A 68070-nucleotide genomic window follows, 5' to 3' on the forward strand; every position below is an offset into this window, starting at 1 on the left:
GGGGTTATAAGAAAATCTTTAATGACAGCCTATGTTGAGTTGTACATCATTTTAAATGTCTACTTGAACTAAAAACAATGCCGCAAACCGGACATCAAAAGGTTGATCCAGTCGGAAGAAATCGCTGTTCAAAGTTTACAAAATGTTTAATACCACTACTACATAAGAAATAACTAATACTGTAGCTGTTAGAAGTTAAGGGGAATACTTAGTGAACTCATTTAAAAGTAGATGTTCAAAATGTTTCCTTTCGGCCGTCTGACAATGTGCTACGTGTAATCAGAAAAACCTGCTAATATGAAAAATGGTCCTATAATTGAATTATGTAAGATAACTGCCCATACGTTTAATTTTTGGGGATGTTGTGTGTCACACTCACTCATCCAATGTGGGTATACATTATCCCAATACCGGCAGTTTATGCCTGTTAACATGACCATTCAACATAAAAGTCGACTCATCTGAGAATACAATATCGTCTAAAAGTATTTGGTTTTGGTCACTTTTATTCATCATAATTTCACTGAATTCCATCCGGCGATCAAAATCATCTTCGCTTAGTTCCTGCAACAGGGTAACACGGTATGCTTTGAAACCAGACTTCTTTAATAATTTGCGAACTGATTCACGACCTATTCCATGAGATTGTGCTGCTGATCTAACTGATTCGTTTGGATTTTCAATGAAAGACTGAAGAATGTTTAATGAGCCGTCTTCGTCTGTCACAGTACTTGGTCGTCCAGATCTGGCTCGATCCTTAACACTACCAGTGTCCACAAAGCGAGAAACTGTGTACTGTGCTGTGGAATTAGAAATAGGAGCACTATCAGAAAAAGTAGCATTGAATAAATGTGTTACTTCTGCAAACGGTCTTACATTATCACCCCAGCCGCACATCATTAAGAGTATAATTCTTTCATGCTCACTAAGCGACATCTCTTAAAACTTATAACTTACAGTAACAGGATATGGCTGCAAAAGTATTGTAGCTTGAGTGGAACTGATAAGTAAACTGATAGACAGATAACAGCCATTATGGGGAAGTCCAGTGGATGGGAAACCCTGACCTAGAGGCACTGCTTTCACTTTTCATTGTACTTCTTAATGAAATTACATCAGCAGGTTTTTCTGATTACACGTAGCACATTGTCAGACGGCCGAAAGGAAACATTTTGAACATCTACTTTTAAATGAGTTCACTAAGTATTCCCCTTAACTTCTAACAGCTACAGTATTAGTTATTTTTTATGTAGTAATGGTATTAAACATTTTTTAAACTTTGAACAGCGATTTCTTCCGACTGGATCAACCTTTTGATGTCCGGTTTGCGGCATTGTTTTTAGTTCAAGTAGACATTTAAAATGATGTACAACTCAACATAGGCTGTCGTTAAAGATTTTCTTACAACCCCCGACGGGCCGTCCCTCAAAGGTGAAATCCTTGTACCATGTACACATAAAAGTAGCTTACAATTTCCAGTAACGGTATACAAAATTTGGTTGTGATATCTCTTGTCGTTTAAAAGTTATAAAGTCGTCCTAAGACTTAATGGTCACCCTGTATATGAAATAATGAAGGAGTCCTATGATCATTTTGTAACTGAAGTAAGTAGGCTATATTATTTCAGTGTTTAGCAAAATTTCAACACTATAGTACTTAGCTTTTTGTACAACCGGAGGACAAAAATCCAAACAATCACATTTGCAAGCATAAGATTCACGATCATTTACTACATTCCTAAATGAAACACCTATTTTGCGGGGGCCACCAACCTGGATCGCTGCTGTTCTCGGTTGTATCCTCAGTTTTCATTATTCCTTGGAAAGTATAAGTATCTGTAAACCTGATACAGCAGTGCCTAGGCTCTCTTATCTCTATTTTATGTATTATCCTATTTCCCTGGCTCAGTAAAGGGGTAATATCGTTTTTATCAATCTAATCAGTGCCGTATCCGTTATCAGAGCATAAAGCGAGTCTGCAAAAATATCCAGTGTCATGACTAACACAAGACATCCTTGACTTAATCCCCCGAAGGGACTCGGTGTACCAAAGGAGGTCTCGAGATGTGGATGAAATTAACCTATATCGTGAAATAGAATTTAAATAACTAGTACAAAAGTATATAAATTTACTCTTTGCTAATAAGAATAAATTTTTACGTGATCTTTAGCGCAGTGTCAGAAATCTCGGCTTTGAAAACCCATCATCACGTGTCAGCTTTAAGATTCCTTTGAAAGATTTAAATTATTATTTCCTTTCATTTTCGCAATCATATAACCCTTCTGTAAACAACAACTTAACCAAATAACAATGATCACCTCATCTGTTCAGTTTCATTTTAAACCTGTCTTGCAACTCGATGTTATCAATCCATCGGATCCGAAGCAACGCAACTGGATCTGATAACATATTTATTATTGTTGTAAAACTAATTCTATTTGATATTCTATAAATTATCACGATGATTTTTTAACACGTCTCTGAGTATTGGTGTATTTCTAGATTCATAGAAAAGTGCACTTGTTTATCCCCTTAACAAGATCCCATTCTCAAATTTTCACAAGATTATAGACCGATTAGTATCTTACCAGCCCTTGCTAAAGGTGTTGTATAACGCAGTGTACACTCTCACATTTTGGACATTCTGTCTTCTAACAATATAATCAATATACTTCAATCCGTAAGCATTACAGCAATGAAACTGAAACAGCTTTCTTGAGAATTACTGCCGATATCCGATTACCCATGGACCGCAACTAGTGCACAATTTTGACTGTTTGATTTCTCTAAAGCTTTGACACGCTCAATCATAACTTTCTTCCTGTTAAGCTAAAAAATGTGTTTTTTTTAGTTCCACTCCACCTGGGCTGTCAGAGTAGTATGTGAGTTACAGCCGAAGGGCATATGACTGTAGTTTGAGGGGTGCTTCAAGGGACTATACTAGTCCCATTACTGTTCTGTCTCATTTACAAAAACGACAATAGTAAAGTACTTCGATATACTCGTTTTCACTGTTACGCTGGTGACCTACCTATATATACTCACTTTAAAAAGTTACTGACATTAAGGAGACTGTCAAAAAAATTAATGAAGACGTTGAAACGTATTGAACAGTGGATAATAAATCAGGCTTCAAACTTAACTCGGACAAAACTGAACCCGTACTAATTGGACACCGAAGTTTACTAAACTCTTTAAATAATGAAACAATTCCGCAAATTAAAGTTAATGGGATATTTTTACCTTACTTTGACAAAGTTGAAAACTTAGGATTGATTATAAACAACACTCTTGGAAAGACTGACACAGTGATTAATACTTGTAACAGGGCATTTGCAGAGATACATCAATTATAAATAATACAGGCATTTATATAGTTTCGTGTAAAACTTTTACGAACTAAGTCATTAATATTTCCACATTTTAACTAGTGTATCACTGTTATCAATGACATGACTGTACAACTGAATGACAGACTACAACGAACACAGAACTATTGCATGCGTTTCATCTTTAATTTACCGTGGGACACACACGTGTTTCCATACAGAACTAAATATACTTAAACTACCATACTATAGACAGATGCGAATGGCATCACTGGTACATACGATACTGTTGACCGGTTTACCTCCATATCTTGCACGTGACTGAATATGTAACTGTGGGAAGCTCAAGGAATGCTCGCTCTGGCTCTTCTACTCTGACAATTTCTCATCATAATTTCCTGTTTTCAACAATTCTTTTCCTGTTACTGCTTCGACCTCGAATTCCTTTCTTGATTCCATTTGCTCAATAGGCAACCATTCACGTTTTCAGATGGTGGTGAAATAAAGTTTAATGGTGGATGACATGGCGAGAGTACTGGAGGCTGCAATCGTGATATGGAGAGATGTGTGTGCTTGCGCGCGCGCGCGTGTGTATACTTCCTTGCATATTTATGTATAGAAAACGCATAAGTAACATTGTTATTATTTTGTATATATTTCTATGAAACATGTAAATGTTTCGTTTTTATTATTGGAAAATGTAAGTCTAGTTAAGTTTAGTTGTACATTTAGAAGCCAATATTACTTTATAAGGATTTGTAAGTTTTAGTGTGGCTAAATATAAATATATTTTATAAAATAATTTTAGTTTTATTTTGAACTGGAAGATTAAATTTAAAAATGGACCACTTATAAGCTACAAATTTTCGCCTCAATAAGGAATTATTTTTCATTTATTGACTCATTTATAAAAATTCGTTGCTTCTTCGAGCCTTTCTCATGCCTAAAACACTGCACTTTGTTTCATTTGCAATGGTTAGAGACTCGCTTGTTTCTTCACATCATAATCATGGAAGGAATAGCTCATTGAGGTATGTTATTGCTTGCCCCGATTGTTGTTTTTTTTCTTTCAGCTATTGTAAATATTTATTGCTACAATTTTTCATAGTTTGACTTTGTGACTTTTGCGATCTATAGTTAAAGTTAAATAATGTTACTGTCATTGCTGGTTACAGTACACTGCTATTCTCAAATCTCATAAAGCTAGAAATTTCTCGTTTCAATGGAAACTCTCAAACATACACGTACAAGTTATAAAATATTTAATAATTTAACTACAAAAGAAAAAATTTTTTAAATCGAAAACACTATATAATTTAATCACTATTGAACTTTACTAATTCAAATTTCCTGTCCAAAAAGTCAGCAAAATTTTATTAAAGTGACCAATTCCTCTGGTTGGTTGTAAGGTGCTTCAAGCATCATTGAAGCTGACATAATTTCTTTATTATCTGCCAAGGGATGTAAACGTTTCTTTTCTTTATGGTGTATGCCCGCCAGTCTGGCCATAGGACATCTCCAGAATAAGATTAGCTATAGGCTTGAAATTTTGCATGCAACCTCAAAGTCATGTAACTTGACACGTGGTTTGGCGTACTTCTATCTTATAATTAATGAAATTAACAATGTTAAACTTGTTTCAGGTCCAATCCAGATCACAATCCAGACAAGATGATCTTGAATTTTCAAAACATCATCGTTTGTAGCGGCATCATCCTTGTATCAGTCTTGATACGTAGCGATGCTCATCAACATGGTTCTTACATGCGAAACGCAGACGATGGTTTCAACTACAGAACAAATTGGATGAGCAACATCCAGAATCACGTTCGGCTAAGTGAAACTGGCCATTCCTGGTACACACGACAGCTCTACTTTCAAAGGATACGGCGGTGACTCGGCGACAACTCAAGTTCTAAGTTTCGACCAACAGCTGAACTACGGAATAAGATTCTTCGACATCAGAGTGAGACATTACGCAAACGCATTTGCGTTACACCACGCTTTTGTCTATTTACATGTAAATTTCGATGACTTTTTAGATAGTGTCAGTAATTTCCTCAGGAGCAATCCATCGGAAACAGTGCTCTTCAGATTGAAGGAAGAATATGATTCGGAAGGCAATTCAAGAAGCATTGCTGAAACACTGCAATGGTACTTGTACAAGCACCAGGGCACTTACTTGAAGACCAACAACAGGGACATCAATTTGGGAAGTGCCCGAGGGAAGTTCATCATACTATCGGATAATTACCAGTTCGATTCATTTGGATTACAGTATGGCCAATCTAACATACAAGACAACTATAATTTAGGGACCAACTGGGACTTGTACAGCAAGTGGGAGAGTGTAAAGAACCAATTAGAAAACGCCAAGAACGGAGATCCTAATACTTTTTACATAAATTACCTGTCCGGATCTGGGGGTTCTTTTCCGTACTTTGTAGCCAGTGGCCACTCTTCCCCAGGGACATCTGCTCCCCGGTTGGCCACAGGAATGACCACTCCTGGATGGAGCAGTTCTTCCCCAGATTTCCCTAGGATTGACTGTTTCATAGGAATCTGCACAATTGCATTTGAAGGTACAAATACACTGACTTATGATAAAATTCGTGAATATAACGAAAAACCGTGGAGGTAGCCGGAGGACTGTCGGAATCATTGTTGCAGATTTTCCTGGCGATTCGCTGATAGACGTCATCATACGTAACAATGGAGGTGGATAACAAACTTATATACTTGTTTTGTGAAGAGATTGTTTAATTTCAAGAACTCTGAATATTAACATGCATACCATTGTCTTATTTGATTGTCAATGTAATGTATTGATTTAATTTAACAGTAAACAAAATAAATTGAGGATATGCATTTAGTACTTTTAGTAAAACTAACTTAGAGACACTATTAGATTTACAACTTTGTTCAATACAGTAAATATTGCAATACAATAGTACACAAATACATTGTATATAATACAAAATAATGTATTCATTGATTGCAAAGCTGTAAATGAGGATAATGTCATGAAAGTAAAATGTAAATAAAATAAACATAATTTAAAATAAGTAGGTAGTGTATTTTTCTTTAAATGAACGTATTCTTAATTGTTTAGTGAAATATTGAGCAATAATCTTCCAAGCTATAAAGGCAATATTCATGAACTACTTTTTTTTAAAGATTGCTTTTCAGTTATCATACTTATGATGTAACTAATGATGGAATTTTACTGTAGGTAATTAAATCCTAATGAAACAAAGCCAGACAAAGAAAAGCTTCCGCGGGTAACATGCCATTTGTTACTGATTTTGACTGAAGAGTAACAACACACATTTACTATCACCTGTTTAAATGTGTATAAATTGTTATGGTTATTATTCTTGACTTTGACAGGTGATTACAACACATTTAAAATCAACTTATTAAGCCAAGACTAGTAGGGCGTAGTTCAGAGAGATTTTCGAAATAGGAATAGGCTTATATGTTAACAGAGCCCTCTCTAATAATGTCCCTGTAACATTTCAGTAAAATCGGTCTAGTAGTTTTTAGTGATTGAGTAATACACTCCCAAACATACAGAGAGACAACATTAGATTTTTTATATATTGGTATATATCAATTAGATGTTACTGTAAAAAACAAGAACCTAAAACAAATACGTGGAGGTTTGAAAACAACACTGATACATTATAACGTAATTTTTATTCACCAAATTTAAACTAGGTATATAGTTACATTTATGAATCTAGAGATAGAAAAACTCAAAAGGCTTTTAGTATAAATTAGTAAAATATTGATATGACCACCATTTATGGTTCTGCAGGTGTGAACTGAAAGTTTAGTATATCTCACCGTTCCTGCATTTCTTGGAAATTGAATTAACATTGTTATTGCCAGCTATTATTTGTAGTTCGTTGTTTAAACAGCTGTTTTTAAATTAGAGGTTAAACAGTTGTCGGTAGTAGGCTAGGTAATTTATTGTTCTTTAGATTGATACGTAACAGTTCATCAGAGCTACGACTACATCTCAGCAAGAGGTGAGATACACAATGCACAATGAATTAGTGTCTAATTTCTAATTATTAATATCTGAAAATAATTTCAATTGGACAATTAATATATTACAGGTTAGTACGATTTTTTCCATACTTATTTTTAGCAACATATATTGAATCTTACTATCATTGATAAAAATAATAAGAAGTCGATGGGATAACTGTGGGGAGAGGCAAAGCGGTTTACGGGGCCCATCTGAATATTTTTCCGGAGCCCGTTAAAGCCATGTACGACTCTGCCCGGAGGTTACTATTTTTAAAACGGTTTTCTCACAGGGGACCCGCAAAAATTAGGTTATTAGAAAGAACAGACTTTATTTGACTTACAGTGAAAATAACGTGTACGTCATTAAAACGATCGGTTATTTTCTCTGCATCCTAAAATAAAGCGATGTCGGCAAGAAGGGGACAACTCTGTTCCTATCTGATATTTGTTATTAAGCTATATAAATAGGTAAATACATACTTGCGCATTATAAATATAAAATTTAACGAGCGTTCACTGATCTGAGCTTGAATTTAGGTACTATCTCGAGATATGTTTTTTCTTTGTTCTGTTCAGAACATGTTAATGTTCTGTACTTTAACACCACTATGTTGAAAATTTATGTCTGACATCAACTTGTAGATAATATCAAAGTACTGTTTTCCCGGATACGGTTCTCTCCTGAAGAATGTTACAGGTGGGGATGACAAAACCCACATATTTGCTCTAACTGTACAGGAGGTAATCGTATAAGGAAAAGTGGTGCAGGAAGTAAATACAAATCCATTATTCATTTACTCACATTACTTCTCATCTGTTCTCAAGGCTGTTAGACGAGATTTCACATGATTAACTTGGGCTAAGACATAGAATATGGTGATATTACTTTTTTGCTGCTTGTTAGAAAGTTCGTCAGTAATGTCTAAAATGAAGACTTCAAGTTCCAAGTAAAATAGTTGGGCAAAATGTTCAAAAAAATAAATTACAGCAAGCCTTTCCCTTTAGGATTTTCAGTTCTAAGACTTTTAAAGACACTTTAGATAGTAACATATTGTAAATGTAATTTTTTGTAAGGATTTTAATCTAACAGTCTTGTGGGATTAGGTTTTACTTTATCCATCCAACCACCATAAAGGGTTTAATTTACTGTTTATACCAGAGCAGAGTTGTTATTCTCATTTGGTTTATAATGAAGCATAAAGTCATTCTGTATTGGGCGAATATTTTTAATGCTTAGCCATTCATGAACATTTTATAGTACATTAATGAATTCAGCTAAAGCCCCAGCAGCTAAAATCTACGAAAGATTAAAACAGTGTATTACGTTGCAAGTGGATCCACTTAATTTGTTCAAGCCTGATTTCCTCTCATGAGCCCTTTCATATAACCAGCCAGCCCCATGATAAACTGACCACAGTTCTCTATGCCCTGTTTAAATTGTTTTGGTTAGTGTCGGTAGTGGTTGAAGATGTTTCATAAAAGTCGATAAAATCTTCAAAAACCTCAAAAAGGTAATTGCCAAGGACATATAAAGTTGTTTTCCCGTAGACACGTTTGTTGTCTCATCCATTATTAAGATAAAATATTCATCATGTTTTATTTTTTAGTATTTGCATCACCTCAAAAGCTAGGATCACTAGAATTTCACTTTAGCTCTCGTGAGAAACCCACAATCTCTTAGTAGCCACTTCTGTAGTTCAGGGATATCTTTCGCCCTCAACTATAAAATGTCGTGCAAATTCCTTCACTATTAATGTGGATTCTCAATGCAAGCGTGCGAGTGGCTAAATACTTCATCGAATACATAATGTGATAAGAGCTTTTTGTGAATTCAGCGTGTAAGTATTTGCTAGACGCAATTGCCTTAATTGAGCGTAACGGAGTTCTTATTGAGGTTGTTTCAAAGACATTAAAGCTATAAATAAGTAATTAAGTAATAAGTTTTATGGAATATGCTGTTTTCATGAGAAGACAATTTTTTGGAATCCTTTTTCAAGTTTGAAAATCTAGTAAAAATAAATGTTTCGTCTACTTTGCATTTAAACACTCCTTTAAGTTAAGCTTTTCAAATTTTAGGCGAACACAGCATTTAACTGTTTCAGATTCAGCATGTCAGAATAATCACGCCCACTTCTTGACCATGATCGATTTACTCTACTTATTTAAAATCTAAAGGCCTCCGATTCCATCGACGTGCTGGACGATGCTGTGAGAGTACAGTTTTGCTAACATGTTGTGTAGTGTGAAAACCCTTATCTATTTTTCATTCTTTACTCTATGTACTGTGTGTAAAAAAATAATTGTCATTCCATTCCGTCATTCCTTGTTTGTTATTACAATTAGCCAGAGTCAGATTGTGATAACAATCCACTAGTCAGTTAACTTTTACCGGTGACCGCTGTTATAGTAACAACTAAACATAAAAGTAACAAATTCGACGAGTCTACAATTTATTACTGTGGTAAGTTAATTGCTTAAGTAAAAACAATCTATGTTAGGCTAATGTCATTTTAAATTTAGATTTTAATATATTACTTTAAACATTCCGTCATTACTTATTATAACATTTTATTTGAAGTTTTCATTTAAAATGACAGATGCGAAACATCCACAGTGATACACCAGCTTTTGCCGTTTTCCAAGCTATTTTGTAAAATCATAAAGTAGATTAATAATAATCCTACGGGACCTTATTATGTCATATACTGACTGTTTCACAATGAGTTGAAATTTCATATTATGAAGAAAGAGGATTATGGGTTTATTGAATTCTAGTTGAACATTTTCATAATAATTGGGTAAATGATAAGTCCCACCCACTTCCCATGATTTGGGGATTTTTTGGCTACGGTATAATAAGTGGTGACTACAGCAATTTTTTTACTTTGTTGAAAGCATTAAATTTTGTACTAGATGTTAAGATTTTTAAAATCTAAGCAAGTTATATGTATATTATTATGGTGCTTTAGTATTATGTGGAGATCATTATTTTTCAAAGTATTTACTATAGGGGACCTAAATAACCACATTATTAGAAAGAAGCAATATTGGCGAGATGCCGCTCTGTCCTCATCTACTATTTTTTATTAGGCTATATAAAGTAAGTAAATACATACGCACATGTTATAAATATCAAAAATGAATGAGCACTCACGTGATCTGAGCTTGAATTTAGGTATATACTATGTCTAGGAATGTTTTTATAATTTTTGCAAGAAGTGTGGAGTGGAGCTAAAGGTGTGCACGGTGGCGAGGGGCTGCCAGGTTGTCCTGGAACGTGATCTGAGGTCGGGAAAGTACTGATCGGAAATGCCTCTGGCCTTCAATGCGAGCTTCTGTGGCCCCATATGTCGAGATAGTACCTAAATTCAAGCTTAGATTACATTAGCACTTGTAAAGGTTATCTTTACTTTGGCATTACTAACAACATGTTTGTGATAACATAATAGTATAAACCTACTTATTTCGCATAATACCAAGTGATAGATAGGAACAGAGTAACTTCCTTCTTGCCGACATCGCTTCCTTTTGGAGGGCAGAAAATATGAACCAATCATCATAATGACATTTAGTTTTCACAGTAAGTCAAATCAAGTATACGAGTATTCTCTCTAATAATGTGGTTTTTTTAGGTCCCTGGTAAGAAAACTTTTCCAAACGTAGTGGGCTCTAGATCAAATACTTCTTTACATAGAAAGTAAACATGATAACGTTGTATTAAGCTAAAGTAAAATTTTTTGTTGCAATTGCAATAATTCTGGGAAAAATGCTTTGTTGCTAGGTTAGGTTGTTGCACTAGTCCAGGACTAATCAGCATAATTATTTTGTATCCGTAACAATCAATCAGTATTGTATTGCAACAGAAAGAGTGCACTTATAAGAATACATGTAGTTAGTGCTATATTTTACCAAAATACATTACTGGCATATAAGGAAAAAAACATGGCATGGACAACACTTCTTCCAATCACTATGTCAGCTGACGGAGAACAAGATCTTAGTGATTATAAAGCTGCTTACAGACCAAAGAGAATGAAAAAAATGTATGCTGACGTATTCATCGATAGCTTGGAATCAATCAAATACTATTTGTTTAGATGCCTCTAATAACATTGTGCTATATGAAATATTATCGAAAGTCAAAACGTTAAAATTGAGTTACTGACATAAAGTAGTGTCAAAATAAGCTGCTTCCATACTCAGAGTGTTAATCTTACTACCTTAGATCTAATAGACACAGGTTTTAATCAACAGATTATTAAAAGAATTGTAGAATAAGAGTGAAAAAAGTCACATTTTGTTCATGGAGCTAATGAACTCTCGTCTACTCAAGGACCCACCACCCTATATGAGTACATGTCCCCCTACTGAGATGAAAACGCATTATCTGAATGCTTCCCACCTTTACGTAAGTGATTTTTTTCTTATTCTAGGCGGGAATTAAACAAATTTGTTAGACCTTTCCTCACTTTTATTCAATTTATATTGCTGTTCTAGTCACTTATTAAGAATTTCCCAATTGAAAAATCAACAAATAATGTGAAGGGAGTCGTGTAAACTAGTACCAAATGGCTTAAAAGTATACAATAAACTATTGCATTCATATACAATATTTTTATATTTTTTCCATTACCCTTTATCAAAAAAATTGGATGAAAGACTGAATAAAAATTGTATGGTATAATATACAGTGTGCTTTAAAAGTTCCGGAGGGGTTTTGTAATTTTTTAACCATTTCATGCAATACCCTGCAGGGATCACTTCTGGCTGGTTTATACCTTCCAGTTGAATCTAACAGTGGGCACAGCAAAAACCAATGTATCACTTAAATCTGGGCAACCGTATGGATGTCCAGGAGCTGCACATTACTAACCACAAATGTCGAGATTCTGGTGCAAGGGCAATTCGATAGGTCTAGTCTACTGTGGGAGGTGACTGTTAGAGTTGGTGGGAATCGTTCCCTAACTCAGAGGTTCTTGCTAGCCTCAACAAGAGTGTGCCACCCTCTGCCTGCTTTGACTGGAGAGGCTGGTTCAGAGCTGGCCTCCCCTTCTTTCGCCAGGGGATATGACCTGAGATAAGTGCCCTGAATTCTTCCTCGTGGACCAGGTGCTGTTTCTAACCTTTTTGTCCTAAGAGAACAAAACAAACCATTTCTTGTAAAGCAATGAGATTTGATGTATCAATGTTACCTATAAACATCTAATTTCTTATGTAATTTTCAAGTATTTATCTCATCAGAGGGACAGCCTGCAAGGATTCAGAAGAAAATCTAAAATTAGAGCATAGGTGGAGATTTACATAAAGTTAAAGGTTTTTTTGTCAAACACAATGCCATAAACCAAACCTCAAGAGATTTACCACATCCAAAATGACGGCGTTTATATATCACACACCATACTCTATTTCTTAAAGATAACATTAATTTACTGTAGTGAAATTAAAAATTAAGTACTTAGTTACAGTGTGTTCAAAATGCTCTCTAAGTGTCTGTTGGCAATATCCCAATCTATTGTAGAAACCAGGAATAACATTTTGTAACATATCGGAGGTATTATCCGAGTTACTTTAATGATGGGATGAATTAGTTCTTGTGTTGGAAGACTTTGTTATATAAAACTCTTTTTTTTAAATAACCCTATAAAAACAAATCAAAAGGGTTTAAATCTGATGATCTAGGTGGCCGCTCTATTTCTCCCCTACATCCTTACAACAATTGGGAAACTCTCTGTCCAGCAGCTTGTGTACTTTTAGTGCATAATGAGGTAATGCCCCATCCTGTTGATACCATACTGTATTATAACTTTGTCCCAACACAGTACAAAAGCCCGGTATAATTGTATCTCTCAACATCAATTCATTTGAAACCCCAATCAAACTGCTATTGATTACAAAGGGTTGGTTCTACAGTGTGGTTTCCAACTATCTTCACACATTCTTTTTTGGGGGTTTCAGAAACAGAAGTGTATGGCTATTTCTTATCCAGTGAGGTTTTTTTTGCTCCAATAATGGAAGTTATGTCTATTTACATCTCCTTGCAAGGTAGCAAGCAAAGGTAGCTTCATCTGAAAATACATCATTAGATAAGAAATTATGTTTCTGTTCACATCTGCCCATCATTGTTTCACAGATGTGGACTCTTCTATCAAAATCATCTTCAGAAAGCTCCTGAAGTAAATTAACCTTATAAGGATGATAGTGGTGTTGTTTTAAAATCTTTAACACTGAAAATTTGGCTTATACCATGAAAAGTTGCTGCAGCTCTTGTTGATGTGTGTGGCTGTTTGATGAAACTTTGTAATACATCTATGGATTTATCTTCGTTGTAGCAGATTTAGGTTTACCACTTCTTTCATGGTCTTCTACACTGCCAGTTTCTTCCAAACGTTGGACTGTTCTACATAATGTAGACTTTGATATTGGTGGTCTGTCCAGGAAACTGTCATTAAATAAATACGCAACCTGATCAAATGTTCAGAAGCAGCCATCATATTCCCTCATCATAAGCAGGGTTATTCTTTCAGTTTTAGTCAGACATCACAATAACAAAACACAAAACTAGTCAGTTTTGATAAAACATGCATCAAAAAAGAAATTCATCACCAATAATTCATCACATCGATGAAAAAATTCTGCAAATACCTCATGATATGTTAAGAAAATGTAAAATGCTGCCATTTTAGATAGGGAAAACCTTTTAAGGTCTGGTTTCCAACATTGTGTTCCATAAAAGAAGACCTTTCACTTGATATACACCCCAAACTAAGCTCTAATTTATGATTTTACTAGCTGACCCGACAGACTTCGTTCTGTCCAAAATATTTGTAATGTGGCAGTTTTTTTGTTCCCCTATTTTATAGTGGGGGCAAAACATTCTCCTGAACAGAACCGTCACCCTGGTGATAGGGCGTTGTAAATAAAAAATAATTAAATAAAACATAAATAAGCATTTAAAAGTATGTAATCGCTTTATTGTTAATCATGTGAATCATAATTATTCAAAAATCAGTTTTATTTTCATTGTAATGATTTGTGATATACAATGTTTTTTGTTTGAATACCTGGCAGATAGACAAACAAATCTGATGGTTCTCCAACACAGGAACAGGTAACATACAATTGAGCAGGGATTTTTGGCCAAAAAGCTCAAAAATGACATACAAAAATGTAATGTTTAGAAAAATTCAATTAGAATCTGTAAAGATTTCAACATTCAAAAGAACTTTTAATGTGTAAATATTGTAAAACTTGTCACCACCTTGCCTTGAGATCAATTTTCAGACAAAATGTCTCTTCAGATAAACGGCACTTTTATTTTAGAAACTGTTACCTCTATGATTTGTTGTTCGAAAGGAACATTAAAATTTCATTCATGGATCACAGTCACATCAAATTCTCACATGGAGGCAAGACTGTACTGTACTGTGACAGTGCTTACTGTTTAGTTTTCCTGCGTGACTCTGAGATAAGTCATGGAGACTGCTGATCGAATAGCAAACAAAAGCAATCTGTTCTCTTCTCGGGTGGACAGCAAGCCTATAGCTGTCCGCCATGCAACAGGAAAATGTAAATCGTTAAGAGGAAACATTACTCTTGAGGACGGAGGCAAAATAATCAAGGAGCCTGATGGCATTGCCAATATCACCTCATAGAACTCCGCCCATTGCAACCAACCTCATAGCGGTATTTCAAGGACATTTTAAAATAACATTTACAATCTTTTTAATTTTTAAAGCGAACTAATATCAATTTTAAAATGTACTGTATATATAAATAATTTGGACTTTAATAATTTTGTTATATTAACAGACTCGCAGGCAGCACTAAGCGCTATAGAAAACAGCTTTTAAAGTTTAACGAAACAAAATCAAATCTTTTCAATAATATTCAAAATATTAGAATTGAAGAAAAATATTGCTCTACAGTGGATTCCAAGTCATATAGATATTTCAGATTATACATCACTACAGATCAAGCACTGTTCTAAAATTTAAATCTAAACTGTTTAGTGGATTTTAATTTAGAATATGAATAGTAAAAATTACCATTTTCTGAATTATACAATACTTCAGGGAACTTTTATGATATTTATCTTCATATAAACCTTCCTCGGACTTCAATGAATATTTTACAAAAAGAATTAGTTAATTTGGTCTGCCAGTTGTTAAGATTAGCGCTTAGCAACACATTTTGAGATTATTTTTATTTATAAGACCGCAGCTTCAGACGCAATTTTCAAAATCAAAGTTTTTATACTACTTAGCAGTAGCGCTTATGATGTAATATGATGCATTTCTATGAAATGTTTCTAACTTTTTAAGTAGGCAGGATATAGAAGGAAGGAGGATCAGAGTTTAACCTGACTATTATATCACATTTTGCACGTGTAGGAGCATTTCTGGTTAGAATTATTTTTCGAATATTACCGTCGTCATATCTGGCAGAGTCTGACATGTCGCCTTGATCAACCAAATATTTGTATCTCAAAAACCTACTTCGGTCAAAAAACTTCTAATTCCGACTCTTGTAATCTACTTTAGGTCTAAGATATTTCCAGTTCCATAGAAGAGTTTGCCTTGTTATTCCGGCGAAGATAATATACATACATACGTAGGACTGAGAAGCCTATTACGGTTTAGAGGGAAATCCTATCTAACTCCCAATGGTGCAGTGTAGCGGGTACATCGGTTATCCCGAGATAACCGGATCAAGCAATGTCGTGCGTGGTTGCTCCTAGATGGGTAACCGTTGAGTGATGGTTCGGAAGTCATCTTTAAGCCGTTGGTCCCAGGTTAAGTATTAGAGCAGTCTTCTTAGCCTTAACTTCGCTTGGTAAAATAAGAAATATTTACTTTTAACTCCTACCTATTTCTGGTATAAAGGGAAAATACTTAATAAGTTCATGTATCATTTGAAAATAAGCGTTTATACAAATTCGCTTTAGAGAACTCTTGTTTTTCGGAGTGTAGTCTGGGAAAGAATGTATCGTTGAGGCATTTTAGTATATATTTCTCTGTATCTCCATAAGCCACTTTAAAATCCTATATCACAATGCCAAGGAAGCCCTCCAGATTCGAGCCGTACTTGAAACTATTCACAGTTTGTTTATTATGGTTGGGTTGTAAACAGTCAATCAATCAATCAATCAATCTCTTTATTGCATTTTGACAATGGACATTGTATTGCAAAAGTCAGAAGTAAGTAAGATAAACCACAGGCTTAGACGTTCAAAACACATTCATACTTACAATTCATGCATTCACTCAAACACATTCAAACTGACTTCAGATCCAAGTTAAATTTAGATTTAGACATCCCAGCGGCTGACCATGAATTCATCGACAGAATAAAACGCTTTGGACACCAAAAGGCGTTTAAGACGAGTTTTGAATTGATGTTGATTGGCGGAAAGTTTGACGCTTTCAGGGAGCTTGTTTATTAGTCTGACACCAACTTGTTGAGGGAGATGTTGTGATAATGTCAGTCTGTATTGCCGAGTTCGGAAGTTGTCCCTGCCTCTCGTCTCATAGTGGTGAACGCTACCGCCACGAACCAAATCACACTTTGATCTGCAGTACATGATCACCTCCAGAACATAAAGGCAGGGCAAAGTCAGCAATTCTAACTCCCTGAAAGATTCCCTACACGACTCTCTGTAATTTAAATATGCAATGATTCTGATTGCCTTTTTTTGGAGCTTGAAAACTCTTTCCATTTTGTTTTTGGCACAACCTCCCCAGAGTCTCACTCCATACGCAAAGTGTGGATGAATCAGGCCGAAATATGCCATTTTCAGAACTCTGGGGGAACAGAACTTTGCCAGGTGCCGCAAGGCATATATGCCTGAGGCCACTCTAGCACATACATTGTCAACATGATCAGCCCAGGTCAGTCCTCTGTCTAGGAACATTCCCAGAAACTTTGTAGAGTCAGTTTCCTCTAAAAGCACATCATCCACAAACACGGCAGGCTGAACTTCGTGATCATTTTGTCGGAGGCTAAAACACATGACATTTGTTTTTGAATGATTTGTTTTCAGGTTCAATTCAGCAAAATACTGAATGCATGCATTCAGTTCCATGAAGGATGTGATTTCCAGGTCTTGAGTTGATTTGTTTTTGATACAGAGAGTTGTGTCGTCAGCATACTGAACCAGTTTTCCATGCTGGATCACTGAATTCAGTCTGCAGACGTAAACTAGGAACAAAAGAGGCCCAAGGATGGAGCCCTGAGGGACACCATGGGTCATTTTAATTTTGTTTGAGACGACGTTCGATACCTCAACGCACAGTGTTTGAATAGAATCTACAATGCCTTTAGATGTTTTTAATTTGTCACTGGCGCAATCTGGAGTAAAAGTTACTACATAACGTATTACTATCCCATATATTATAACTATTAACTTTGTCTTTGCTATCTGCATCACTACTGATCAACCACTGTTGTATAATTTAAAATGTAAACAAATGTTTTTGCCTCTTCAACGAATTTGAAAATGTCATCAGCTGTTTAGTTTCAGCTAAAGTTTAGATTATAAAACGTAAATATTACCATTTTTCCTAAATTATAAAATAATCCAGGTAAATTTTCTTAATTTTTCCTTCATAAAAACCTTCCTCGGATTTCAATGAACATTTTACAAAAAGAATTAACCGAATCCGTCCACCCGTTATCGAGTTTAGCGCTTACCAACACATTTCGACATTCATTTTTATTTATAAGATTCTGAGTCCTTGTAGGTTGTACCCCTAGTGAGATAAAAACTTGACAATCACATAAAAATTTCTTTTTATGGGTAATATTGATATATCAAGTCTCATTGCTTTAAAAAAAGTTGATTATAAGTTAAACATTATTATACCGTTCAAGGAGTTTTCAAGGACACTGTATACAAAATAAAACAACAATCCATTTTTAAGGGGGTTCTTTCTACGCCAATGGCATTTTAATTGAGCATACTAAACGTTTTTGTAGGGAAACGGTTCAAACCCATTTACAAATATTTATATACCTCCCCAGGGTATCCAACCTGTGACCTCTCGGTTAGAGAGGCGCAGCCCTATCCACGCTACGGTGAAGGTCAAAATTTTACTAATAATGTAACTGCCCCATTTCACTCACAGCGGAAATATCATGTAAACTTAGAATAAGCAAGTTACAAAATAAAATGTAATAAAAAAACAAGTCCACCTACTTATAAGTTTTATTAAAATCTGTATAAAAATCAAATGTAATGCATTATTATGTCATGTTGATTTAAATGGTACCATAATACATATGACAAAAAGCCATTTTTTCAAACATGTAAAAATGTTGCTAAAAGAATTGTAACTGTTCATTTCATTCACAGATGAAATATCATCTAAACCTAACATAAAGAAGTTACAAAATAAAAGATAATACATAAAGTAAGTTTACTTTTTGTATACTGATGTTTTAAATGGTACCATAATACATATGAAATACAACAAAAAGCCATGTTTTCGGACATATAAAAAATGTTACTAATGATATTCAAACTGTCCTATTTCACTCACAGATGAAATACTCTCCAACCTAGCCAAACTAGTTACAAAAAACAATAAGTTTATTTCCTTATAAGTTTAGTTATTTGAAAATTGTCAATGAATTTCTCCAAAATTGCAACATAAATGTAACTAAACAAATAAATATAAAAAAATATATATTATATATATATATATAAAATATATCTATATATATATATACACAATAGACAATATTCTTTATTTGTTGTTTCTTTAAGAAATACAATTGCGTCAATAGTATATAATAACAAAAACTTAGATTAATATTTCTTGCTTTACAAATATTGATATGGTATTTATTGAAGATCGAAGAACTCCTTCAATGAATATACAGGTCGTTCCATCAGCCAGTCTCGAAAATGTCTTTTTAGTTCGTTCCCTTTCATGTTCTTGAGATTTGGTGGTAGTGCATTAATGATTTTGCGTCCAATGTAAGAAGGTTTTTTGCTGAATTGCGATGTGTGGTGTACAGGGAGAATGTAGTCCGTTGCTCGTCTGGTGTGGTATGAGTGAGCATTTTCATTTCTAGGAAGGTCCATCTGGCTGGTGTAGATGACGACTGCATGGATGTATAGTGCTATGACAGTAAGAAGCTGCAGGGATTTGAAAGCTTCTCTGCAGCTCTCCCTAGGGCTGAGGCTATAGAGTGCCTTTACAGCTTTTTTCTGGAGTATCAGGATTTTGTTGAGATTGGTTTCAGATGTTCCTCCCCATGAAATTAAGCCATATCTGAGGTGGGACTCCACTACAGCATAGTATGCTGTCTTTGCCGTCTCCAAACCTCCTATCCACTTCATTCGCTTTACCACATAAATGCCAGATGAAAGTTTTTTGGTCAGATCGCATATGTGATCTGTCCAGGAGAGGTCAGCATTAATTGTTAGGCCTAGCAGTTTTGCCTTTTTTTCAACTAAAATATTAGGTATTTTTGGAATCTGCTCTTGTCTTCTGCTAAAATTGATCTGGGTGGTTTTGGATTGATTTATGACCAGATCGTTTTGAAGGCAGTATTGGAGTGATTTTTCTGTTGCTGATGAAATATTCAAAATTAGATTTTGTGCTGTGTTATTTGTAAACAAAAGAGTTGTGTCGTCTGCGTACATAATGGTTTCTACAGAATTGTCATTGATAAAACTTGGAAATCGTTTGTAAAAAGTATGAACAAAAAGGGGCCTAAAACTGAGCCTTGAGGCACTCCTCTACTTACTGTGAGTTGTCTTGATCTATACACGCATTTACTCCCATTTACATTTTGTTGAATCTCAACTATTTGCTTGCGTCCTTTCAGGTAGCTAGTCACCCAATCTTTCGCCAAGCCTCCAAAACCTAGGGCTGAAATCTTTTTCAAGATAAGATCATGATCTAGACAATCGAAAGCCTTACTGTAGTCTAATAGGACAGCTGATACGTGTTTGTGGTCTTCTAATTTATCTATGACGTATTCAATTAGATTAGTGACAGCTGTGGTGGTGGATCGTCCTTTGAGATAGCCATGTTGGTTCTTTGTTATTAGATTATATCTGTCCAGATGTTGTAACATTCTTGAGAGTGCTACCTTTTCTATTATTTTTGAGAAAGTTGGTATTAGTTAAATGGGACGGTAATTTTCGGGTTTAGTGATGGATCCTTTTTTGTGCTTTGGGTATATTTTTGATATTTTTAAGGGGGATGGAAACTGGCCTGAGGAAAACGATTGATTTATTATGGTAACCAGTGGTGGTGCTAGTTGTTTGGCACAGTGTTTTACTAATTTTGAAGGAATTTCATCAATTCCACATGATAATTTAGTTTTCAGGGAAGCTATCACTCCCAAAACTTCTTTAACAGTTGTTGGTGTTAAAATTAGTGATTGACAATTTCTTTGTGGAAGCAAAATCAGATGAGTTATGGCTGTGTATTCCAGATGTTCTCTATTTTCACCTAATGTGGAATCTGCTATTTGGGAAAAGTATTGGTTGAAATGTTCGGCTATTTCGGCGGGGTTGTATATTATGTTTCCTTCTATCTCCATCTTCAGTGTTGAATTTTCTTTCTGTTGCTTACTTTGCTTTTCTGAGTTTATTATGTCCCAAACGGCTTTAGACTTATTGTCAGAGTTAGTGATGTAGTTAGCAGCCATATGTTGTTTGAGACTCCTAAGCTTGAGATCGTAAGCTTTCTTTTTTGCTGCCATGGATGTTCTATCATGTTCATTTCTGGTGAGCTCATATCTTTGTAAGGCAATTATAAAATCTTCTTTTAGTATTTTGGACTCTTGGTCATACTGAACTTTTAGTCTGCCCCTCGGCTTTGCTCTTACTTTTTTGCTAGGGCATATAAGGTCCAATATTTGTCTGACAGTTGTCTGAAATGTTCTGTATGCCTCTTCAACATCAGGGGCATTGTGTACCAGTTCCCACTTTTCCATTTTGAATTCCTGTTTTAAGCTATTAAGGTTTTTTATTGAGAAAATTCTTTTTTGTGTAGCTTCTTTTTTTAGGGAAGACTTCTCTTTCCACTGCAATAGAACAGATTTGGCCAGTGTGATCCGACATTCCACCTTGGATCACTGAAAAGTCGACTGCATCTTCAGGTATGTTGGTACAGATGCAGTCTATTGATGTTGTAGAATGATTAGTAATTCTTGTCGGTGGAAGGGGAAGCCGCCTGACTCCAAAAACCAGCAGTTCATCTTCGAAAATAGTATTATTCGTGTTAACAGTTAGCCTGTCTATGTTGATGTCGCCCATTAAGATTTTGCCTCAGCTGTAAATGAGGTAAGTATATCTGATATAATGTTGATAGCTACATTAGCTTGTCCTCCTGGTGTTCGATAAACCCCTAGAATGTAGAGTTTTTTTCTTGATTTTTATCTTTGTTAATGCAGCTTCGCATACCAGTTCTTGACAACTGTTTGCTATGTTGATTGCTTCTGTTTTTGCAGTTTCTGTTTCCTTAATGTAGATTGCAACTCCTCCCAATCTATGGTCTTTTCTACTGTAGTGTGTAATTAAATTGTAACCACTAATCTTAGTGAGTAATAGTTTATCTGAGTTTAATCCATGTTCAGTAAGTATTAATATGGTTGGATGTAGGTCACTCAATAGATGGTTTACTCTTTCCACCTTTTTTGATAGTCCTTGAATGTTCTGATGAAAGATGGTGATAGGTTTTTTCCTTGTTTTCTTTAAGTGGTGTTTTGGCTTTCTTGTATAATTTCTAAAAAAGTATTTGAAGTATTTCCAGGTACGATATCTGAAGGAGTGCTAGTTAATGGAGTCTTGGTCATGCTGTCATCTGGTGAGCTGTTTGTTTTTCTTAAGATTTTCTCCATGTGTTCTTTCAAAAAATCTTCAAAAGTTTTGTCTTTAAGTAGAGTTGCTGTCATTGGGGGTTTGTTATGTACTCGAAAGTTACCGAAAGTTTTTATGTTTGCACGAACTATTGTTTTTTCGGGGTTTGTGTCCATCTGTCTTTGTTCTTGTAATTCTTTATTTTTGGCTATCTGTAGAGAGACACTAAAATAATTTCCTTTCTTTGAACTTGAATTTTTCACAGCCCTATTCAAGCGGTTTGGTGTTTGAACTTGCTTAAACAAAGGTGTTCTACTAGTAGGCTTTGCAGGTGTTGTATTAGTTTGGTCATGCAGGTCACGTTGATAGGAATTATTTTGAAAAGTCTTCACTGTTGATTCTAGGTGGTCCTGTCTGCACTTAAGTTTGGTCAGTTCGATCATAATTTGTAGTGTGTCCCTTTGTTTAGTGATAGTAGGGTTGTTTGTTTGGGTCTCGGAGTCGATGGCATTAACTTTGATTTCAGTGCAGCCACTATTATCTGTTCTACTCTGTAGCATTTTAATGGTATTTTCGAGCTGCTTAATTTTCTCTTCAAGTCTGCATATTATTTTTTCTTTACTTAGGTCTTGTTCTTCAAAGGTGTTTTCTAGAGCAGCCTGTAGCTGCTTTTCTTTTGAGAGTTGGTTTTCAACTTCGGTCAATTTTTCAGCTAGCAGGGTGTTTCGGCTGTGTAAGGCTTCATTTTGAGCTTCTAGTTCTTCTATCTTGGCTTGAAAGGTTAGCTCTGACAGAGTGTGTTGATCGGTTATCTGTTGTGCCAGTTTGGAGTTCCTTAGAGTTAGAGAATTCAGAGTGAGTGAATTTAGAGTGAGATCCTGCTTAAGTTTACAGTTTTCCGCTAGTAGGGCATTGCCTGCTTCGGCGGCCAGTGTCAGGGAAGTTTCTAGGTCGTCAACGTCATTAAAATGTTGTATCTTAGTACATTATATATATATATATATTTAAAAATATACAGAGAAATATACAAAAGGAGATTTCTTGATTGACTGAGTGTCATCAATGCTCAGCAAAAACCATGAAAGTTGAGGGAGACAAGAAATTTCAGAATGAGAATCTCTCTATTGTCATTTGTCAAATTTATATTTGCTATAGATGACGTCAACAAATAGATGTGTAGTACACTACATTATACAAGACATACATACAATGCATTATGTTATTTTTTAAATAATAACATAATTAGCCTAAACATAATCAATAATTTTAAGTTGTAAGGCTAAGGAAAGTCCACACTTCCCAAGAGCCTGTACCACCCAGACAAAAAGGAATGCTCGTAAAAAGACGAAACAAAATAAACTGACATTGCAGGTTAACCTAAACAGAAAAAGCCATCCCCATAAAGTGAAAACTGCCTCACATCCACTTGTTCTAAGTCAACTTAATATTAACTGAACCGGAAATGGCAGCCACTCAAAGATGGCTTGAATTTTCAGTTAAGAAATGTAAATAATAAATTACTGATGCTTTAATCATTGTCATTTCATACCTATATTATGCCATTGTTATAGTATTCAGCAATCATCAATTACTCTAGTTTTGTCTGTGAATACATTAATCAGACTATCAAAACCATGACCTTTGTTAACTTTGGGAAATACCTTATTTATTCCAGCAATATATTTAATGCTAAAAATAACTTGCTTGAAAATCCTTACAACAAATTATTGTCAAGGGTATAAATACAAAGGTAACGGATTATATGATACTTTATTTAAATGTATAATTAAAAATGAGAAACCATATTGAATTTCATTAGTTTATCTCAGTAAATGATTAAAATATGGGATATTTGACACATTTATAAGTCTTTAAATAGTGAAAGTTATTCAGAATAATTATTACCTAATAAAAATCAAACTAAATAGGGCTAATATTAAATAACAAAAATTGGTGAAAAATAAATATATGTTGTGAATAATAGTAGAAATAACTAAGTATTAAATAGGTCCAAAGCTTTTAGTAGGAAGTGTAAACAACATAGTTGATGTAATTCTTAACCCATTTAACTTCCGTTTTTAGCTTCGAAACAACCAAAGTAATTTTATCTGAAGCTGTCATAACAGTGTGCAAGTACAGTTTAGAACCACTTTTCGCCGACTGGCAATAGATAGGTTTTAGCACAGTGGGTTTCACGCTCATCAATTGGTTTGAACCATTATTCTATTGACCCTGTTAGACGAATTGCGTTCAAGGATCAAGTATACATCCGCAAGGGAATGATTACTAATTTCATTATTTGTTGCTGAAGGTACTTGCTTTTCGATGTTTTCAGGTAAGTGTAGACCTTGGATTTCAGAGGTCAAACATACAACAGCTTCAAATGAAATGATTTCAGTTGTTTTGAAAGCATAAAGTGAATGGCATAAGGTGAATGGATTTTGAATTTCATCAACTAAGTATTAAAGTCAAAACAACAATGCAATGCTCACTCAACAATAAACTGGATAAATAGTTAACATTGGCATCTGATTACAGGTTCTATATAATTTGTAAATTACTTTATAGTGTTTAATTCACAACTTGGATTGATTCTTTGTGAACATTTTGGTATAGCGCAAGTTTAAGTAAGTTGGCATTTTATGCAGATATTTTTGGTGTTCATGGTATGTGTGGTTCATGGAAGTTGGGATCAAAGGGGATTGAAGTTGTCCTATCTCCACCAAATATGTTCTAAAACACGTGTTTCAATTTCCATTTCCTAGAAGACAAACAAAAATGTTAAACCTACCTTCCTTATATTACTTCACGAGGGGGAGGGAGGTATTATAGAAAAGAGGTGCTTGAAATAATTAAGTTACAGGATTAGTACTAAAGGTAGGAAATGTTGGCAAATTTTTTAATTAATGTGTCACATGTTTTGTATCTTGTCTAAAATAGGAACTGTAAAATATAATAAAAAATAAAAAGTATTAAATAATAAACTTATAATAACTATATATTAATGTTGTCTTATTATTTAGAGAAATCTGACCCAGCTGGCCACCATGGGAATGATCCTCTACTATGTGCCTGAAGGTCCTCCAAGTTTGGCCGTCATGATGGCTTTGAAGCATTTTCAAATTGACTACAAACTTGTAGAAGTTGATTTTCCTAAAGGGGAGCACTTGAAAGAAGAGTATGAGAAGGTATGTATGGGTTAAGTTGTCTAAAAATAAATAAGGTAACATTATGCAGTATTTTCTATTATTTCACAAAAGAAAACTCACAATTATCCAATAATTAGTGTATTTTTCACGAGGCCTTTCGACATCGAAGATGCCATCATCAGGTGTGAATCAACAATTTAAAAACAAATATCAGCTGAGTAAAACTAACAACATTTATATGGTTAAAATTAAAATAAAATGAAATAAATATTAGTATATGTATAAAAGTTTGGGTCAAAAAAGAATTTAGTTATATTTTAAGGAATGGTGAATTTTGAATCGGTCCAAAATCATTGTTTAAAATTGTATCTTTGTGTTTTGTTATGTACAATGTTTCATATACGTCGAGTTCTTCTTGTTAACTGATTTATGCATGTCTCAAACCACTTTTCAATTCGAAAATCAGTTCTATCAACAAATTGAAGGAACAGCAATGGGGAACCCTTTATCATGCTTTATTGCAAACATTTTCCTAGCAAAATTTGAATTAAACGCGAAACAAAATATGACTTATTTCCCCAGAGTGTGGTTGCGTTATGTTGATGACATTTTCGCCATATTTAACAAAAACCAAGACCTTCAAAATTTTATTAATCAACTAAATACATTTTATCCGACTATTAAATTTACTTGTGAAATTGAAACTAATTCATCATTGCCATTTTTAGATGTATTAGTGAAAAGGAATAATGGCGACATAGAATATGACATTTACAGAAAACCCACTTGCAACAACAGATACATACCACACGATTCGAACCATCCACCCTCCCAAAAAAGAGCTGCTTTCCACACAATGATTAATAGATTACTTACAACACCTTTAAAACACGATGAACACATGAAGGAAATAATAAACATAAAAAGTATAGCAGCTTTCAATGGATACTCAACTAAATTAATTGACAGTTTATTAAAGAAACAAAAGATGAATTTATCAAAAACATCGAGGACAACTTTAAAAAGTGAACAAAAAGAAAAACGAAACTGGCAATCCATGAGTTATGGTCCATTTTATAAAGAAATTAAAAAAGTATTTAGAAAACATCAAGACATAAACATAACATTTTACACACCATATAAGATAAATAACCTAATTGGAAATCCTAAAGATAAAATTTTAGACGAAAATAAAAGTGGCATTTACAAAATTAACTGTGAAGATTGTGATAAAATTTATATTGGCCAAACAAAAAGAACTATTAAAAAAAGATTTAAAGAACACGAAAGATATTATAAATATGGACAAACTGATAAATCTGCTATTGCCAAACATGCTTTTGAAACAAACCACACATTTAAAAACTTTACATTATTAAAAGAAGTCCACAAACAAGAAGAACTCGACGCATATGAAAACATTGTACATAACAAAACACAAAGATACAATTTTAAACAATGATTTTGGACCGATTCAAAATTCACCATTCCTTAAAATATAACTAAATTCTTTTTTGACCCAAACTTTTATACATATACTAATATTTATTTCATTTTATTTTAATTTTAACCATATAAATGTTGTTAGTTTTACTCAGCTGATATTTGTTTTTAAATTGTTGATTCACACCTGATGATGGCATCTTCGATGTCGAAAGGCCTCGTGAAAAATACACTAATTATTGGATAATTGTGAGTTTTCTTTTGTGAAATAATAGAAAATTTATATTCCAATAAGAAGAGCTCCTCCTCCTTCATTATGCAGTATGTTTACCCTTACTTTTGTACTTTGGCAAAATACTCAGTTTGGCTACACTTCAGGTTTACTGTCTTTTTCCAGCTGCCACATGTATCTAGTGGAAACCATGCTTCTTCTTAAAAACCAAATTAAACTTAATGAAAAATACATATATTAAACATTGTCTTCTGTATGCAACATTGCATTATGCAACAATGAGTTCAACTCTAGACTTTAAGTGTTGTCACGCTGTACCTTTAATAACTCATATAAGATAGATGTTGGATCTGTAATTGTTAAGTTAATTCTACATTCTTCTTGCGGAGTATGTTATTTTCCTTCAAGATACCAACAGATCAAGCAAAATTTAGTTGTAATCTTGGGTGTTCAATGTGCGGTAACTAATTATTTAAATTTATAGACTTACTTACAGGTATGCATAATTTTTCAGATGAATCCACAAAAAGAAATACCTACACTAGATGACAATGGATTTTTTCTCAGTGAAAGGTAAGGTTGATTATGATAATCTTGTATTATTAATTTCCTAACTGGGTTCTCTATTAAATGGCCATTGATAGAGTTGATGTTTTTTCCTTCAAAAATAAATCTCTTTTGTAAGATTGATTACAAATTGTTGCGTATCTCAGAAGGTAATTATGTTTAAGAAAATACATTTGTTGTGTGAAAAAAATCACTGTGTACATTTTAAAATTTAAATTTTAAAAATTTTTTATGATTTGGTTTGTTATTGTAATAAAATTAACCCTTAAACCCCAGGCTACCAATAAAATACCCAAAGATTCTTATTGTGTAGGTCGACGATGGTTCACTACTTCTTCTTTTAGGTAATATCAGAGTTTTTGTGTCATACACCTACAGGTTTTATGAGTCACGTACTTTTATATAAAACCTTATTACACATTTATCTTTCAATTAATCTAGTTTTTTTGTTAATGTATGAAACTAAATTAATTTAGAATAATATAAAGTAAGTGCACATGTTAACCCTATAACTTACATGAAAAGAATTTTCAAAGACAAATATTCGTCGCCAAGTAGACGTCCAGTTATTTAAATTTTAGGCATTTAAGGTGATTTTCAATTGATTGCAAATGACTTTTATTTGATATATACTGGAAGAGCATATCAGATTTATTGTTCTTACTTCGATTATCGAACATCGTTTTCAAAAGATAGCTGACTTGAACATAATACGCATCAGCCATGCTGTTGTAAAAACCGTTAACAAGTGCTGGGTTTTGTGCTTGGAGTTACAAATCCAATAGTATTTTATAGAAAAATGTATTTAATAGTGTTGTTATTATTGTGGTTTAGCTTTCTTAAGTTATAGTTGTAGTTGTTCATTATGTTTGGAAACTTTAGAACAACCATCAAGTGATAGAGAGCTTGTTTTGGATCATCCTATTTCTAGTGATGACGAAGTTTATTCTGACAGACCATGTAGCAGACGTGATTTCCTAGTAAAGTGTTCTCTCACAATTGTGTGAGTCAGACAGAGAAGTTGGTCTTCCACCTGGTGATGTCCTTGGCCATGATCATGAACTCACCAAACTCCGCAACACGAACTGTCAAATGTGCCATATACAGTAATGAGTGAAAAAAGTTAAAAACTTTAAAACTTGCCATTTCTGGGGTTAAAATTGTTTCTTTTTTAAAATTATGTTCAAAAAATATATATGTATAAAATTAATTATATAAATAAAATATTTAAATACTTCATGCTAAATTTGTTTTGGTGTAGGTGAAGTATGAATGATGTGTAACACAAGGCAATAACATAGAAGGTAATCAGGTTTTCAGTTTTTTCCAAATAGTCTGCAACGCAGGTTTTCACCTCCGGAAAGTCAAATGGTTTTTGTACATTTTTTCCTACCATCAGTATTTTGGTATGGAGTTCAAGTGGTGTATGCCAAGCTTCATAAATATATAAATGTAGAACAATTAACATGTTAACCATGGGAGTCGCCCTTGCTCTTGCACTTGCTCTCTTATGAGAATAGTTATTCTTTGTTTAAAGGTTATTTTTGACGATGGAAGGATTGTGAAGGAAACAGGATTTTTCCGGACATTTGCCATCGTTCAGTGAAACGATGTTTTCTTGTTTCACTGAACGATGGCAAATGTCCGAAAAAATCCTGTTTCCTTCACAGAATAGTTATTGTCACTCAGTATAGACCAGCAGTGAAGGTGTTGAAGACAAACCAATTATTTTAGAACTATACCTGTAGCTATTGTCTGTTTCAACAGATGTAAGCAAATTAGTGAATTTCACCACATCATTGTTCAGTCATGGCACCAGTTGTAGAGTTGACTACCTTCAGACAATCAGCTGATAGTGTTTGGCAACCATCTTGTGCTAAGTTGTATACCTCTTTGGCGGTTAAAAGGGTTAACCCTTCAAATCCCAAATATTTTGTTGGGCACATGTGCGGAAAGGGCTTTGGACCGTATGGTAGTGCTAGAAGGACTAGACCAAAATTAGTCATTTTTATATCGTTTGAAATAACTACTTATTATATTTATCCATAAACAAATGTATGACATTTTAATTTTGTTTTGTTTGGAATAAGACTATATGAGCAAATATTAATTTTTAAATACTGAGCTAGGAATTTATAATATATAAAAAATTTGTGCTTACAAAATCTACTTTTTGTAGATATTCCACATTGATCCAAAGATTTATCCAGTAAAAAATTCAATTAGTAATTGTTCAATAAACAATATATCTTTCTACATACAGAAACCAAACAATCAAACACTTATCTTAAAGTTAAGATTTATAGTAAGTTTTTAAACGCTACCAATGTGCCAAGTATCTATGTAAATCGTATATTGTTTGTCATTTCTTCTCAAATTAAAAAGTTTCAGTTTTACTGCCTTTTCAATCATCTACAGTCCTGTATAGATAAAGTAGTTCTTATATGCATCTGTTTAAAATGTTGAAAATGAGTTCTTTATGTTACAGTACAGCCATATTGCAGTATTTAGCCGAACAATACAAAAAGGATGATCCAATTTACCCAAATGAGGCCAAGAAGAGAGCAATAGTGAACCACAGGTTGGCATTCAATGTAGCTTCCTACTATGCAAGAATTGTTGATTATGCAGTAAGTATACATTCCAATTACTCTTGTATTTAATTAGTTTTGTGGCAAGCCTTCAGAATATTAAAATATTGAGCTTCATAACACATAGCTAACAAACAATCACTGTATTTAAATTTAAATTTTATACTAGAACAGTAGTGAAAAGGAGAATAACAAATATTGAGCTTCATAACAACATAGCTAACAATCACTGTATTTAAATTTGAATTTTATACTAGAACAGTAGTGAAAAATAGAATAACAAATATTGAGCTTCATATAACACATAGCTAATAATCACTGTATTTACATTTGAATTTTATACTAGAACAGCAGTGAAAAAGAGAATAACAAATATTGAGCTTCATAACACCATAGCTAACAATCACTGTATTTAAATTTAAATCTTATACTAGAACAGCATTGAAAAAGGGAATAACAAATATTGAACTTCATATAACACATAGCTAACAATCACTGTATTTAAATTTGAATTTTATACTAGAACAGCATTGAAAAAGGGCAATATTGAACAAATATTGAACTTCATATAACACCATGGCTAACAATCACTGTATTTAAATTTAAATTTTATACTAGAACAGCAGTGAAAAAGAGAATAACAAATATTGAGCTTCATATAACACATAGCTAACAATCACTGTATTTAAATTTGGATTTTATACTAGAACAGCAGTGAAAAAGAGAATAACAAATATTGAGCTTCATATAACACATAGCTAACAATCACTGTTATTTAAATTTGGATTTTCTACTACAACAGCAGTGAAAAAGAGAATAACAAATATTGAGCTTCATATAACACATAGCTAACAATCACTGTATTTAAATTTGAATTTTATACTAGAACAGTTTAGTGAAAAAGAGAATAACAAATATTGAGCTTCATAACACCATACCTAACAATGACTGTATTTAAATTTGGATTTTATACTAGAACAGCAGTGAAAAAGAGAATAACAAATATTGAGCTTCATATAACACATAGCTAACAATCACTGTATTTAAATTTGGATTTTATACTAGAACAGCAGTGAAAAAGAGAATAACAAATATTGAGCTTCATATAACACATAGCTAATAATCACTGTATTTAAATTTGAATTTTATACTAGAACAGCATTGAAAAAGGGAATAACAAATATTGAACTTCATATAACACCATGGCTAACAATCACTGTATTTAAATTTAAATTTTATACTAGAACAGCATTGAAAAAGGGAATAACAAATATTGAACTTCATATAACACATAGCTAACAATCACTGTATTTAAATTTGAATTTTATACTAGAACAGCATTGAAAAAGGGAATAACAAATAATGAACTTCATATAACACCATGGCTAACAATCACTGTATTTAAATTTAAATTTTATACTAGAACAGCAGTGAAAAAGAGAATAACAAATATTGAGCTTCATATAACACATAGCTAACAATCACTGTATTTAAATTTGAATTTTATCCTAGAACAGTTTAGTGAAAAAGAGAATAACAAATATTGAGCTTCATAACACCATACCTAACAATGACTGTATTTAAATTTGGATTTTATACTAGAACAGCAGTGAAAAAGAGAATAACAAATATTGAGCTTCATATAACACATAGCTAACAATCACTGTATTTAAATTTGAATTTTATACTAGAACAGCATTGAAAAAGGGAATAACAAATATTGAACTTCATATAACACATAGCTAACAATCACTGTATTTAAATTTGAATTTTATACTAGAACAGCATTGAAAAGGGCAATATTGAACAAATATTGAACTTCATATAACACCATGGCTAACAATCACTGTATTTAAATTTAAATTTTATACTAGAACAGCAGTGAAAAAGAGAATAACAAATATTGAGCTTCATATAACACATAGCTAACAATCACTGTATTTAAATTTGGATTTTATACTAGAACAGCAGTGAAAAAGAGAATAACAAATATTGAGCTTCATATAACACATAGCTAACAATCACTGTTATTTAAATTTGGATTTTATACTAGAACAGCAGTGAAAAAGAGAATAACAAATATTGAACTTCATATAACACATAGCTAACAATCACTGTATTTAAATTTGAATTTTATACTAGAACAGCAGTGAAAAAGAGAATAACAAATATTGAGCTTCATATAACACCATAGCTAACAATCACTGTATTTAAATTTGGATTTTATACTAGAACAGCAGTGAAAAAGAGAATAACAAATATTGAGCTTCATATAACACATAGCTAACAATCACTGTATTTAAATTTGAATTTTATCCTAGAACAGTTTAGTGAAAAAGAGAATAACAAATATTGAGCTTCATATAACACCATAGCTAACAATGACTGTATTTAAATTTGGATTTTATACTAGAACAGCAGTGAAAAAGAGAATAACAAATATTGAGCTTCATATAACACATAGCTAACAATCACTGTATTTAAATTTGGATTTTATACTAGAACAGCAGTGAAAAAGGGAATAACAAATAATGAACTTCATATAACACCATGGCTAACAATCACTGTATTTAAATTTAAATTTTATACTAGAACAGCAGTGAAAAAGAGAATAACAAATATTGAGCTTCATATAACACATAGCTAACAATCACTGTATTTAAATTTAAATTTTATACTAGAACAGCATTGAAAAAGGGAATAACAAATATTGAACTTCATATAACACATAGCTAACAATCACTGTATTTAAATTTGAATTTTATACTAGAACAGCATTGAAAAAGGGAATAACAAATAATGAACTTCATATAACACCATGGCTAACAATCACTGTATTTAAATTTAAATTTTATACTAGAACAGCAGTGAAAAAGAGAATAACAAATATTGAGCTTCATATAACACATAGCTAACAATCACTGTATTTAAATTTGGAATTTTATACTAGAACAGTTTAGTGAAAAAGAGAATAACAAATATTGAGCTTCATATAACACCATACCTAACAATCACTGTATTTAAATTTGGATTTTATACTAGAACAGCAGTGAAAAAGAGAATAACAAATATTGAGCTTCATATAACACATAGCTAACAATCACTGTATTTAAATTTGAATTTTATACTAGAACAGCATTGAAAAAGGGAATAACAAATATTGAACTTCATATAACACCATGGCTAACAATCACTGTATTTAAATTTAAATTTTATACTAGAACAGCATTGAAAAAGAGAATAACAAATATTGAACTTCATATAACACATAGCTAACAATCACTGTATTTAAATTTGAATTTTATACTAGAACAGCATTGAAAAAGGGAATAACAAATAATGAACTTCATATAACACCATGGCTAACAATCACTGTATTTAAATTTAAATTTTATACTAGAACAGCAGTGAAAAAGAGAATAACAAATATTGAGCTTCATATAACACATAGCTAACAATCACTGTATTTAAATTTGAATTTTATCCTAGAACAGTTTAGTGAAAAAGAGAATAACAAATATTGAGCTTCATATAACACCATAGCTAACAATCACTGTATTTAAATTTGGATTTTATACTAGAACAGCAGTGAAAAAGAGAATAACAAATATTGAGCTTCATATAACACATAGCTAACAATCACTGTATTTAAATTTGAATTTTATACTAGAACAGCATTGAAAAAGGGAATATTGAACAAATATTGAACTTCATATAACACCATGGCTAACAATCACTGTATTTAAATTTAAATTTTATACTAGAACAGCAGTGAAAAAGAGAATAACAAATATTGAGCTTCATATAACACATAGCTAACAATCACTGTATTTAAATTTGGAATTTTATCCTAGAACAGTTTAGTGAAAAAGAGAATAACAAATATTGAGCTTCATATAACACCATACCTAACAATGACTGTATTTAAATTTGGATTTTATACTAGAACAGCAGTGAAAAAGAGAATAACAAATATTGAGCTTCATATAACACATAGCTAACAATCACTGTATTTAAATTTGGATTTTATACTAGAACAGCAGTGAAAAAGGGAATAACAAATATTGAACTTCATATAACACCATGGCTAACAATCACTGTATTTAAATTTAAATTTTATACTAGAACAGCAGTGAAAAAGAGAATAACAAATATTGAGCTTCATATAACACATAGCTAACAATCACTGTATTTAAATTTGAATTTTATACTAGAACAGCATTGAAAAAGGGAATAACAAATATTGAACTTCATATAACACCATGGCTAACAATCACTGTATTTAAATTTAAATTTTATACTAGAACAGCATTGAAAAAGGGAATAACAAATATTGAACTTCATATAACACATAGCTAACAATCACTGTATTTAAATTTGAATTTTATACTAGAACAGCATTGAAAAAGGGAATAACAAATAATGAACTTCATATAACACCATGGCTAACAATCACTGTATTTAAATTTAAATTTTATACTAGAACAGCAGTGAAAAAGAGAATAACAAATATTGAGCTTCATATAACACATAGCTAACAATCACTGTATTTAAATTTGAATTTTATCCTAGAACAGTTTAGTGAAAAAGAGAATAACAAATATTGAGCTTCATAACACCATACCTAACAATGACTGTATTTAAATTTGGATTTTATACTAGAACAGCAGTGAAAAAGAGAATAACAAATATTGAGCTTCATATAACACATAGCTAACAATCACTGTATTTAAATTTGAATTTTATACTAGAACAGCATTGAAAAAGGGCAATATTGAACAAATATTGAACTTCATATAACACCATGGCTAACAATCACTGTATTTAAATTTAAATTTTATACTAGAACAGCAGTGAAAAAGAGAATAACAAATATTGAGCTTCATATAACACATAGCTAACAATCACTGTATTTAAATTTGGATTTTATACTAGAACAGCAGTGAAAAAGAGAATAACAAATATTGAGCTTCATATAACACATAGCTAACAATCACTGTATTTAAATTTGAATTTTATCCTAGAACAGTTTAGTGAAAAAGAGAATAACAAATATTGAGCTTCATAACACCATACCTAACAATGACTGTATTTAAATTTGGATTTTATACTAGAACAGCAGTGAAAAAGAGAATAACAAATATTGAGCTTCATATAACACATAGCTAACAATCACTGTATTTAAATTTGGAATTTTATACTAGAACAGCAGTGAAAAAAGAGAATAACAAATATTGAGCTTCATATAACACATAGCTAACAATCACTGTATTTAAATTTGGATTTTATACTAGAACAGCAGTGAAAAAGAGAATAACAAATATTGAGCTTCATATAACACATAGCTAACAATCACTGTATTTAAATTTGAATTTTATACTAGAACAGCAGTGAAAAAGAGAATAACAAATATTGAGCTTCATATAACACATAGCTAACAATCACTGTATTTAAATTTGGAATTTTTATACTAGAACAGCATTGAAAAAGAGAATAACAAATATTGAACTTCATATAACACATAGCTAACAATCACTGTATTTAAATTTGAATTTTATACTAGAACAGCATTGAAAAAGGGAATAACAAATATTGAACTTCATATAACACCATGGCTAACAATCACTGTATTTAAATTTAAATTTTATACTAGAACAGCATTGAAAAAGAGAATAACAAATATTGAACTTCATATAACACATAGCTAACAATCACTGTATTTAAATTTGAATTTTATACTAGAACAGCATTGAAAAAGAGAATAACAAATATTGAGCTTCATATAACACCATACCTAACAATCACTGTATTTAAATTTAAATTTTATACTAGAACAGCAGTGAAAAAGAGAATAACAAATATTGAGCTTCATATAACACATAGCTAACAATCACTGTATTTAAATTTGAATTTTATACTAGAACAGTTTAGTGAAAAAGAGAATAACAAATATTGAGCTTCATATAACACCATACCTAACAATCACTGTATTTAAATTTGGATTTTATACTAGAACAGCAGTGAAAAAGAGAATAACAAATATTGAGCTTCATATAACACATAGCTAACAATCACTGTATTTAAATTTGGATTTTATACTAGAACAGCAGTGAAAAAGAGAATAACAAATATTGAGCTTCATATAACACATAGCTAACAATCACTGTATTTAAATTTGGATTTTATACTAGAACAGCAGTGAAAAAGAGAATAACAAATATTGAGCTTCATATAACACATAGCTAATAATCACTGTATTTAAATTTGAATTTTATACTAGAACAGCATTGAAAAAGGGAATAACAAATATTGAACTTCATATAACACCATGGCTAACAATCACTGTATTTAAATTTAAATTTTATACTAGAACAGCATTGAAAAAGGGAATAACAAATATTGAACTTCATATAACACATAGCTAACAATCACTGTATTTAAATTTGAATTTTATACTAGAACAGCATTGAAAAAGGGAATAACAAATAATGAACTTCATATAACACCATGGCTAACAATCACTGTATTTAAATTTAAATTTTATACTAGAACAGCAGTGAAAAAGAGAATAACAAATATTGAGCTTCATATAACACATAGCTAACAATCACTGTATTTAAATTTGAATTTTATCCTAGAACAGTTTAGTGAAAAAGAGAATAACAAATATTGAGCTTCATAACACCATACCTAACAATGACTGTATTTAAATTTGGATTTTATACTAGAACAGCAGTGAAAAAGAGAATAACAAATATTGAGCTTCATATAACACATAGCTAACAATCACTGTATTTAAATTTGAATTTTATACTAGAACAGCATTGAAAAAGGGCAATATTGAACAAATATTGAACTTCATATAACACCATGGCTAACAATCACTGTATTTAAATTTAAATTTTATACTAGAACAGCAGTGAAAAAGAGAATAACAAATATTGAGCTTCATATAACACATAGCTAACAATCACTGTATTTAAATTTGGATTTTATACTAGAACAGCAGTGAAAAAGAGAATAACAAATATTGAGCTTCATATAACACATAGCTAACAATCACTGTATTTAAATTTGGATTTTTATACTAGAACAGCAGTGAAAAAGAGAATAACAAATATTGAGCTTCATATAACACATAGCTAACAATCACTGTATTTAAATTTGAATTTTATACTAGAACAGCAGTGAAAAAGAGAATAACAAATATTGAAGCTTCATATAACACCATAGCTAACAATCACTGTATTTAAATTTGGATTTTATACTAGAACAGCAGTGAAAAAGAGAATAACAAATATTGAGCTTCATATAACACATAGCTAACAATCACTGTATTTAAATTTGAATTTTATACTAGAACAGCAGTGAAAAAGAGAATAACAAATATTGAGCTTCATATAACACATAGCTAACAATCACTGTATTTAAATTTGGATTTTATACTAGAACAGCAGTGAAAAAGAGAATAACAAATATTGAGCTTCATATAACACATAGCTAACAATCACTGTATTTAAATTTGGAATTTTATACTAGAACAGCAGTGAAAAAGAGAATAACAAATATTGAGCTTCATATAACACATAGCTAACAATCACTGTATTTAAATTTGAATTTTATACTAGAACAGCAGTGAAAAAGAGAATAACAAATATTGAGCTTCATATAACACCATAGCTAACAATCACTGTATTTAAATTTAAATTTTATACTAGAACAGCATTGAAAAAGAGAATAACAAATATTGAGCTTCATATAACACATAGCTAACAATCACTGTATTTAAATTTGAATTTTATACTAGAACAGCATTGAAAAAGGGCAATAACAAATATTGAACTTCATATAACACCATGGCTAACAATCACTGTATTTAAATTTAAATTTTATACTAGAACAGCAGTGAAAAAGAGAATAACAAATATTGAGCTTCATATAACACATAGCTAACAATCACTGTATTTAAATTTGAATTTTATACTAGAACAGTTTAGTGAAAAAGAGAATAACAAATATTGAGCTTCATATAACACCATAGCTAACAATCACTGTATTTAAATTTGGATTTTATACTAGAACAGCAGTGAAAAAGAGAATAACAAATATTGAGCTTCATATAACACATAGCTAACAATCACTGTATTTAAATTTGGAATTTTATACTAGAACAGCAGTGAAAAAGAGAATAACAAATATTGAGCTTCATATAACACATAGCTAACAATCACTGTATTTAAATTTGAATTTTATACTAGAACAGCAGTGAAAAAGAGAATAACAAATATTGAGCTTCATATAACACATAGCTAACAATCACTGTATTTAAATTTGGATTTTATACTAGAACAGCAGTGAAAAAGAGAATAACAAATATTGAGCTTCATATAACACATAGCTAACAATCACTGTATTTAAATTTGAATTTTATACTAGAACAGCATTGAAAAAGGGAATAACAAATATTGAACTTCATATAACACCATGGCTAACAATCACTGTATTTAAATTTAAATTTTATACTAGAACAGCAGTGAAAAAGAGAATAACAAATATTGAGCTTCATATAACACATAGCTAACAATCACTGTATTTAAATTTAAATTTTATACTAGAACAGCATTGAAAAAGGGAATAACAAATATTGAACTTCATATAACACATAGCTAACAATCACTGTATTTAAATTTGAATTTTATACTAGAACAGCATTGAAAAAGGGAATAACAAATAATGAACTTCATATAACACCATGGCTAACAATCACTGTATTTAAATTTAAATTTTATACTAGAACAGCAGTGAAAAAGAGAATAACAAATATTGAGCTTCATATAACACATAGCTAACAATCACTGTATTTAAATTTGAATTTTATCCTAGAACAGTTTAGTGAAAAAGAGAATAACAAATATTGAGCTTCATAACACCATACCTAACAATGACTGTATTTAAATTTGGATTTTATACTAGAACAGCAGTGAAAAAGAGAATAACAAATATTGAGCTTCATATAACACATAGCTAACAATCACTGTATTTAAATTTGAATTTTTATACTAGAACAGCATTGAAAAAGGGCAATATTGAACAAATATTGAACTTCATATAACACCATGGCTAACAATCACTGTATTTAAATTTAAATTTTATACTAGAACAGCAGTGAAAAAGAGAATAACAAATATTGAGCTTCATATAACACATAGCTAACAATCACTGTATTTAAATTTGGATTTTATACTAGAACAGCAGTGAAAAAGAGAATAACAAATATTGAGCTTCATATAACACATAGCTAACAATCACTGTATTTAAATTTGGATTTTATACTAGAACAGCAGTGAAAAAGAGAATAACAAATATTGAGCTTCATATAACACATAGCTAACAATCACTGTATTTAAATTTGGATTTTATACTAGAACAGCAGTGAAAAAGAGAATAACAAATATTGAGCTTCATATAACACATAGCTAACAATCACTGTATTTAAATTTGAATTTTATACTAGAACAGCAGTGAAAAAGAGAATAACAAATATTGAGCTTCATATAACACCATAGCTAACAATCACTGTATTTAAATTTGGATTTTATACTAGAACAGCAGTGAAAAAGAGAATAACAAATATTGAGCTTCATATAACACATAGCTAACAATCACTGTATTTAAATTTGAATTTTATACTAGAACAGCATTGAAAAAGGGAATAACAAATATTGAACTTCATATAACACCATGGCTAACAATCACTGTATTTAAATTTAAATTTTATACTAGAACAGCAGTGAAAAAGAGAATAACAAATATTGAACTTCATATAACACATAGCTAACAATCACTGTATTTAAATTTGAATTTTATACTAGAACAGCATTGAAAAAGGGAATAACAAATAATGAACTTCATATAACACCATGGCTAACAATCACTGTATTTAAATTTAAATTTTATACTAGAACAGCAGTGAAAAAGAGAATAACAAATATTGAGCTTCATATAACACATAGCTAACAATCACTGTATTTAAATTTGAATTTTATCCTAGAACAGTTTAGTGAAAAAGAGAATAACAAATATTGAGCTTCATAACACCATACCTAACAATGACTGTATTTAAATTTGGATTTTATACTAGAACAGCAGTGAAAAAGAGAATAACAAATATTGAGCTTCATATAACACATAGCTAACAATCACTGTATTTAAATTTGGATTTTATACTAGAACAGCAGTGAAAAAGAGAATAACAAATATTGAGCTTCATATAACACATAGCTAATAATCACTGTATTTAAATTTGAATTTTATACTAGAACAGCATTGAAAAAGGGAATAACAAATATTGAACTTCATATAACACCATGGCTAACAATCACTGTATTTAAATTTAAATTTTATACTAGAACAGCATTGAAAAAGGGAATAACAAATATTGAACTTCATATAACACATAGCTAACAATCACTGTATTTAAATTTGAATTTTATACTAGAACAGCATTGAAAAAGGGAATAACAAATAATGAACTTCATATAACACCATGGCTAACAATCACTGTATTTAAATTTAAATTTTATACTAGAACAGCAGTGAAAAAGAGAATAACAAATATTGAGCTTCATATAACACATAGCTAACAATCACTGTATTTAAATTTGAATTTTATCCTAGAACAGTTTAGTGAAAAAGAGAATAACAAATATTGAGCTTCATAACACCATACCTAACAATGACTGTATTTAAATTTGGATTTTATACTAGAACAGCAGTGAAAAAGAGAATAACAAATATTGAGCTTCATATAACACATAGCTAACAATCACTGTATTTAAATTTGGATTTTATACTAGAACAGCAGTGAAAAAGAGAATAACAAATATTGAGCTTCATATAACACATAGCTAATAATCACTGTATTTAAATTTGAATTTTATACTAGAACAGCATTGAAAAAGGGAATAACAAATATTGAACTTCATATAACACCATGGCTAACAATCACTGTATTTAAATTTAAATTTTATACTAGAACAGCATTGAAAAAGGGAATAACAAATATTGAACTTCATATAACACATAGCTAACAATCACTGTATTTAAATTTGAATTTTATACTAGAACAGCATTGAAAAAGGGAATAACAAATAATGAACTTCATATAACACCATGGCTAACAATCACTGTATTTAAATTTAAATTTTATACTAGAACAGCAGTGAAAAAGAGAATAACAAATATTGAGCTTCATATAACACATAGCTAACAATCACTGTATTTAAATTTGAATTTTATCCTAGAACAGTTTAGTGAAAAAGAGAATAACAAATATTGAGCTTCATAACACCATACCTAACAATGACTGTATTTAAATTTGGATTTTATACTAGAACAGCAGTGAAAAAGAGAATAACAAATATTGAGCTTCATATAACACATAGCTAACAATCACTGTATTTAAATTTGAATTTTATACTAGAACAGCATTGAAAAAGGGCAATATTGAACAAATATTGAACTTCATATAACACCATAGCTAACAATCACTGTATTTAAATTTAAATTTTATACTAGAACAGCAGTGAAAAAGAGAATAACAAATATTGAGCTTCATATAACACATAGCTAACAATCACTGTATTTAAATTTGGATTTTATACTAGAACAGCAGTGAAAAAGAGAATAACAAATATTGAGCTTCATATAACACATAGCTAACAATCACTGTATTTAAATTTGGATTTTATACTAGAACAGCATTGAAAAAGAGAATAACAAATATTGAGCTTCATATAACACCATAGCTAACAATCACTGTATTTAAATTTAAATTTTATACTAGAACAGCAGTGAAAAAGAGAATAACAAATATTGAGCTTCATATAACACATAGCTAACAATCACTGTATTTAAATTTGAATTTTATACTAGAACAGCAGTGAAAAAGAGAATAACAAATATTGAGCTTCATATAACACCATAGCTAACAATCACTGTATTTAAATTTGGATTTTATACTAGAACAGCATTGAAAAAGGGAATAACAAATATTGAACTTCATATAACACATAGCTAACAATCACTGTATTTAAATTTGAATTTTATACTAGAACAGCATTGAAAAAGGGAATAACAAATAATGAACTTCATATAACACCATGGCTAACAATCACTGTATTTAAATTTAAATTTTATACTAGAACAGCAGTGAAAAAGAGAATAACAAATATTGAGCTTCATATAACACATAGCTAACAATCACTGTATTTAAATTTGAATTTTATCCTAGAACAGTTTAGTGAAAAAGAGAATAACAAATATTGAGCTTCATATAACACCATACCTAACAATGACTGTATTTAAATTTGGATTTTATACTAGAACAGCAGTGAAAAAGAGAATAACAAATATTGAGCTTCATATAACACATAGCTAACAATCACTGTATTTAAATTTGAATTTTATACTAGAACAGCATTGAAAAAGGGCAATATTGAACAAATATTGAACTTCATATAACACCATGGCTAACAATCACTGTATTTAAATTTAAATTTTATACTAGAACAGCAGTGAAAAAGAGAATAACAAATATTGAGCTTCATATAACACATAGCTAACAATCACTGTATTTAAATTTGAATTTTATACTAGAACAGCAGTGAAAAAGAGAATAACAAATATTGAGCTTCATATAACACATAGCTAACAATCACTGTATTTAAATTTGGATTTTATACTAGAACAGCAGTGAAAAAGAGAATAACAAATATTGAGCTTCATATAACACATAGCTAACAATCACTGTATTTAAATTTGGATTTTATACTAGAACAGCAGTGAAAAAGAGAATAACAAATATTGAGCTTCATATAACACATAGCTAACAATCACTGTATTTAAATTTGAATTTTATACTAGAACAGCATTGAAAAAGGGAATAACAAATATTGAACTTCATATAACACCATAGCTAACAATCACTGTATTTAAATTTGGATTTTATACTAGAACAGCAGTGAAAAAGAGAATAACAAATATTGAGCTTCATATAACACATAGCTAACAATCACTGTATTTAAATTTGGATTTTATACTAGAACAGCAGTGAAAAAGAGAATAACAAATATTGAGCTTCATATAACACATAGCTAACAATCACTGTATTTAAATTTGAATTTTATACTAGAACAGCATTGAAAAAGGGAATAACAAATATTGAACTTCATATAACACCATAGCTAACAATCACTGTATTTAAATTTAAATTTTATACTAGAACAGCAGTGAAAAAGAGAATAACAAATATTGAGCTTCATATAACACATAGCTAACAATCACTGTATTTAAATTTGGATTTTATACTAGAACAGCAGTGAAAAAGAGAATAACAAATATTGAGCTTCATATAACACATAGCTAACAATCACTGTATTTAAATTTGGATTTTCTACTAGAACAGCAGTGAAAAAGAGAATAACAAATATTGAGCTTCATAGAATATCATAGTTGACAGTGAAATTCTTGAATTTAAGCTCTTGAGGGAGGTTTGATATGGTCAGTTTTTTGTTTGTAAAAAATTAGTATAGTATAGTATATTAATGGAATCATGTTGTTTTATGTCATTGCAGGAAAAAAAGTTAATATTGTTTTTTAACAAAACAAATTTCATAACTTTTCACATAATATTATGTAACTCCTTTTTGCCTAATTTCATTGACCTTTTTATAGTATAGATGAATACCTGACACTGTCTGTGATAGATGTTTCTTTTTAAATTTTAAACCTATCTGTATTGTAGCTCACATAAATGTTTTAAATGTTACTGTTTTAAATTGTCTGTTATTGTACTATTTATTTATTTATTATTGAATGTTAACCATTTTATTACAATGTTATTAATTTATTTTCTCTAAAAATCTATTAATACATGGATTTATTGTTGATTGTCCATGCTTAGTTATACATAGTATACTGTTATTTCATCTGGCCAGTCAGGTTTTCACTGGAATTAACATTAATGTAATGTATCTAGATTTAATATTTTATTGAAGCTCTGGTGACGATGTCAATGCATTTTAATAATGTTATTATGACTAATAAAGATTCTTGATTGTTAAATCATAAAGAATTTGTAACAGTGCATGTTGATCATATTTTACAGTTGACTCTTATGTCTAGGTAAAAACCACAAATTCTTATTTTTTTGTTCCAGGTTGGTCCAATATTTTTTGATTATGAAAGGGCACCAGGTGGACTGAAAAAACTTAATTATGTTCTTGCACAATTTGATACAATTTTGGAGAGGCAAAACACAAAGTTCTCTGCTGGAGGTAAATCAATATTCTTTTTATGTGTTCTTTGGTTTCATTTTGTTAACGTATTTCAACATGTTGTGAAAATCTTGAGTATCTTAAATGAGACACATTTAAGTGTAGTCTCTACATAAACCCTGAATCACAACTTCAATTGATGTCATATTAGTGCAATACGTAATAAGTTTGACTTGTAAAATGTTTAACTGGTTGACTTATCAATATATAATAGTAATGACAGTTTCTGAAATAATTTAACTTAAGTGGAGTTTTATTTTTATTATGCTTATTTGTTGTTTTTGAGATGTATCTATATTTCTCTGAATCATGAGATTCCACTATTTGCTGGAGATTTTTATGTTTCTGTAATTGTATGAATACTTATGTCTAAATGTAACATGGTTAGATTTACAAATTACTTGGCCTTGGTATTTACCTTACATAACAGATTTTTTCAAATCCAAAATTCCTAATTTTGACAGCTTACGAAAATTACAGAATAGACAGTTTTGGTTCCTCAGGCCCTCTACTTTAAAATTACCAATGTTCCAACTGGCATTATTCTACAACCAAAATCATTTGTTCCATTTTCAGACAACCTGACTATTGCTGACTTTGCTTTGGTCGCAGCAACCTTGTGCTTGGAGGCCATTGATTTCTCACTCGCTGAATACAAGCACATAACCAAGTGGTATAACACATTCAAGCAGGAGTTTCCAGAGTTGTGGACCATTGCAGAGGGAGGAATGAAGGAGTTGAACAAATACAACAGCAATATTCCTGTGTTCCCGCTTCTTGATCACCCCATACATCCTGTCAGAAAGTGAGAACAGTGCATTTCTGAATGATCATGCCTCTTACAACTGCCTTATTCTGCTTTCAATATAGTACACAACGCGCAAGTATTATTGAAATGTTATCTTCGTATATAATAAATGTATTTTACTATTTCAAGATTGTATTTTCCTATAAATGAAATATAATTTCAACAGGAAAATAATATTGTTTATTCAACCTTTATGATCTAACCCACTGAGATGGGTTTTTTAACTGCTTTTAGAGACTAGTGGGGCGTAGCCCTGAAGGATTTTCGAAATAAGAATAGGCCTATATTCATCCCAGGGAACCGAAGAATGTCCGTGTCAAATTTCAGTACAATCGGTTGAATAGTTTGTGTGAAAGCAAAACAAACAATCAAAGGCACTTTCGCATTTATAATAATATTAGGATTAGGATATTTTCTACGAACCATTGCAGATCCATATAACAACAGGCTGTGCCAAAATCATCTGAAGTACTTCTAGTTATAAAGGAAACATGAAAGTAGTAGGCAAGTTAAGTGCTGCATCTGTTTTTCTCATTGTGCCAAAGCTAACACAGGCCATTTGGAATGCACAAATCTGCAATGCAAAAGTAGAATCACAGGAACACAAGGAGAAGAATCCACAAGTATTACCTTATTCCATAAATAAAGTAATATTTAAAAAATAGAGAATTGTGTCATAAGATAGCTTGGGAGTAAAGAGAAAAGAGCCTCATCATTGTAATGTAATATATTTTGATAAAATATCTTTCATTTATTAAAAATTGTTTAATCAAAAACAAGTTAAAATTAATTATTTTATTTTAATTTTAAAGAGATAATAGAATAAAGTTACTATAACATTGCCCAGCTGACCTTGTCTCCTTTCTGTTATTAATCTGTTATCCTTTCAGTATTAATTTATTGTTCTTTTCTTTATCTTTTATCTCATTAAAATGTAGAACAATACACAGATCTGTATATCATAATATGCAATTGAAAAAAATGTACCATAAATTTTCTGTTATCAAATTAAGTTCGATACATTGATTACTTTGAAAATATATCAGTACATAGGGTCATGCATATAATCTTTATTGTTGAATACAATAATGATTTGTATGACGTGTCAGGATTAACATCCATAATAAATTATAAGTCCACTTTACGAGTATCTATAGATTGGAAAATCAGTTAGTACATAATATTCTTTTTTAAGAGTACTTAATTGCAAGTTCATGTACATAACAAAAAAATTGAGGCAGAATATTAAAAATAAAATAAAGCAATAATTATAATATTAAAAGCATCCAGTTTCCGGAGCAGAATACTATGTCTGATGTGGCTTTTGTTTTTTTATATTTATTTATCAGGATATCCGTAAGTGAAGTTCATATTTCACATAGTGGGGACATTGAACGTGTTTAGAGTTTCATATGAGTGCATTGATCTTATGTGTTTACTGAGTGAGTATTGATTTAATCAATGAACATAAATTTCTAACTTCTGATAATGTCAGTAATGGAAGACAAGCAAGTACATGGAACATGTTTCTTAAGTAGAAAATTTAATACAATTGACTGAATTAAATCAAGTTAGTTAATCTATGTTTATGTATTAAGGCCTAATTAAATTGTTATAATTTTAATATAGTTAATTTTATTATTTATTTTTGGTTAAATTGGTCTTTCTTAGTTTAGTTATTTTGATAAACAATAGCCTCCCATAGACCTACCGAATACATCGGTGTCATCATATTTGCCTTTCATTAAACACAACATTTTTGCCTTGTGTCACAATAAATGCAAATTGTTACTGCAAATCTCTCAAGGACAGTCGCAAGGGCAAAGCTGCAAAGTGCTGCAAACTGGAGTAGCTTAGTGATGCTGAGATCCACAGTATCAGCACACTGCTGGCTAGATTAGGAGAGATGAACTCGAAACTGCAGCAAAGAATCGACAGTTGCGAGGAAGTGAACATGTCAGGCTTACTCCTTGAGAGCCAGGAGAGAATCACCAACGTGACAGCATAGTGCCAGCACCTTATGATGTCTGCAGAGATCCTAGAAGTGGACATCAAAATTCGTGCATCCCAACATGAGATCTTTAAATACTGGGATTGATGCTATGAGTCCATTGGTTTGTGATTTTTGCTTTGACGTTTTTGGAGTGTCTGAGACTTGGCTCCGCCCTGACACCCCTTCGGAAGCCATCAGAATGTACGGGGTATATTTTGTTGACAGCAAAGAAAACGAGCAAGATCATCCAAAAGGCACACCTGATGGTGGTGTGGCCTTCCTTTTACCCACTGTACCCCTTGATAGACTGGGAAGCTTTGCTCAGAGTACATTATGGCTCCTCTCTCATGGCGTACAGGGTGGAAGTATGGAGAGGGCTCTGCCCATGTTCACAAAGCTTTCATTGAACAAAAGAGAGCTGTTTGAATTATAAGAGGCCTCCCTCTAATTCATTCTTGAAGAGTTGCTTTCTGTGACCTTGGTATATATGCCTTCCCTCTCTGTGTACAAGTATTTTAAAAACCATTTTATATCTTAAAAATAAGTTAGGGCTGATTCCAGCAGTCGAAGAAAAAACAGGTTCCTACTCAATTTTAGAGTTCCTTCGAACTTCAAAACAGTCTTGGCTTTGGCATGTGTGCGCATTTTGTTTTTTTAATAAATTTCCATTAGTAATTAAATCCTGCCAGATAAAATCAAAGTTTGTATCACTCTAACAAATTGTTACTGGTCAACGAGTTTTACAATGTATAAAGATTACAACTAGCTATAACTTATATTAAGGGTTTTAACCTTGGATATCAATTAAGCAATAAATTTGAATTTACGCAAGAGATTGTTTACAAACTGTACACTGCAGTTGATTCTGGTGCCTTGCTGTTGTGAATGGGAAAAGAAAGAAACACTTCTTTATTGAGGCGAAATTAGGACCATATGGTCCTTTCTTACATTTAACCTCTTAAAAAATATGTCTTAATATGCAAATTAAGGCTAATTAACTATAACTTACACTTACAGTATTCCATTCACACAGACATGATTCAAAGAGTAGCCCCACCGCCCGCCCCGATCATCCGGTCCAGGTATTTTCATCTCAGCTCCGCTACAAACCGTTTTCGGCTCTCAATTTGTTTGACAGGATCTGGTAAGGAGTTCCATAATCTACAGGCGGTAACGGTGAAGGATCGGTTATAGGTTTTGGTTCTGTGTATTGGAATTCTGAGACTTAGTGCACCAGACCGAGTCTCTCTTGTGCCACTCGCCGCCAAAAACTGAAAGTTTTCAGATAAATATTTTGGTGAATCCGTATTAATAATAGAGTACAACAATGACAAAATTCGAATCGATCTTGAATGAGCTAATTTTAGTATTGATGATTGAATAAAATATGGTGTAACATGATCACTTCGTTGTAAATCAAACAGAAAGCAAATGCAGTAATTTTGTGCTCTTTGCAGTTTAGTGCTAAGGGCTACAGTCATGTCATTGATTACAGCGTTGCAGTAATTAAAGTAAGGAAACACAAATGACTTGATCAACAGAAGTTAAATGTGAAATGGTAGAAGTCCTTGCATTCGTTTCAGTGTGTGCACAGCAGCGAACACCCTGTTACAGGTGTACACCACTGCATCGGTCCATCCAAGTGTGTTGCTTATGATTAGTCTTAGACTTTTTACCCTTTCAACATTACAGTTATTGTCGGTGTATTTTGTAGGTCAATGGAGTTGGCAAGTCGTTGATGACAGACAATCATGGGTTGGGTTTTATCCGGGTTAAGTTTAAGTCCATTTTTTAAATCCCATTGAACAAGTCGTTGTACGTCTTCATTCATGCACTTTACAGTCTTGTTTATGTCGATAATGTTAAAGTGTGAGTAGATTTGTAAGACATCAGCATAACAGTGAAATTTGCAATGTCGCAATACAGTGTTAATGTCATTTATGTACAAAATAAAAAGTAGTGGGTCAAGAATTGATCCTTGCGGAACTCCGCAGGTCACAGTTCTGAAATCAGACATTAAGTTGTCATTGCACACACACTGCTTTCTGTTCCTCAGATATGATTTTATTCATGCTAAAGCATTTTCAGAGAAACCTAAATTTTGAAGCTTTTTAAATAGAATGATTGTATTGAAGGCCTTGCTGAAATCGAATAGAACTAGTAAAGTATAAAGACCTCGATCCATGGCTAATCGAATGTCATCAGTTATTTTCAGAAGTGCAGTTTCTTTATTATGATTTTGGTGAAAGCCAGACTGAAAAACATTAATAATATTATTTTTAGACAAGAAATCTGATATTTGTGAATGAACTATTCGCTCAAGGCCTTTCGAGAGAGCTGGTAAGATACTAATTGGTCGGTAGTCTTGGGGTTCAGATGGAGATTTAATTTTATTTAGTGGACGAACTAAGGCGGACTTCCATTGTGTGGGGATAACACCTATTGTGAGAGATTTATTATAAATTACTGTAATGACAAGGAGAATAGCAAAAAGAATTTTCTTAACTAATAAGATTGATATGTTGTCTGAACCCGTAGCATTCGTTTGTATACGCATGATTGCTTTAAGAACATCTACCTCTAATACTGGATTTAAACGAAAACTGGCTGTCTGAGGGAATATTATGGGTTTGTTGACTCAATTCATCTAAATGGGTTTGTACAACTGCGGTGATAGATTTTTGAGAAAATGATGAAAAATACTCGTTTAGATCATTAAGTGAAATATTAATAGAGGCAGGAGAGGGTTGCTTACCAAAATCAAGCTTCTTGACATTACTCCATAACGCAGTTGTCGATTGATTTCTGGCTGAAAACATACCATTTATGTATCGAAGATGGGAATTTCTAATTTGTTGTTTGACTTGGTTACGAAGATAGCGGTACCGTATCATTAAGTTGACATCTCTAGAGCGCCTAGCCCTTCGAAACAAGGCATCTCTTTCGGCCATTAGACTGAGAATATTCTCGGTAATCCAGGAAACGGGTTGTTTTTTATTAATTCGCTTGGTAACAAGAGGGGCATGTTTGTCATACAGCTTTTATATAAGAGAATTTAAAGAGTCAACCATCTCATCAACAGTCTCCTTATTCTGCACGGAATGCCATGGGTATGAATAAACATCCGCAAAAAATGCAATTTCATTCATATTTCTGTATGATCTGTAAGTTATATATTTTTCTTTAGGTTTGGGAACTTTTAATGAAAGGGCACAGAAAATTAAATCATGATGGGAAATTGCCGGAATTGGAAGCTCCCCATGGTATAATGATTCCTCAGGGTCCGAGACTACCATAAGATCTAACTAGGTGGCGGTTTCGGCAGTGTGGTGTGTGGCGTTCAGTGGTAGTATAGTCAGGTTGCAGGTGGGAAGTCTATATACAGTGTATAGACCTCCCCAAGAGGCCTTACAGGAGAGGTCAAGGGCTTTTGCTGACCACATAAGTGCAGATAATGGACTACAGAATGGTACATTGCACTTAAAGTTTAGGAAAGAAAAAAAAGGGTAGCAAAAATTATTGCTTTTAAAGATTTGTTTAATGTTTGCTCGAGAACAAGCAGTAGCTGCAATTGCTGATATTGACTGGGTAGGGGCTACCCAAATTTAATGAGTTGATCAAATTGAAAAGTTTTTTACTACCCAAATTATAAATATACTTAATAATCCTATCCAGTAGTCCTAAAGAGGGTGACAAAATATGAAACTCCTTGGAAAATGGTATTATAGTACAGCAAAGTTGAAGAATAAGTTACAAAATAAGTATTGGAAAATTCAGGAACATTGCTAATTGTAATAAATGCAAGATAGCTTAAAATGAACAGAATAGTTAAAGAAGTCCTTTTATGAAAAAAACTTGCATGTAACAAAAACATAAAAGAATTTTTTGTGTACCTAAGAAAATGTGGAGCTGCTTGGGATAATAATGACAAAGTGACCACCACCAGACTAATACTAATCGTTGATATGCATCCTATAAATCAAATAGAATTTTTTAAATTTGGGTTTTCCACAAAAATGTAATAGCTTGTTCAAAATGTTTTAGATTATGTTATTTATGGTTGGAAGAATACATAAGGGCCTATAATTGGCCGGTTTTATTGAATCTCCTTTTTATTAAAATGAAACCACATGAACCAAGCTGGAAGTGGTTAAGAAAGTTCCTTATTCAACAATTTATTTAATGATGAATGTTTATTGTTTTAATGAAAAGGAACTTCAACAACCACACACACCTTTCATATCAACTGTATTTTTTATTTCAAAGATTTTTTGACAGATTTAATTTCCTCAATTATAAATAGGAACAACACTATTGATGATGCAGGACTAAGGTCAAAGTTATCAGATGCCTTAAATATTCTTGTATACTACTAAAAATGTATGATATTTATTACATTATGTCAATATAAGTGTATTACTCTATGTATAGGTCAGTGTGACACTGCAGACTAGAAACTTCTCTCTATCATATGATGTCACACCATTTCGATGTTTAAACTATATTCTTTATTCCTAAATGGTCTCTTAGCCTCACTCCAACTCCAATCTATCTACTAATTTTTTTTTTTTTAAAGGAGAAGCCGATCCCCTTTTAAGCCCTACTCTGCCCGTCCTCATGGGCCACTGGCCTGTGCAAGGATTTAACAATCATGTTTTTTTTTTATAGTGTGCGATAGGCAGGTAGGTCAAATCAAATCATTCTGTATTGCCGTTCCACATTATTGGTGTACGTTATATGATTAGAACTAAAGTTTACCATGTTTTCGTTTATAAAAACTTTTAAACTGTATTAAGACACAGTTACTTAGATTTATGTAAGTGCTAACAAATCCTTAAGACTGCTTTTGATTTTATTACATTTTTTCTGTCTTGAAGTGGTCAGGGAGGGCATTAAAAATATCATAGCCTTATAATATATCTAGTTTAAAAATTATTTTTGTGTCAGGGAATATTAAGGAATCCAAAGAAATATAGTTCTGCCTCTGAGATGGAGTGTACAAGGTTGTTAATGTAGATTATAAACAATAAAGAGCCTAATATGGATCCCTAGGGTACACCAGCCCCCACTATCTGAACATTAGATAAACACTTCCCTAAAGCGTTACCCTCTTTATAAGGAAATTCAACAGTCTGACAAGGTCCAATCAAATAACAATGAAACCATTTTTTCGGCACACCTCATACTCGAATACACTGAAGTTGAAGTCACTCATGGGAAACCAAATCAAATGCTTTATGCAGATTAAAAAAAATACCCACTGCAGAATCACCCCTATCCAGAGCCTAAACGATTCTATTTATGAGTGTAAAAATTGAACCAACAATTCAACACCAATTGATCCAATTGGTCAATTCTTTACAAACCCAAATTGATTTGCAAATAGGATATTATTTTGATGTGTAAACAACCACTGTATTCAATACAGCCCTCACAAACAACTTAGAGAATGTTAGACGTGATGGTCTAAACCTATAAAGTTCATTGAAATTTCCTTTTTTATGTAAAAGCAGTAGACATGGTCAGGAAACTCCTTTCTCAATAGAAAGATTTATCATGTGTACTAGTGGGTGAAGAAAGTGATTCTGGCGTCAAAGTTGCAAAGCTACTTATCAGAAATTAGCAAATTCAATGTTCTACATCTACACTAAATGTCAATCAATATAAGTTACGGTCAACATATTAGAGTACTCAGATAAACTTGAGTTATAAGTATTCATTTAATATAATTAACTATACTGAAAAATATATCATTCGTTGAAACTAATCCATTTAAATCATAAACATCATATTGACTGATTACCCTAACGATTTCAATGATTTATTATTGTATTATTGGACTTTCTATTCAACAAACATTGTTCAAAACGTTTACAATATATCCTGTATAAACCTTTTGGAATATTGGTGAAGGTGAAAGAATTACAATACCATCGTCATTATAAGGCGTAAAACACACACGATGGGGCAGCTAGTGGTCAACTATTATACTATGTACATTTTTTTTAAAGTTATTTATTTATAAAACTAAGAAAAAATAAGAAAGTGTACTCGATAATACCAAGAGTATTTCAGAAGTACATATTAATAGTTTAAAACAATATTTTAGACTGAAATCAGTATTATTGGACACTTGTATTTTTTAAATAATAAAAGATAGCCCTCTATCAATATTAATTTATTTAGTTTATTTATGTGTCCATATCCTTAGAAAATTAAAAGTGTTATGAATAACTCCCACAGGACATATTTTTTTTAGAAAATGTAGCAATGTGTACTTGTAGTAGCACGTATGGGGAATATTATCTCTGTTACGTTGACAAAACTGAATGTCATTGATGTGAAAGATTTAGAATATTTCGATTGAGACCGTATCTTGTTATCTTGAGGTAGAGGTGGGAATTGTTTAGCGGCAACGCGTTGCGACGTTATCTGCCAAACAATAACTGGTTGCGGCAACGTCTTATTTCAGCAACTGTTGTCGGCGCCGTTGCGAAACGGTCGTCCATCTTACCATAGCGCAACAATGGTTTTAACAACGTTTTCCAGCGGCTGTTGCTTTTTTGACTTGCTTATAGAAAATTATTGCATTACTTTAAATTACCATTAAAAGGACCATTATTTAGCTATCGGACTTCTTTTTAACTTTTATAATCTATTCAAGCCTTATCGTTAAATTTGCTTAGTCTTGTTACTGTAATTTATTTGGAGGAAATGAAAAGTATTATTTGGTATAAATAAGAAAGAAATTTCAAGAATTAGTGTAACATTATTCAATTCAATAATCAAATTTCTTTGTATCATATTTTGCAATCAATTACAAAAGTAAACACACAGTTTTATTAAACCCATAAAACATTGCAAAAAATAATAAAGCTTAACTGGTTTTATTATATGACTGATTACTTTTATAATTGAGAATTGATTATACAATTAAAAAACTACTAATATAATAAAATATTTAATGAAAATAAGTAATACATAACAAAAACTAACTTAAGTTTTTGTAATTATATAAGTATACAATTACACACATAATAATAACGTTATACATCATATGTATAACACACATAGGCATAGTAAATCTGTACAATTTATTTTGTTCACTAAATATATAAACAACCTGGTGTTGTAGAGCTGTAAGTTGATATGTTTCAGTAAATGAAATAACACATTACAACTCAATCAATAACCCCTTTGCTCAAGTAAGGGCTGAAAATGTCTTGTTTTCCGCTTTGACTGTTTTCAGATCAAGCTTACCGAAAATAATTCGTTGTTTGTTGTTATCTAGTTGTGTAAAATGACAGGAGTTTCTTGCAACACGTTGCGGGGATAACGGTTATCATGCGGAAAGTCTGTTGTTTTCCTGTTACGTTAAGCCGATTACACTATCATTCTATCTCATTGAGTTTGAGTTTGAGCAGTCTTTAATTAGGTGAGTGGGACGAATGTTGTGTGGTTGTAATTTCTGTATCTTGCATCACTTCTAGTAATCAACAAGTGTGTCATAACATTTTTGAAAGCAACCACCGTGAAGTTAGCGTCACTTTATCGTCCGTCTGTATTCCGTGCAACAATCTTGCAGTCAACAATCTGAAGGCGCTAACAAACATTCAAAATCTGAAATAATAGTATAAAAACTAATTATTAAAAAACGATCTTTCACAAAATCTACACAGTTAATCGTATTTATTACTTACCACAAAGAATTCCCGTTAATATACTTTAATTATACTTTAATATACCAAAGTCAAATAGGTGGTGTCGGCCGTCAGAGGTCCTATCGTCAAAATTAAATGCACGGTTAGACGGGCGTTCTCGTATAAAAGTCACTCCTGAGACTTAACCAAACAAGTGCCCGCAATGAAACTTTGTACACAGATGCTCTGTAAGCTGAACTTTAATATACCAACGTCAAAAAGGTGGTGTCGGCCGTCAGAGGTCCTATCGTCGAAATTAAATGCACCGTTAGACGGGGCGTTTCTCGTATAAAAGTCGCTCCTGAGACTAAACCAAACAAGTGCCCGCAATGAAACTTTGTACACAGATGCTCTGTAAGCTGAACTTTAATATACCAACGTCAAATAGGTGGTGTCGGCCGTCAGAGGTCCTATCGTCAAAATTAAATGCACAGTTAGACGGGCGTTCTCGTATAAAAGTCACTCCTGAGACTTAACCAAACAAGTGCCCGCAATGAAACTTTGTACACAGATGCTCTGTAAGCTGAACTTTAATATACCAACGTCAAAAAGGTGGTGTCGGCCGTCAGAGGTCCTATCGTCTAAATTAAATGCACCGTTAGACGGGGCGTTCTCGTATAAAAGTCGCTCCTGAGACTAAACCAAACAAGTGCCCGCAATGAAACTTTGTACACAGATGCTCTGTAAGCTGATCTTTAATATACCAACGTCAAATAGGTGGTGTCGGCCGTCAGAGGTCCTATCGTCTAAATTAAATGCACGGTTAGACGGGCGTTCTCGTATAAAAGTCACTCCTGAGACTTAACCAAACAAGTGCCCGCAATGAAACTTTGTACACAGATGCTCTGTAAGCTGAACTTTAATATACCAACGTCAAAAAGGTGGTGTCGGCCGTCAGAGGTCCTATCGTCGAAATTAAAATGCACCGTTAGACGGGGCGTTCTCGTATAAAAGTCGCTCCTGAGACTAAACCAAACAAGTGCCCGCAATGAAACTTTGTACACAGATGCTCTGTAAGCTGAACTTTAATATACCAACGTCAAATAGGTGGTGTCGGCCGTCAGAGGTCCTATCGTCAAAATTAAATGCACGGTTAGACGGGCGTTCTCGTATAAAAGTCACTCCTGAGACTTAACCAAACAAGTGCCCGCAATGAAACTTTGTACACAGATGCTCTGTAAGCTGAACTTTAATATACCAACGTCAAATAGGTGGTGTCGGCCGTCAGAGGTCCTATCGTCGAAATTAAATGCACCGTTAGACGGGGCGTTCTCGTATAAAAGTCGCTCCTGAGACTAAACCAAACAAGTGCCCGCAATGAAACTTTGTACACAGATGCTCTGTAAGCTGAACTTTAATATACCAACGTCAAATAGGTGGTGTCGGCCGTCAGAGGTCCTATCGTCAAAATTAAATGCACGGTTAGACGGGCGTTTCTCGTATAAAAGTCACTCCTGAGACTTAACCAAACAAGTGCCCGCAATGAAACTTTGTACACAGATGCTCTGTAAGCTGAACTTTAATATACTAACGTCAAAAAGGTGGTGTCGGCCGTCAGAGGTCCTATCGTCGAAATTAAATGCACCGTTAGACGGGGCGTTCTCGTATAAAAGTCGCTCCTGAGACTAAACCAAACAAGTGCCCGCAATGAAACTTTGTACACAGATGCTCTGTAAGCTGAACTTTAATATACCAACGTCAAATAGGTGGTGTCGGCCGTCAGAGGTCCTATCGTCGAAATTAAATGCACCGTTAGACGGGGCGTTCTCGTATAAAAGTCGCTCCTGAGACTAAACCAAACAAGTGCCCGCAATGAAACTTTGTACACAGATGCTCTGTAAGCTGAACTTTAATGTACCAACGTCAAATAGGTGGTGTCGGCCGTCAGAGGTCCTATCCTCAAAATTAAATGCACGGTTAGACGGGCGTTCTCGTATAAAAGTCACTCCTGAGATTTAACCAAACAAGTGCCCGCAATGAAACTTTGTACACAGATGCTCTGTAAGCTGAACTTTAATATACCAACGTCAAAAAGGTGGTGTCGGCCGTCAGAGGTCCTATCGTCGAAATTAAATGCACCGTTAGACGGGGCGTTCTCGTATAAAAGTCGCTCCTGAAACTAAACCAAACAAGTGCCCGCAATGAAACTTTGTACACAGATGCTCTATAAGCTGAACTTTAATATACCAACGTCAAATAGGTGGTGTCGGCCGTCAGAGGTCCTATCGTCAAAATTAAATGCACGGTTAGACGGGCGTTCTCGTATAAAAGTCACTCCTGAGACTTAACCAAACAAGTGCCCGCGATGAAACTTTGTACACAGATGCTCTGTAAGCTGAACTTTAATATACCAACGTCAAAAAGGTGGTGTCGGCCGTCAGAGGTCCTATCGTCTAAATTAAATGCACCGTTAGACGGGGCGTTCTCGTATAAAAGTCGCTCCTGAGACTAAACTAAACCAAACAAGTGCCCGCAATGGAACTTTGTACACAGATGCTCTGTAAGCTGAACTTTAATATACCAACGTCAAATAGGTGGTGTCGGCCGTCAGAGGTCCTATCGTCAAAATTAAATGCACGGTTAGACGGGCGTTCTCGTATAAAAGTCGCTCCTGAGACTAAACCAAACAAGTGCCCGCAATGAAACTTTGTACACAGATGCTCTGTAAGCTGAACTTTAATATACCAACGTCAAAAAGGTGGTGTCGGCCGTCAGAGGTCCTATCGTCGAAATTAAATGCACCGTTAGACGGGGCGTTCTCGTATAAAAGTCGCTCCTGAAACTAAACCAAACAAGTGCCCGCAATGAAACTTTGTACACAGATGCTCTGTAAGCTGAACTTTAATATACCAACGTCAAATAGGTGGTGTCGGCCGTCAGAGGTCCTATCGTCAAGATTAAATGCACGGTTAGACGGGCGTTCTCGTATAAAAGTCACTCCTGAGACTTAACCAAACAAGTGCCCGCAATGAAACTTTGTACACAGATGCTCTGTAAGCTGAACTTTAATATACCAACGTCAAAAAGGTGGTGTCGGCCGTCAGAGGTCCTATCGTCGAAATTAAATGCACCGTTAGACGGGGCGTTCTCGTATAAAAGTCGCTCCTGAGGCTAAACCAAACAAGTGCCCGCAATGAAACTTTGTACACAGATGCTCTGTAAGCTGAACTTTAATATACCAACGTCAAATAGGTGGTGTCGGCCGTCAGAGGTCCTATCGTCAAAATTAAATGCACGGTTAGACGGGCGTTCTCGTATAAAAGTCACTCCTGAGACTTAACCAAACAAGTGCCCGCAATGAAACTTTGTACACAGATGCTCTGTAAGCTGAAATTTAATATACCAACGTCAAAAAGGTGGTGTCGGCCGTCAGAGGTCCTATCGTCGAAATTAAATGCACCGTTAGACGGGGCGTACTCGTATAAAAGTCGCTCCTGAGACTAAACCAAACAAGTGCCCGCAATGAAACTTTGTACACAGATGCTCTGTAAGCTGAACTTTAATATACCAACGTCAAATAGGTGGTGTCGGCCGTCAGAGGTCCTATCGTCAAAATTAAATGCACGGTTAGACGGGGCGTTCTCGTATAAAAGTCACTCCTGAGACTTAACCAAACAAGTGCCCGCAATGAAACTTTGTACACAGATGCTCTGTAAGCTGAACTTTAATATACCAACGTCAAAAAGGTGGTGTCGGCCGTCAGAGGTCCTATCGTCGAAATTAAATGCACCGTTAGACAGGGCGTTCTCGTATAAAAGTCGCTCCTGAGACTAAACCAAACAAGTGCCCGCAATGAAACGTTGTACACAGATGCTCTGTAAGCTGAACTTTAATATACCAACGTCAAATAGGTGGTGTCGGCCGTCAGAGGTCCTATCGTCAAAATTAAATGCACGGTTAGACGGGCGTTCTCGTATAAAAGTCACTCCTGAGACTTAACCAAACAAGTGCCCGCAATGAAACTTTGTACACAGATGCTCTGTAAGCTGAACTTTAATATACCAACGTCAAAAAGGTGGTGTCGGCCGTCAGAGGTCCTATCGTCGAAATTAAATGCACCGTTAGACGGGGCGTTCTCGTATAAAAGTCGCTCCTGAGACTAAACCAAACAAGTGCCCGCAATGAAACTTTGTACACAGATGCTCTGTAAGCTGAACTTTAATATTCCAACGAAATTGAAGTTGTTTGTGTTTTGTACTTATTAGTTATATAAGTAATACATTACCTTTTTATTAGACAATACTCGTACTTCTTTTCCATGTAGTCAGGAAATTTTAAAAAAATGAGAGCTATAACAAAAAGTAAAATTAATATGACACAAACCATGTTTTTTTTTTTTTTTTTAAGTGGTGAAAAAATGCATTGCTGCACGAAACGCAATGCATTTAAACTCTTTACATTTTCCAGCTGCGCTTGAGCCACACCTTGCATATGTTACATATTTTAAATTTTCATTATGTCTTAGTCTACTATTTGTAAATATTAACCTGCAACTGATATTTGCTTGTTTTATTACAGCATTTCGGAGCCAAATTCTAAATGTGGCTGTATCAAATACACCGTTAACCATTACGTCGTCTATGTGACCAGTAACTCTTTTTTCTTCAACTGCAAATTTATTAGAGCACGACAAGGAATGTTTCCTCTAATAACGATTTTCCTGATTTTTCTGCAATATTTTCAATATTTTTTTTTAGGTATTCCTCATTGTTTGAACAATTAGCCGATACATTAATTTTTCCTTTTTGATGTAATATTTCCTTATTCATATTGTCAGTCTCATTGGTGACATATTCACTGTAAACATCTTTTGAACTATCGAATACTGACATCCATATTCTATCTCGATATAAAATTTCGTCCATTCTATCAAAAGGGTATTTTTTATCGTCATAATACTGGTAATGTCCACAGATGTCGTAGTTGTCACTACCTCTTTCTGATTCTCTTATTTCAATTTTTAATTCGTCCCCAACTGTACTTAAGTGTATGATCATTTCATTGTCGCAAAACTTATACAAGCACTTTTTAAAAACTAGAATTACGGGTTTTTTGATAGATCTGATTTGTTTTAGATTTTCTTTATATTTATACATGTCATCAAAATCTGTCCACGTACACACTCCACCGACCCTACGATGACAGCTAATAAACTCTTTGACTAAATGTTCAAATCTCTGATCTTTTTTACACTCATTTCCCCACAAAATAACAGTGCTATGAATTGTATTGTTAATAAAGATTTCTGTTTTCGTTGATGTTTGTAAGTCCTGGTGGCTTGGTGATTTGCAATAAGTCAATGATTTCACACAGCCTCTGCTGTCTTTTAATCTATCAGCGAATGTTTCTCCTTTGCCTGTTATTTGCTTTATTCCAATATCTGACTCAGGTAATTGTGTTAGAAACTTATTCCAAACATGCTTGAAATTTTCTTGCATTATTTTTATTACTCCCTTTCCATCCTACCTTCTGACAATAGTGATTGTACACTTTATGATAAACGATCTTTTCCTTTTCCATTAGTTCTTTCTTTGTTATTTCATCACCGAGCGTGTTCAAAACACTGTTTAGTAATTCCGCATACTTCTCGTTTACTTTGTTCCGAGGAGATTGTTGGATGTCTTTTTCTGCTGTAACTTTTGTTATGAATTTTGAAAAGTTTTTTTCATACAATTTATTAAGCAATAACATGTGTTTGTTACTGCAGTCCCCAAATATCAACAAAGCAGCCTCTTTGAATAATGCGTGTCTTTCCTTACTACGTTTTTTTAATTTTTGGTTACAGCATCCTTTCTTGTTTAAAAACGCAATCAATTTCTCTAACACATCAGGATATGTTGAACTAGTCATCGATTTCTCTTTCAATTGCAGACTCTGTAATGGGGTTTTTTCTACATTTTTAGGTTGATCAGACGAAATGTAACTGTTTTCTGCGATGCCACTTTTTATGAATGGTAGTATCATGTCTGGTGTTAGATTTGTGGGGTTCATCGGAGACTTCCAACTCAAATAAATCTCTTTTTATTAGTAGATCATAATGGCCTTCTGACTCGTGACCTTTTTCTATTCCTTGAAATACAAAATCATATGTTGTATACACTTGATTGATATTAAAATTAGCAACCTTAAAGATAGTATCTTTCCCACAAATCCTTTGTTTAACATCTCTTTCTCTGTATACAGTTGCATTTCTCTTGTAAACCTCGCAAAAAACTGTAATTTCAAATTCCGATCCATATATTCGCTTCTGTACATTTCCCATTAGGTTTGCATATTTTAGAGGAGAGTTAAATTCTTCTCCGAGCGTATATTGTATTCTCTCATAGTAATGCTGCCAGTTTGTTACTACGTGGTTCACTATGCTCGTCCTAACTTCCGCGTGCCGATGTTGTGTACCCCACAACGCCATACTCATTGCCCGAAATAAACAATGACCGTCCCCTATAACCTTAACTCTTTCAAACACCTCCTAAAATAAATATTACTTATTTTATTATTATTATAACATAATACGCATTATTGATTACATATTACAATGGTCGCATCATATAACTTGTTTTGAAAATAAGCAAAAACTGCTCATTTAGAAGATTAGGATAAGTTTATAACAGAAATATGAAAAAGTATATATTTTACTTATATCGCCTCCTTCATTTGGTCTTAGTGATTTATCTATTGTCCAGGACTATTCAGGCCAGTCTTCAAACCTCTTTTTATCTCAATAGCATCATTTAAAAGTCATTTTTAAATACTACACATTATACAAAATTTACACAACTATGAAACCTTTGTTAAAGTTAATGCAGGCCTACCTTGTCTCTGCTATTATATTCCATAATGGTAGTAGCGACACCACGCAACAAAGCCATGACAAAGTAGCAGATTTATCAACCAACAGGATTTAGTATAACTGACAAATCCTGAAAAAATATCGAAACATGTATCTTCGGCCAGTAAGGAGGATAATGTGTTTAAGTTGTAAGCGTAAATACATGTGCATTGATTATTTTTAAAACGATTACTTAATAAATGTTTTAAATTCAATAGTTCCATTTTACTAAATTATTTTAATTCCATAATAATACTTAAATAAATTTCAAATTGAATCACAGTTAAGTCACCGTAACTTATAATAAACTACTTTTATTTTGGATATGATAGATGGTGGTTAGCACTATAAGGTCAGATATTAATGCACAGCAAATAAATAAATTTGTTTGTAAAAGACTGGCCTCTGTATTCACTGTTCTTAAATCCGCGCATGTATTTATGTTTTAATTGTCATATTTATAAAAACACGTGCACAAAAAAATAATATAATACCGTAATGCTCAGTTTAAATATGACTTTGAAAATATTTTAAATGCATCAATAAATCCTACTTTAATAATAGGCGATATGAATGTCTGTACAATGAAAGAAATTGGATCGGGTCCAGAATATATTAATTTAATATCTTCCTTGCTGTGTACAGATAGGCATGGTAAGAACCAATATCGTCGTGTAATAATTTAATTTATGTTCATTACAGGTAATGTTTTGTCTAGAAAATCGTATTACAAAATTAAACCATGTTTTGTAACTGGTATGAACAAAATAATTTTTCTGTAGAAAGGTTTAAACTAAAAAAAGTTGTGTTAGATTACGTGTAACCACTGAGTTTTGAAATTAACTGTTAAGTATAAATCTCTTATTATATTTTCCGTTATTTGTAAAGTACGGAATGTTTATGTTAAAATTCAAACTTGTTGCTATTTGATAAATAAAATAATCAATTGAAGCCTACATCTGTTGTTTTCAGATGGATGATATACATAATTTCGATTTCACTATTAGTACGAAATGATAGACTTTATCTATTACGTCATAATTATGTATCATTACAAATTTAATCGCGAGTGATAAGTATAAAATATTAATACCAATTTATCCATACCAGGTAAAGTTTATAATATGTTTTAAAATTTTAAAATTAATTACCTCAGATAACAGGATACAGAAGATCAAGTAGCACTCCGTGTGTTGAACTTTGCACTAATGCAAACAACGTTCACAGATCACAGCCAATCCAAGAATGGTGCCAAACATCCCTCAGGCATCGTTTTTATATTTATTTGACATATTGGAGATTTACAACGGGGAACAGAAGGAAGATGGTCCTAGACTACTGTAGGGTTTTCAGCAAAGTGTGAGGTCCAACTTTCTCCGGGGTTCAAAGGGCGCCGCCCGTGTGCCGCCCTTGTGCCAGCAATTTTGAATAGAATTTATGATTCTATTGGCAAATCCCAATATTCACTTTGCCTAGTAGAAGCAAGGACATCGCTACCTACCATACAAAAGCAAGGAATGCAAAATCAGAACTAGGCATTTTCCTCTCAATGTCTTCCAGGACGTTACTTAAACTACAAGTTTAAAAAAGATCTACAGGGTGATTCAAAACTAAACGGCAATCTCTCGGGAGCTTATTCTATAGCTAAAAACAAGTAAAAAAGTTCATATAACCATATGCCCGGAAACGCTTCGTTAGCGAGTTACGCCTAGCTAAAGATTTCGCCCGGATTTCAGAACCCTTGGTGAAGTCAGGCCGTATAAAAATGGTAAAGGTAGTTACAAAGATACAAATACGATTGTTTTTTATGTTTTTATATCTGACAAAATTGACTATGTTTAATAAGTCATAAATTGCAAACCTAAAACATGTGGTTTTAAACGCACAAACCTCGGAAATTGTTTGCTGCTTAAAATACAAAGTATGACCTCAATATTGGCTTTATATTATAATATGCGTCAGATACGTTTGATAACATACTGTATCGTTGAACTTAATATTTTAGTGCGGAAATATCAAAATACACGTTATTGGCATAAGAATGTATATTTTAGAATCTCCTTAAAAATCGAATGGAAAACTACAAATCTGTTTCTGTATACAAAACGTAACACGCGTACGTTCTTACTGTAATTTACTGGAGATTATATAACAACTCCAGATATCTTAACTACATTGAGGGCAGTTTCCCACTGGGGCATCAAAGAGTAGAGGAAAGGTTTATTTTTTACTCATAAATTTAATGTTAATGCCAATTTACACGTGTTTTAGTTTTCTATACGATTCTAAACGTTTAGTAGTGTAAAAGACCCAACACTGATATTGCAAATATAAAAATAGGGTCGTTGAGATAACGATTCGTAGAGTAAAAGAGCTGCCCCCCAAATAAAAGATCCTTCTGAGACTAAACCAAACAAATGCCCGCAATGAAACTTTGTACATAGATCCTGAATTTTAATGTACAAAATGTATTTGTTAATTATTTGAATAGCGCTCTTTTTATAAAATCACAGTATACAGGGTGATTCAAAACTAAACGGCAATCTCTCGGGAGCTTATTCTATAGCTAAAAACAAGTAAAAAAGTTCATATAACCATATGCCAAAAATGGTAAAGGTAGTTACAAAGATACAAATACGATTGTTTTTTATGTTTTTATATCTGACAAATTTATTAAAATTCGTCCCAGAGCTGTAAATGCAATACTTTCAGAGATATCTTACGTAAAACACAAGAATTGGTGCAAAGAAATAACACATTTTTGTGTTTAACGTAAGATTACTTCCATAAATGTTAAATAAAGGTCATTTTTTTCTTAAACAGATTTGTAGAACATTTAATTCTGAAAAGATTCATGTGAATTACTTAGGAAAAAAATTAATAATAGGTATTGAAATTTAGCTTTATTTAAAAATAAAACAGACGCACAAAAATGCATATTCTTATCTGCATAGAATATTAACTAATGTTTAGGTTGTGAGTAACAGCTGATCATTTATTCAACACTTTTTATCGTCATATTTTCTTTGCAAAGGTTGGCAATATCAGCTGATCAACAATTAAGTTCATGAAGTAATATTTGAATAACCTTTATGGAGGTTTTTGTATTGTGGCGTGTGAAGATTGTATTTTGTGAGATCCTGTGACTATTTGGAAATATTTTATACAAGTGTATAAAATATTTTATTAAATATTTATTTTTAAAATATTTTATTAAATATTTTTATAAAAGTGTATGTAATTATCTTAGTAAATAATGGCAGATAATGTAAATGGTATGTATTCGTTTGAAGAGTATACGGACATGATACTGATTTACGGCAAAGTTAACAAGAATGGTTTAGCTGCAGTTCAGGAATATCGTGATACTTTTCCACATTGAAGAACACCTGATCGCAAAACATTTGAAGCTGTGGAGAGACGACTTAGAGAAACTGGTAGCTTTAAACCGAAGCGAATAGATATTGGTCGTCAACGTAGCGCAAGGAACTATAATAATGAACAAGCAATAATAAATGCTGTAGAATTATCACCAACCACAAGCACCAGACGATTATCACGTCAGTTTAAATATTTGCCAGTCAAGCGTATGGCGGACACTTCATGAAGCACAGTTGTACCCATTTCATATAACACGTGTTCAAGACTTATTACCGCAAGATCTTAATAAACGGAAGATGTTCTGCCGCTGGTTAAGAAGAAATTGTTTTACGACATCAGTATTTTCTTCGGCGTATTCTCGTTACTGATGAATCCTGTTTTACTAGAAATGGAATTGTAAATTTTCGTAATACCCATACTTGGGCGTACGACAACCCACATGAAACTGCGACGAGGCATTTTCAACATAAATTTTCAGTCAATGTATGGCTTGGTGTTCTGGGTGATAATTTGATTGGTCCATTTTTCCTCCCTAATCGACTTAATGGAGTAGCGTACTTAAATTTTTTAAGAACAAACCTGCCTACCCTCTTGGAAGATATTCCTGTTCAAAACAGAATAAATGCATGGTTTATGCACGACGGAGCACCTCCACATTTTTTCTAATGATGTGAAAAAACTATTTAAATGATACATACGGTAGACAATGGATTGGTCGAAATGGACCAGTAAAATGGCCACCACGTTCTCCTGACCTCGCGCCAGCAGACATTTTCTTATGGGGTTGGATGAAGTCAATTGTTTATTCAAAACGGATTAACACCATAGAGGAGTTACGTAATCGCATTACAGAGGCGGCAGAAACTATCAAGAATGCTCCAAACGTTATGAAACGCGCTAGAAAAGAGTGGATTCGTCGTGCGAAAACGTGCATTGCTAACAACGGAGGACACTTTGAGCAACTATTATAGGTGATTATTACAGTTTTATAAAGGTAAATACATTTTATGTTAATGTTCAGTCTAGAATAAATGATCAGCTGTTACTCACAACCTAAACATTAGTTAATATTCTATGCAGATAAGAATATGCATTTTTGTGCGTCTGTTTTATTTTTAAATAAAGCTAAATTTCAATACCTATTATTAATTTTTTTTCCTAAGTAATTCACATGAATCTTTTCAGAATTAAATGTTCTACAAATCTGTTTAAGAAAAAAATGACCTTTATTTAACATTTATGGAAGTAATCTTACGTTAAACACAAAAATGTGTTATTTCTTTGCACCAATTCTTGTGTTTTACGTAAGATATCTCTGAAAGTATTGCATTTACAGCTCTGGGACGAATTTTAATAAATTTGTCAGATATAAAAACATAAAAAACAATCGTATTTGTATCTTTGTAACTACCTTTACCATTTTTGGCATATGGTTATATGAACTTTTTTACTTGTTTTTAGCTATAGAATAAGCTCCCGAGAGATTGCCGTTTAGTTTTGAATCACCCTGTATACTGTGATTTTATAAAAAGAGCGCTATTCAAATAATTAACAAATTACATTTTGTACATTAAAATTCAGGATCTATGTACAAAGTTTCATTGCGGGCATTTGTTTGGTTTAGTCTCAGAAGGATCTTTTATTTGGGGGGCAGCTCTTTTACTCTACGAATCGTTATCTCAACGACCCTATTTTTATATTTGCAATATCAGTGTTGGGTCTTTTACACTACTAAACGTTTAGAATCGTATAGAAACTAAAACATGTTTAAATTGGCATTAACATTAAATTTATGAGTAAAAAATAAACCTTTCCTCTACTCTTTGATGCCCCAGTGGGAAACTGCCCTCAGTGTAGTTAAGATATCTGGAGTTGTTATATAATCTCCAGTAAATTACAGTAAGAACGTACGCGTGTTACGTTTTGTATACAGAAACAGATTTGTAGTTTTCCATTCGATTTTTAAGGAGATTCTAAATATACATTCTTATGCCAATAACGTGTATTTTGATATTTCCGCACTAAAATATTAAGTTCAACGATACAGTATGTTATCAAACGTAATCTGACGCATATTATAATATAAAGCCAATATTGAGGTCATACTTTGTATTTTAAGCAGCAAACAATTTCCGAGGTTTGTGCGTTAAAACCACATGTTTTAGGTTTGCAATTTATGACTTATTAAAACATAGTCAATATGAAATGAATGCTTCAATGGTATTACTATTTCTATGAGTTGATGTAATGGTACCGCCATTTAATTATATTATCAATTCTAAAAATGTAGAACTTCTAGAAGGATTTTTTCTCTTAAGTCAATGCATCATTATCATGTTATTCATTCTATTTGTCTATTTTGAAAATTATAATGGTCATTTGTTAGTATTAAATTGATGTTTACCTCTGTTTAATGCATACGAGCTTTAATATTAAAAACTTATAATACGTTTTCTTTCTCCAATAAGCGAGTCCCTGGCGTCATATATGGTATATTGTTACGTAGAATGTTTGGCGTGATTAGCCTACTATTCCATGTAATCGATTTGTTAATTTCATGTATAAGTTGTACAAAGATGTTTGTTAGCATTGCATGATTTTTACAGTTCAAATTAATCAACGTTCAAATAATGGAATGGAACAAATATTTTAACTACAACAGAATTAACAGTGAGGTAGTCTCAGGTAAAGGCTCGGGTGAGGTGGTTCCTTCCTCGAAATGGTGTCATTACCAGACAATAGGTTTATGGCAACCGGTCTCGAGTTTGCGTGTCCCTTCTGAATGTGTCTAATGAAATTACGTGTAAGGGTTATAAAACTATTCTCAGAAATTCCGTGAGGGGTATTGGGTAAAAG

General features: G+C 32.6%; 1 protein-coding gene across 1 annotated transcript; it reads left to right on the forward strand.

The window, feature by feature from the left end:
• The first annotated feature begins 9737 nt into the window (after nucleotides 1-9737).
• LOC124371224 (glutathione S-transferase 1-like) lies at nucleotides 9738-45482 on the forward strand. Its single transcript, XM_046829556.1, has 6 exons — nucleotides 9738-9828; nucleotides 25209-25373; nucleotides 27524-27582; nucleotides 30065-30206; nucleotides 44386-44503; nucleotides 45080-45482. Exons 2-6 carry the CDS (start codon nucleotides 25233-25235, stop codon nucleotides 45310-45312), a joined length of 693 nt encoding a protein of 230 aa, XP_046685512.1. The 5' UTR covers nucleotides 9738-9828; nucleotides 25209-25232; the 3' UTR covers nucleotides 45313-45482.
• Nucleotides 45483-68070: the final 22588 nt, after the last annotated feature.

Source organism: Homalodisca vitripennis, unplaced genomic scaffold (genome assembly GCF_021130785.1).
Source record: "Homalodisca vitripennis isolate AUS2020 unplaced genomic scaffold, UT_GWSS_2.1 ScUCBcl_1138;HRSCAF=4387, whole genome shotgun sequence".
Taxonomy (NCBI): Eukaryota; Metazoa; Arthropoda; class Insecta; order Hemiptera; family Cicadellidae; genus Homalodisca; species Homalodisca vitripennis.

Excerpts from the sequence above, each read along its gene's own strand:
- LOC124371224 (XM_046829556.1), top strand. The coding sequence starts at position 25,233 with ATGGGAATGATCCTCTACTATGTGCCTGAAGGTCCTCCAAGTTTGGCC. Across the intron at positions 25,374-27,523 it reads TGAAAGAAGAGTATGAGAAG|ATGAATCCACAAAAAGAAAT; the intron begins GTATGTATGGGT and ends ATAATTTTTCAG. Across the intron at positions 30,207-44,385 it reads CAAGAATTGTTGATTATGCA|GTTGGTCCAATATTTTTTGA; the intron begins GTAAGTATACAT and ends TTTTTGTTCCAG.